Consider the following 72,089-nt stretch of genomic DNA (forward strand, 5'->3'; position numbering starts at 1 on the left):
TCTCATCGTAGTCAACACCTTGAACTTGTCAAAAACCTTTTGCGACAATTCGAGCTTTGTAGATAGTAACACTACTATTAGCGTTCGTCCTCCTCTTGAAGATCCATTTATTCTGAATGGCTCATCGATCATCGGGCAAGTCAATCAAAGTCCATACATTGTTCTCATACATGGATCCCATCTCAGATTTCATGGCCTTAAGCCATTTCGTGGAATCTGGGCTCATCATCGCTTTCTCATAGTTCATAGGTTCATCATGGTCTAGTAACATGACTTCCAGAATAGGATTACCGTACCACTCTGGTGTGGAACGTACTCTGGTTGACCTACAAGGTTTGGTAGTAACTTGATATGAAGTTTCATGATCATCATCATTAACTTCCTCACTACTTGGTGTAGGCATCACTTGAACTGATTTCAGTGATGAGCTACTTTCTAATTCGAGAGAAGGTACAATTACCTCACAAGTTCTACTTTCCTCCCACTCACTTCGTTCGAGAGAAACTCCTTCTCTAGAAAGGATCCATTTTTAGCAACAAAGATCTTGCCTTCGGATCTGTGATAGAAGGTGTACCCAACAGTTTCATTTGGGTATCCTATGAAGACACACATCTCTGATTTGGGTTTGAGCTTATCAGGCTAAAACTTTTTCACATAAGCATCGCAACCCCAAACTTTAAGAAATGACAGCTTAGGTTTCTTTCTAAACCACAATTCATACGGTGTCATCTCAATGGATTTTTAGACAGTGCCCTATTTAACGTGAATGCAGCTGTCTCCAATTCATAACCCCAAAACGATAGTGGTAAATCGGTAAGAGACATCATAGATCTCACCATATCTACTAAAGTACGGTTACGACGTTCGGACACACCATTACGCTGTGGTGTTCTAGGTGGCGTGAGTTGCGAAACTATTCAACATTGTTTCAACTGAAGGCAAAACTCGTAACTCAAATATTTCGTCTCCGTGATTAGATTGTCGAAACTTTATTTTCTTGTTACGATGATTCTCCACTTCACTCTGAAATTCTATAAACTTTTCAAACGTTTCAGACTTGTGTTTCATTAAGTAGATATACTCATATCTGCTCAAATCATCTGTGAAGGTTAGAAAATAACGATACCCGCCGCGAGCCTCAACACTCATCGGACCGCATACATCAGTATGAATTATTTCCAATAAGTCAGTTGCTCGCTCCATTGTTCCGTAGAACGGAGTTTTAGTCATCTTGCCCATGAGGCATGGTTCGCAAGCATCAAGTGATTCATAATCAAGTGATTCCAAAAGCCCATCAACATGGAGTATTTTCATGCTCTTTACACCAATATGACCTAAACGGCGGTGCCACAAATAAGTTGCACTATCATTATTAACTTTGCATCTTTTTGCTTCAATATTATGAATATGTTTACCACTACGATCGAGATTCAGTAAACCATTCACCTTGGGTGTGTGACCACATAAGGTTTTATTCATGTAAACAGAATAACAATTATTCTTTGACTTAAATGAATAACCGTATTGCAATAAACATGATCCAATCATATTATGCTCAACGCAAACACCAAATAACATTTATTTTAGGTTCAACACTAATCCCGAAGGTAAAGGGAGTGTGCGATGGTGATCTTATCAACCTTGGAATCACTTCCAACACACATCGTCACCTCGCCCTCAACTAGTTTCTGTTCATTTTGTAACTCGTGTTTCAAGTTACTAATCTTAGCAACTGAACCAGTATCAAATACTGAGGGGTTTCTATAAAAACTAGTAAAGTACACATCAATACCATGTATATTAGATATACCTTTGTTCACTTTGCCATCCTTCTTATTCACCAACTATCTAGGGCAGTTCCACTTCCAGTGACCATTTCCTTTGTAGTAGAAGCACTCAGTTTTAGGCTTGGGTCTAACTTTGGGCTTCTTCATGGGAGTGGAAACTTGCTTGCCATTCTTCTTGAAGTTCCCTTTCTTTCCCTTGCCCTTTTACTTGAAACTAGTGGTCTTGTCAACCATCAACACTTGATGCTTTTCTTTGATTTCTACCTTACTGATTTCATCATCACGAAGAGCTCGGGAATTGTTTTTGTCATCCCTTACATATTATAGTTCATCACAAAGTTATAGTAACTTGGTGATAGTGACTAGAGAACTCTGTCAATCACTATCTTATCTGGCAGATTAACTCCCACTCGATTCAAGTGATTGTAGTACTCAGTCATTATGAGCACATGCTCACTGGTTGAGCTATTCTCCTCCATCTTGTAGGCAAAATACTTGTGAGAGGTATCATACCTCTTGACTCGGGCATGAGTCTGAAATACCAATTTCAGCTCTTGGAACATCTTATATGCTCCATGGAGTTTCAAAACATTTTTGAAGTCCTGGTTCTAAGCCGTAAAGCATGGCACACTAAACTATCAAGTAGTCATCATACCGAGCTTGCCAAACGTTCATAACGTCTGCATCTCCTCCTGCAATAGGTCCATCACCTAGCGGTGCATCAAGGACATAATTCTTTTGTGCAGCAACGAGGATAATCCTCAGATCACAGAGCTAGTCCGCATCATTGCTACTAACATCTTTCAACTCTGTTTTCTATAGGAACATATCAAAAATAAAACAGGGGAGCTATACGAGAGCTATTGATCTACAACATAGATATGCAAATACTATCAGGACTAAGTTCATGATAAATTAAAGTTCAATTTAATCATATTACTTAAGAACTCCCACTTAGATAGACATCCCTCTAATCATCTAAGTGATCATGTGATCCATATCAACTAAACCATGTCCGGTCATCACGTGAGATGGAGTAGTTTTCAATGGTGAACATCACTATGTTGATCATATCTACTATATGATTCATGCTCGACCTTTCGGTCTCAGTGCTCCGAGGCCATATCTGCATATGCTAGGCTCGTCAAGTTTAACCTGAGTATTCTGCGTGTGCAAAACTGCCTTGCACCTGTTGTATGTGAACGTAGAGCTTATCACACCCGATCATCACGTGGTGTCTGGGCATGACGAACTGTAGCAACGGTGCATACTCAGGGAGAACACTTATACCTTGAAATTTAATAAGAAAAATAAGATGCACAAAGGGTAAACATCACATGCAATCAATATAAGTGATATGATATGGCCATCATCATCTTGTGCCTTTGATCTCCATCTCCAAAGCACCGTCATGATCACCATCATCACCGGCTTGACACCTTGATCTCCATCGTAGCATCGTTGTCGTCTCACCAACTATTGTTTCTACGACTATCGCTACTGCTTAGTGATAAAGTGAAGCAAATACATGGCGATTGCATTTCATACAATAAAGCGACAACCATATGGCTCCTGCCAGTTGCCGATAACTGTGTTACAAAACATGATCATCTCATACAACAATTTATATAATAACGTCTTGACCATATCACATCACCACATGCCCTGCAAAAACAAGTTAGACGTCCTTTACTTTGTTGTTGCAAGTTTTATGTGGCTGCTACGGGCTTAGCAAGAACCATTCTTACCTACGCATCAAAAACCACAACACGGTATAGTGATTGCTTTTTGATCTTCAAAAAGAACCCTGTTCATTGAATCCGATTCAACTAAAGTTGGAGAAATAGACACCCACTCCACCTGTGTGCGAAGCACGTCAGTAGAACCAGTCTCGCGTAAGCGTATGTGTAATGTCGGTCTGAGTCGCTTCATCCAACAATACCGCTGAATCAAGAATCAACTAGTGACGGCAAGCAATATGTATATACCCATGACCACAACTCCTTTGTGTTCTAATCGTGCATATAACATCTACGCATAGACCTGGCTCGGATGCCACTGTTGGGGAACGCAGTATTTCAAAAAGTTCCTACGATCACGCAAGATCTATCTAGGAGATGCATAGCAACGAGAGGGGGAGAGTATGTCTATGTACACTCATAGACCGAAAGCGGAAGCGTTATGAAATGCGGTTGATGTAGTCGAACGTCTTCGCGATCCAACCGATTAAGTACCGAACGCACGGCACCTCCGTGATCTACACACGTTCAACTCGGTGATGTCCCTCGTACTCTTGATCCAGCTAAGGCTGAGGGAGAGTTTCGCCAGCATGACGGTGTGATGACGGTGATGATGAAGTTACCGACGCAGGGCTTCACCTAAGCACTACAACGATATGACCGAGGTGGAATTCTGTGGAGGGGGCACCGCACACGGATAAACAATCAACTTGTGTGTCTATGGGTGCCCCCTCCCCGTATATAAAGGAGGGGAGGGCAGGCCCTCTCTATGGCGCGCCTAAGGGGGAGTCCTACTCCCAGTAGGAGTAGGTTCCCCCTTCCCTAGTTGGAGTAGGAGAAGAAGGAAGAGGGAGAGAGAGGGCAGGAAAGGGGGGCCGCCCCCCACCCAATTCCGATTGGGATTGGGGGGGCACCCTCCACCTGGCCGCCTCCTCCTCTCTCCCACTAAGGCCCAATAAGGCCCATTGACTCCCCGGGGGGTTCCGGTAACCCCCGGTACTCCGGTAAATGCCCGAACTCATCCGGAACCATTCCGATGTCCAAATATAGCCTTCCAATATATCGATATTTATGTCTTGACCATTTCGAGAGTCCTCGTCATGTCCGTGATCACATCTGGGACTCCAAACTACCTTCGGTACATCAAAACACATAAACTCATAATACCGATCATCATCGAACGTTAAGCGTGCGGACCCTACGGGTTCGAGAACTATGTAGACATGACCGAGACTCACTTCCGGTCAATAACCAATAGCGGAACCTATATGCTCATATTGGTTCCTACATATTCTACGAAGATCTTTATCGGTCAAACCGCATCACAACATACGTTGTTCCCTTTATCGGTATGTTACTTGCCTGAGATTTGATCGCCGGTATCTCAATACCTAGTTCAATATCGTTACTGGAAAGTCTCTTTACTCGTTCCGTAATGCAACATCCCGCAACTAATTCATTAGTCACATTGCTTGCAAGGCTTATAGTGATGTGCATTACCGAGAGGGCCCAGAGATACCTCTCCGATACACGGAGTGACAAATCCTAATCTCGATCTAGGTCAACTCAACAAACACCATTGGATACACCTCTAGAGCATCTTTATAGTCACCCAGTTACGTTGTGATGTTTGATAGCACACTAAGTGTCCCTCCGGTATTCAGGAGTTGCATAATATCGTAGTCATAGGAACATGTATAAGTCATGAAGAAAGCAATAGAAATAAACTAAATGATCACAGTGCTAAGCTAACAGATGGGTCTTGTCTATCACATCATTCTCTAATGATGTGATCCCATTCACCAAATTAAAACACATGTCCATGGCTAGGAAACTTAACCATCTTTGATTAACGAGCTAGTCAAGTAGAGGCATACTAGGGACACTCTATTTGTCTATGTATTCACACATGTACTAAGTTTCTGATTAATACAATTCTAGCATGAATAATAAACATTTATCATGATATAAGGAAATATAAATAACAACTTTATTATTGCCTCTAGGGCATATTTCCTTCACGACCATGGCAGAAGAGAGAGAAAAGATGAGTGTCATCCCCTGTGCCTCAGCCATAGGCTCTATTATGTATGCCATGCCGTGTACCAGACTTGATGTGAACCTTGCCGTAAGTTTGGTAGGGAGGTACCAAAGTGATCCCGGTATGGAGCACTGGACAGCGGTCAAGAATATCCTGAAGTACCTGAAAAGGACTAAGGATATGTTTCTCGTTTTTGGAGGTGACGAAGAGCTCGTCGTAAAGGGATACGTTCGATGCTAGCTTCGACACAGATCTGGATGACTCCAAGTCACAAACCGGATATGTGTACATTTTGAATGGTGGGGCAGTCAGCTGGTGCAGTTGCAAGCAAAGCATCGTGGCGGGATCTACATGTGAAGCGGAGTACATAGCTGCCTCGGAGGCAACGCAGGAAGCAGTCTGAATGAAGGAATTCATCACCGAGCTGGGAGTTATTCCCAATGCGTCGGGCCCGATGACTCTCTTCTGTGATAACGCCGGAGCTATTGCCCTTGCCAAGGAGCCCAGGTTTCACAAGAAGACCAGACACATCAAGCATCACTTCAACTCCATTGGTGAATATATTCAAGATGGAGACATAGATATTTGTAAAGTGCACACGGATCTGAATGTTGCAGATCCGTTGACTAAACCTCTTCCACGAGAAAAACATGAGCAACACTAGAACTCTATGGGTGTTCGATTCATCACAATGTAACTAGATTATTGACTCTAGTGCAAGTGGGAGACTGTTGGAAATATCCCCTAGAGGCAATAATAAAATGGTTATTACTATATTTTCTTGTTCATGATAATTGTCTATTGTTCATGCTATAATTGTATTAACCGGAAACCGTAATACATGTGTGAATCATAGATCACAACATGTCCCTAGTGAGCCTCTAGTTGACTAGCTCGTTGATCAATAGATGGTTGTGGTTTCCTAACCATGGACATTGGATGTCGTTGATTGATACGTCTCCAACGTATCTATAATTTTTCAATGTTCCATGCTATTATATTATCTGTTTGGATGTTTAATGGGCTTTAGTATGCTATTTTATATTATTTTTTGGGACTAACCTATTAACCAAAGGCCCAGTGCAAATTGTTGTTTTTTTGCCTATTTCAGTGTTTCGCAGAAAAGGAATATCAAACGGAATCCAAACGGAACGAAACATTCGCGAGGATCTTTCTTGGAACAAACGCAACCATGAGACTTGGAGTACAAGTCTCGAAGTCCGTGAAGCTTCCATGAGGCAGGGGGCGCGCCCAGGGGATAGGCGTGCCCCCACCCTCGTGGGCCCCTCGTAGCTCCACCGACCTACTTCTTTCGCCTATATATACTCTTATACCCTGAAAACATCCAGGGGAGCCACGAAACCACTTTTCACCGCCGCAACCTTCTGTACCCGTGAGATCCCATCTTGGGGCCTTTTCCGGTGATCTGTCGGAGGGGGATTCGATCATGGAGGGCTTCTACATCAACACCATAGCCTCTCTAATGATGTGTGAGTACTTTACCATAGACCTTCGGGTCCATAGTTATTAGCTAGATGGCTTCTTCTCTCTCTATGGTTCTCAATACAAAGTTCTCCTCGATGTTCTTGGATATCTATTCGATGTAATACTTTTTGCGGTGTGTTTGTCGAGATCCGATGAATTGTGGGTTTATGATCAAGATTATTTATGAACAATATTTGATTCTTCTCTGAATTCTTATATGCATGATTTGATATCTTTGCAAGTCTCTTCGAATTATCATTTCGGTTTGGCCTACTAGATTGATCTTTCTTGCAATGGGAGAAGTGTTTAGCTTTGGGTTCAATCTTGCGGTGCTCGATCCCAGTGACGGAAAGGGAACCGACATGTATTGTATTGTTGTCATCGAGGATAAAAAGATGGGGTTTATATCATATTGCTTGAGTTTATCCCTCTACATCATGTCATCTTGCTTAATGCGTTATTCTGTTCTTATGAACTTAATACTCTAGATGCATGCTGGATAGCGGTTGATGTGTGGATTAATAGTAGTAGATGCAGAATCGTTTCGGTCTACTTGACACAGACGTGATGCCTATGTTCATGATCATGCCTAGATATTCTCATAACTATGCGCTTTTCTACCAATTGCTCGGCAGTAATTTGTTCACCCACCGTAATATGTGCTATCATGAGAGAAGCCACTAGTGAAACCTATGGCCCCCGGGTCTACTTTACATCATATAAGTTTCCGATCTATAATTCTAGTTTATTATTTATCTTGCAATCTTTACTTTTCAATCTATACAACAAAAATACCAAAAATATTTATCTTATTATCTTTATCAGATCTCACTTTTGCAAGTGGTCGTGAAGGGATTGACAACCCCTTTATCATGTTAGTTGAAAGGTTCTTGATTGTTTGTGCAGGTACTAGGTGATTTGCGTGTAGTCTCCTACTGGATTGATACCTTGGTTCTCAAAAACTGAGGGAAATACTTATGCTACTTTGCTGCATCACCCTTTCCTCTTCAAGGGAAAACCAACGCATGCTTAAGAGGTAGCAAGAAGGATTTCAGGCGCCGTTGGCGGGGAGATCTACGCTCAAGTCAAGACATACCAAGTACCCATCACAAACTCTTATCCCTCGCATTACATTATTTGCCATTTGCCTCTCATTTTCCTCTCCCCCACTTCACCTTTTCCGTTTTATCGCCCTCTTCCGTTCGTCCTTCTGTTTGCTCGTGTTACGATGTGCCTTCTATTAGCTTCCATCTTCGCTTGCTAAATATCTATTGTGATGGATCCTCATCCTCTTGCTAGTCTTTTTAAAAGATCCAATTATGATGAACCAATTGCTAGTGAGTTGAGTGCACTAGATTATCTTTATGGAGTTTTGCTTGAAATCCGTGAATCTGAAAATTGTGATGAAGTGCTTTATAAAGTGATTCACGATAGATCTTTGAATAAAAAGCATGATTGCAATGATGTTATTATAAATTCTATGAATGTCAATTGTGCTAATAATATGCAAAACCCTAAGCTTGGGGATGCTAGTTTTGCTATGTCCATTACTTGTTGCAACGATCATGATTGGGGTGATTCTTCTTATGATCTTAAAAATTAATTTAAGCCCCATGATGAATATAAGATTGGTAATAATGTTTGCAATATTGAAAGTGGCTTTGGAAGAGTGTCAACTTTAGATCCCACGTATTTGGAGAATGTTCAATCGTATGCAATTTTCGATAAAAATGGGTTTGGAGAGTTCATGACTTTAGTTAATGTTAATCCCACTATTTTGGAAGAGTGTCAACTTTGCATGCATGTGGATCATGAAGAGAAAATTTTATGTGATAGTTATATTGTTGAATTTGATTATGATCCTACATGTAATTATTATGAAAGAGTAAAATATGGTTGTAGAAATTTTCATGTTACAAAATTACCTCTCGTTATGTTGAGATTGCTATTGTTCCTTTCTTCTTCCTTGCATATTGTAACGCCCCGAGACCGATGTGCCAGGTGTCTTCCAGTTATTCGCGGCTGTTGCCAGGTCATTTGCATGCGTGTTGCATTTCATCATGTCATCATGTGCATTGCATCATCATGTTTTCAAAACCTGCATCCGTCCGGGTTCCCCCAGTTCCCTCTGTTGTCCATTCGGAGCCCAGACACACTTGCACGCGCCCGCGGCATGTCCGAAATAGTATTTTATAAGTGGCCGGAAAATGTTCTCGAAATGGGATGAAACTTGGCGTGCGGTATTATTATGGTGTGGTCAGAGCGCCTGTCAAGTTTCGTCGCATTCGTAGCTCGTTTGATAGCCCAACCGTTATATATATAGCGGCACCGTTGTCGGGTTTTTTCGTCGGACGTTTTCGGTCTTCGGAAACCCGTGTCGGGCTGCAGTTCTTTTCTCTCCTCTCAGTCCATGGCCCTCTACACAGCCCTTCTAGCCCATCTACCTAACCCCCTCCGCTCCGGAACGTCCGATTGCGATCGAACGGTTCCGAAACGGGTTAAAACCCCCCTCTCCTAGCCCCTGCCTATAAATGGACGCCCTACCCTTCCATTTTTGAAACCCTAGCCCCTCCTCCTCGTTTTTCCGCAGCCACCCTCTCCACCGCCGCCACTTGTCGCGCCCCCATCGGCCAGCCCGCCGCCGGCGACGCGCGTAGCCAATCATGCGCTGCCACGTCGCGCCCAGCGCCTCCACCAGCCCCACGGCCCGCCTGGCCCAACCGAGGCCCGCCTGGCCCAACCGAGGCCCGCCCGGGCCAGATCCCCTTCGCTCGCAGCCGCCAAGGCTGTTCCTCCTCATTCCGACCTGGATCGGGAGGGAGCCGGAGCGCTGCTCTTCCCAGCCGCGCCGGCGAGTCCGCCTGCCTGCGGCCGTCGTCGGAGCCGTCGGTCGCTGCCGCCCCAGGTCATCAATGCCGCCGCCCGGCCCTCGATTCCTCTCTGCTCCTTCTCCTCACTAGCTCTCTCCCTCCCTCTGTTGCCGCAGGGAACCACCGGCGTCATTTGGAGCTTCCGCTGCCGCCGTCGATCATCGATGGGCACGCCGACCCCGGATACGGCCACTACGGCCTCCTCCCCGCCGGATCCGAGGGATCCCGTCCTTCCCGCTTCGTCCCGTTGCCGGAGTCTGCAAGCCGCCGCCGCTCGTCCTTGTCGGGAGGAGGACGACGCCATCTACGTCGCTGGCCTCGTCCACGCAGGCAGGCTGAGTCCCCGTGAGGCCCGGCCCATCTCCACTCCAGCCCGCAGAGAAGAACAGCTTCGTGGATCAAACGCCTAGCCGGCCCAGTTGCAGGGTTCCAAGCCCAGCTCCAGGCCGGCCTGCCTCTTGCGCGCCTGGGCCACAACCACGCTCCGGGCCGCTTCGGCGCTAAGGCCTCCTCTCAGGCCCAGTGCCTTTCTCACTGCGCCAAAGGCCTCGAATGCCCACTGTGAGCAGCGCCCCCAGCACTTCCAGTTTCGGCCCGTTTCATATTTTTTTCCTGCCTGGCGAATTTAGTTATTTTTCCAGAGAACGCAGTTTTGCAGAAAAGCCCTCATATATCATGCATATCATATCTCACAAACCGTGCATCGGAATTAAACAAACTTAACATGAAAGATGCTTAGAATTATGTCTAGTTTCATATTATGTCACTTTCACCCATGTTTAAAATGTTTAACCTGCTGTTTGGTTAAATTTGTTTAAATAACTTGCTAAAATGCTTTATTTCATAACTAATTAACCGTAGCTCGGTTTTAAATAAATTATATATGTAAATGGGGTAGAAAATGTTTAGTTTAACATGGTGGCCTTATTTTGCATGCTTAACAACTCTAAAATTATGTTTAGGGCGGAACAGTACCAAACCTAATAAATATGCACATGAGGTTTTCCGGACTTGTTGTTTTGTTGTTCTGGCCTCATTTAAACTTGCCTAGATTAGATAGTTTCATCATGCTTCACCTCTTGCCATGCTAACAACATTTAAGCTTGTTGGGTACCTAAACGAGAGAGAGAACTAAATAACTTGAATGTGGTGTTCCGTCTATATGTAACTCCGTTGCATAATGAGCCCCACTTAATTTGTAGAATTGCTTGTGCATTTTGCCATGCCATGCCATGCTTCATTTAACCGGACATGCATCATACTTGATTGTGCATCATGCCATGTCGATGTGGTGGTTGTTTACTAGGTTGTTTGCTCTTTTCCGGTGTTGCTTCTTCGGGTTGGTTCCGGTAATGTCGCGTTTGTGAGGATCCGTTCGACTACGTCCGTTTGTCTTCTTCATGGACTCGTTCTTCTTCCTTGCGGGATTTCAGGCAAGTTGACCATACCCTCGAAATCACTTCTATCTTTGCTTGCTTAGTTGCTCACTCTTTTGCTATGCCTATGCTGCGATACCTACCACTTGCTTATCATGCCTCCCATATTGTTGAACCAAGCCTCTAACCCACATTGTCCTAGCAAACCGTTGTTTGGCTATGTTACCGCTTTGCTCAGCCCCTCTTATAGCGTTGTTAGTTGCAGGTGAAGATTGAAGTTTATTCCTTGTTGGAACATGGAGATGTTGTTCCTTGTTGGAACATGTTTACTTGTTGGGATATCACAATATATCTTATTTTATTAATGCATCTATATACTTGGTAAAGGGTGGAAGGCTCGGCCTTATGCCTGGTGTTTTGTTCCACTCTTGCCGCCCTAGTTTCCGTCATATCGGTGTTATGTTCCCGGATTTTTGCGTTCCTTACGCGGTTGGGCTATTATGGGAACCCCTTGACAGTTCGCCTTAAGTAAAGCTCTTCCAGCAATGCCCAACATTGGTTTTACCATTTTCCACCTAGCCTTTTCTTTTCCCTTGGGAGTCGCGCTCCTGAGGGTCATCATTATTTTACCCCCCGGGCCAGTGCTCCTCTGAGTGTTGGTCCAACTTGTCAGCCGCCGGTGGCCACCAGGGGCAACTCTGGGCTGGCCTACCGGAAGTTTAGACAATCCGGTGTGCCCTGAGAAAGAGATATGTGCAGCTCCTATCGGGATTTGTCGGCACATTCGGGCGGTGTTGCTGGTTTAGCTTTACCCTGTCGAAATGTCTTGTTGTACCGGGATACCGAGTCTGATCGGAACGTCTCGGGAGGAGGTCTATTCCTTCGTTGACCGTGAGAGCGTGTCATGGGCTAAGTTGGGACACCCCTGCAGGGATTTGAACTTTCGAAAGCCGTGCCCGCGGTTATGGGTAGATGGGAATTTGTTAATGTCCGGTTGTAGATAACTTGAACCTTAACTTAATTAAAATGAGTCAACTGCGTGTGTAACCGTGATGGTCTCTTTCCGGCGGAGTCCGGAAAGTGAACACGGTGTTGGAGTTATGTTTGACGTAGGTTGTTTAGGATCACTTCTTGATCATACTTTTATCGACCGTGCTTTGCCTTCTCTTCTCGCTCTCATTTGCGTATGTTAGCCACCATATATGCTAGTCGCTTGCTGCAGCTCTACCTCATACCTTTTACCTTACCCATAAGCTTAAATAGTCTTGATCGCGAGGGTGCGAGATTGCTGAGTCCCTGTGGCTCACAGATACTTCCAAAACCAGATTGCAGGTGCCGTTGAACCGTGCAGGTGACACAACCAAGCTCAGGAGGAGCTCGATGAAGATCTTGTCCTTTGTGTGGTTTCGTTCTAGTTGATCAGTAGTGGAGCCCAGTTAGGGTCGATCGGGGACTTTGTCGCATTTGGGGTTCTTCTTTTATTTTGGTTCCGTAGTTGGACCTTGAGTGTATTTGGATGATGTAATGCTTTACTCATGTATTGTGTGAAGTGGCGATTGTAAGCCAACTATGTATCTTTTCCCATATTGTATTACATGGGTTGTGTGAAGATTACCTCACTTGCGACATTGCTTTCAATGCGGTTATGCCTCTAAGTCGTGCTTCGACACATAGGAGATATAGCCGCATCGAGGGCGTTACAAGTTGGTATCAGAGCCTTCCCCGACCTTAGGAGCCCCATTGCTTGATCGTTTTTAGCGGCTGAGTTGTGTCTAGAAAAATGTTTTGAGTCATTTAGGAATTATATATCAGAGAGTTTAGGAATTCTTTTTACTTCCCAGTCTCCTCATCGCTCTGGTAAGGCATCCTGACGTGGAGTTTTAACTATTCTCTTCTCAAATTTCACAAAAAAAAATTAGGATCACGCGGGTATCTTGGAATCGTTCCGATGGTTTTGTGACGAGAACATTGTCTTAGTGCCTCCTGTCAGGGGTTTTGTGGAAGTGTCCCGGGGAGTTGAGCTCTGAGGTGTTGTCGTCATAATTTTATCGTTGCAGTTCTAGAATACCTGAGTTTAGTATGCCGACATCGAAAATCTCTTTTATGCAGTTCGTTGGTGAGATAACCTCGATGCCACCCAGTACTGGGGCGGGAGTTCGGGAGTATTGCCATAACTTGTATAACGGATGCTTTTCGAAGGTTGAGGTAGATGATTTCCGAAGGTTTCTTGGTTATGTGTTGAAGGATGGATACAGCTGGATGTAGGATTTGCTAGTTTTGGTTGAGATATTATGCTTCCCCTGTATCCCCAACACCTGATTGCATAACCGGAAAGGTTCGGGAGTTTCATAGGTGGGAATTCAAGTAGCTCTTAGGATATCTTTCTGACAGATGTATGATATGAAATTGGGGTTCGACGTCTAGTGGTCCGCCTATTCACGGTCGGTTTTACAGTGGTCTCGTTGTGTCTTAAAGAGTCCTTGGCTATGCCGACTCGGGGACGCTTCGTATGTCATGTGCACTGCCTTGTACATGATGGTGATGTACGTTCGAGCCCGTGTAGGCCCCACCACGAAAACTTCGGACGAAATCTCTATCATATGTTTGTTCCGGCTTATTTTGCAAGCCAATCCTTTGTTTTTTTTGAGTTGTGGTATTCGAGTTGCTTCGAAGTCAAGTGTTGATTCCATACCTTTCCCAAATGGTGTTCTCATACTCCGATGTGAATACCAATCCTTCATGATAATCGAGATTGTTTTGTCAATCCTTGTTCACCGGCGTGTTTCTCTTCAAGTGGATCCAATCATTTCAACATCAGTAAGATCAATTATCAGTTCTTCTCAACGGTGTTTGTTTCATCCTTCCCAAGTTGCCTTTGTTTTCCCACCCTCCCTCCCTTGTTTCTTCAAGGACTCAGATTTCTTAATCGAGTATCCATCTTATTGATGTGAAGTCTCTCCATCATTTTCCTTCAATGTTCTTATCCGGTGATTCTCATGAAGATCCTAACGGAGCTTCAAGTTCATCATTCTCCATTCTTTCCTTTTCCGGTGGATCCAATTCAAGCTTTCGGTGTTTGATCATATTCTTTTTCTGTATTTCAAATTCTTTTCTCGTGCCGGTGCACCTCATAACCATTCATTTCTCGCTATTCATTTGTTCCAGAGTGCTCAAAGATATCTCAGAAGGCTCGTGTTTTCATTCAAGATCAGTCCTACCTATTTCGAGGTTGTTATCTCATTCAAGCCTTTTAATTCAACCAGTGCAATCTCTCTTTTAAATCTTTTCAACGATGTTTCTTTTGAGTGGGCCCTAACCCACAGGTCTTTTCCCAGGATCTTACCTGACTCTTCTTATTTCCCGGAGATATCCTCAAATTTCTTGTCAAAGTTTGACGTAAGAATGAATTATCATCAGTCAAATGTATTTCTCCAAGATCTTTCAAATTCTATTCATCGTTGGCTAAATCTCTTCGCTTTTGATTCTTCCGGTGTGCCTCACCAATTCATGGTGGTGTTTCTCATCGTAATTCTCAGATTTTGAAGACCGAAGAAGATTTTTCTCTCAATCTTGCTCCACTCTCCTCAAGATTCGTGGTTCAAGCTTGATACCATCCTCTCATAATTGTTTTGATTGTGAGAATTCTTTTCACCCATACGAAGTAATTCAAGAGTCTTCTCAGTTGGATTATCCGAAGCCCATCATTTCAGAAGAATTAATCATTTCAGCTTTCAGCTCTCATTCTCCAATCTTACCGGTGCTTCGTTCAAGTGATCTCTATTCGGCTCGTGATCTCCTCGTTCTCATGTATCTAAATCCTCTCAAGCATCTTCGTTCATTTTATAAATTCTTCCCGGTGTTTCTTTATCTTCTCTTCGTTCATTTTCAATGCTTACGGTGGTTCGTGCAAGATTCCTCTTCTTTTGTTTATCATATCAATTCATTCGTTGTTTCAATCCTACCGGTGGATCATCGAAGGCCTCTTCAAGTTTGTGCATTATCTATCTTAATCCTTTCTACGAGAATAAGTAGTATGCCAATTTCATTAGTTGTCATCAATTTGAATTGGTGAAGGATACGCATAATGTAATTCTTATTCTTGTTTCATCGAGTTTTTTTTCAATTCCTGTTTTCCGCAGTGGTTCATCATACTTATTCTTGGTTTCAAGTGCTCATCTTTTTTCCTGGAGTTCCAAGTTCTCTCAATTATTTCACCACGGAGATTCATCTAAATCATTACAAGGTTTTACCTTGTGTTTTCAACTTCTCTTTCTTTTCGTTACATTTTGTTTACCGGAGTTCCTCATGGAGGTTCTACATGATGGTTTCATCAATGATTTAATTTCCTTCTCGAGGTGTTCATCGAGATTCTTTTCTAAGGAACTCAAGTTTGCTTCATCTTGTAATCCGGAGTGCAATTCTTCCTTCCGTATCAATAGAGGTGGTATTATGTCATTCTTGATAATTTGGGTTCATGTTTCATGATTCACATGTTGTTAGGAATGAGGTATTTTAAATCCATCAATCTCTTCTTTGGAGTTATCTTGGGGTATATTTCACCTAAAGCCTTCCCTAAGGTTTGTTGCTATATATGGTGCTTATAAAGGACCCAAGTTCTTCTTTATCCTCCCGGTGAAATACTTTCTCGTCTCCTTGTTCATACCAATCCAATTCTTTTCCCGTGAGTGGCAGGATTGTCAACTCATAATTTGAGATGTATTCTATAAGACCATATCAAGCTTATCCTTTTTCGTTGTTGATTTCCTAACAACTCCATTCGACCCTTCTCCTAAAGATGCCTTTTCAAGCTCTTTTGTGGCAGAAGTTGGCATTTTCTTCTAAATTCTCCTATTTCAATTATCTATCTTCTATTCTTTTGTTCCGGAGGCATTGCGATGTTGCTCTTTTCAACCCATCATTTTTTTTTGTCAAGATCATGCTTCTTTCTTTTGTTTATCCATTTAACCGGAGTGTCGTGTCCTTCATTCAAGTTCTCTCATCTTATCAAGTTTTGCGTCCCTTCTCAGACGGAGTGCTGTCCAAATTATATCATTCTTAATCCTTCTCTATCTTGACTTAACCGGAGTGGTTTCAATATATATCTTGCCCTTCAACCTCAAGGTTTTCGCAATGTTCCTTGTCCCTCTTTTCTAATGGAGTGTTTTCGACCTTGTTCACCTTCATTGTATTCTTTTCTCAAATTTGTTCAACCTCTCAAGGTTCTTTGGTTTCACTCGTTTGTCAAAGAAGCAACTTAGTTTTACCTCTTCTCTTTCTCTTCCGTTTTTCCCCTCCGGTGCCATTCTAGATCTCGGGATGAGATCCTCTCGTAGTGGTGGAGTGTTGTAATGCCCCGAGACCAATGTGCCAGGTGTCTTCCAGTTATTCGCTGCTGTTGCCAGGTCATTTGCTTGCGTGTTGCATTTCATCATGTCATCATGTGCATCGCATCATCATGTTTTCAAAACCTGCATCCGTCCGGGTTCCCCCAGTTCCCTCTGTTGTCCGTTCGGAGCCCAGACACACTTGCACGCGCCCGCGACATGTCCGAAATAGTATTTTATAAGTGGCCAGAAAATGTTCTCGAAATGGGATGAAACTTGGCGTGCGGTCTAATTATGGTGTGGTCAGAGCGCCTGTGAATTTTCGTCGCATTCGGAGCTCGTTTGATAGCCCAACCGTTATATATATAGCGGCACCGTTGTCGGATTTTTTTCGTCGGACGTTTTTGGTCTTCGGAAACCCGTGTCGGGCTGCAGTTCTTTTCTCTCCTCTCAGTCCATGGCCCTCTACACAGCCCTTCTAGCCCATCTACCTAACCCCCTCCGCTCCGGAACGTCCGATTGCGATCGAACGGTTCCGAAACGGGTTAAAACCCCCCTCTCCTAGCCCCTGCCTATAAATGGACGCCCTACCCTTCCATTTTTGAAACCCTAGCCCCTCCTCCTCGTTTTTCCGCAGCCACCCTCTCCACCGCCGCCACTTGTCGCGCCCCCATCGGCCAGCCCGCCGCCGGCGACGCGCGCAGCCAATCATGCGCTGCCACGTCGCGCCAAGCGCCTCCACCAGCCCCACGGCCCGCCTGGCCCAACCGAGGCCCGCCCGGGCCAGATCCCCTTCGCTCGCAGCCGCCAAGGCTGTTCCTCCTCGTTCCGACCTGGATCGGGAGGGAGCCGGAGCGCTGCTCTTCCCCGCCGCGCCGGCAAGTCCGCCTGCCTGCGGCCGTCGTCGGAGCCATCGGTCGCTGCCGCCCCAGGTCATCAATGCCGCCGCCCGGCCCTCGATTCCTCTCTGCTCCTTCTCCTCACTAGCTCTCTCCCTCCCTCTGTTGTCGCAGGGAACAACCGGCGTCATTTGGAGCTTCCGCTGCCGCCGTCGATCATCGATGGGCACGCCGACCCCGGATCCGGCAACTACGGCCTCCTCCCCGTCGGATCCGAGGGATCCCGTCCTTCCTGCTTCGTCCCGTTGCCGGAGTCTGCAAGCCGCCGCCGCTTGTCCTCGTCGGGAGGAGGACGACGCCATCTACGTCGCTGGCCTCGTCCACGCAGGCAGGCTGAGTCCTCGTGAGGCCCGGCCCATCTCCACTCCAGCCCGCAGAGAAGAACAGCTTCGCGGATCAAACGCCTAGCCGGCCCAGTTGTAGGGTTCCAAGCCCAGCTCCAGGCTGACCTGCCTCTTGCGCGCCTGGGCCGCAACCGCGCTCCGGGCCGCTTCGGCGCTAAGGCCTCCTCTCAGGCCCAGTGCCTTTCTCACTGCGCCAAAGGCCTCGAATGCCCACTGTGAGCAGCGCCCCCAGCACTTCCAGTTTCGGCCCGTTTCATATTTTTTTTCCTGCCTGGCGAATTTAGTTATTTTTCCAGAGAACGCAGTTTGCAGAAAAGCCCTCATATATCATGCATATCATATCTCACAAACCGTGCATCGGAATTAAACAAACTTAACATGAAAGATGCTTAGAATTATGTCTAGTTTCATATTATGTCACTTTCACCCATGTTTAAAATCTTTAAACTGTTGTTTGGTTAAATTTGTTTAAATAACTTGCTAAAATGCTTTATTTCGTAACTAATTAACCGTAGCTCGGTTTTAAATAAATTATATATGTAAATGGGGTAGAAAAATGTTTAGTTTAACATGGTGGCCTTATTTTGCATGCTTAACAACTCTAAAATTATATTTAGGGCGGAACAGTACCAAACCTAATAAATATGCACATGAGGTTTTCCAGACTTGTTGTTTTGTTGTTCCGGCCTCATTTAAACTTGCCTAGATTAGATAGTTTCATCATGCTTCACCTCTTGCCATGCTAACAACATTTAAGCTTGTTGGGTACCTAAACGAGAGAGAGAACTAAATAACTTGAATGTGGTGTTCCGTCTATATGTAACTCCGTTGCATAATGAGCTCCACTTAATTTGTAGAATTGCTTGTGCATTTTGCCATGCCATGCTTCATTTAACCGGACATGCATCATACTTGATTGTGCATCATGCCATGTCGATGTGGTGGTTGTTTACTAGGTTGTTTGCTCTTTTCCGGTGTTGCTTCTTCGGGTTGGTTCCGGTAACGTCGCGTTTGTGAGGATCCGTTCGACTACGTCCATTCATCTTCTTCATGGACTCGTTCTTCTTCCTTGCGGGATTTCAGGCAAGATGACCATACCCTCGAAATCACTTCTATCTTTGCTTGCTTAGTTGCTCGCTCTTTTGCTATGCCTATGCTGCGATACCTACCACTTGCTTATCATGCCTCCCATATTGTTGAACCAAGCCTCTAACCCACCTTGTCCTAGCAAACCGTTGTTTGGCTATGTTACCGCTTTGCTCAGCTCCTCTTATAGCGTTGTTAGTTGCAGGTGAAGATTGAAGTTTATTCCTTGTTGGAACATGGAGATGTTGTTCCTTGTTGGAACATGTTTACTTGTTGGGATATCACAATATATCTTATTTTATTAATGCATCTATATACTTGGTAAAGGGTGGAAGGCTCGGCCTTATGCCTGGTGTTTTGTTCCACTCTTGCCGCCCTAGTTTCCGTCATATCGGTGTTATGTTCCCGGATTTTTGCGTTCCTTACGCGGTTGGGCTATTATGGGAACCCCTTGACAGTTCGCCTTAAGTAAAGCTCTTCCAGCAATGCCCAACATTGGTTTTACCATTTTCCACCTAGCCTTTTCTTTTCCCTTGGGAGTCGCGCTCCTGAGGGTCATCATTATTTTACCCCCCGGGCCAGTGCTCCTCTGAGTGTTGGTCCAACTTGTCAGCCGCCGGTGGCCACCAGGGGCAACTCTGGGCTGGCCTACCGGAAGTTTAGACAATCCGGTGTGCCCTGAGAAAGAGATATGTGCACCTCCTATCGGGATTTGTCGGCACATTCGGGCGGTGTTGCTGGTTTAGCTTTACCCTGTCGAAATGTCTTGTTGTACCGGGATACCGAGTCTGATCGGAACGTCTCGGGAGGAGGTCTATTCCTTCGTTGACCGTGAGAGCGTGTCATGGGCTAAGTTGGGACACCCCTGCAGGGATTTGAACTTTTGAAAGCCGTGCCCGCGGTTATGGGCAGATGGGAATTTGTTAATGTCCGGTTGTAGATAACTTGAACCTTAACTTAATTAAAATGAGTCAACTGCGTGTGTAACCGTGATGGTCTCTTTCCGGCGGAGTCCGGAAAGTGAACACGGTGTTGGAGTTATGTTTGACGTAGGTTGTTTAGGATCACTTCTTGATCATACTTTTATCGACCGTGCTTTGCCTTCTCTTCTCGCTCTCATTTGCGTATGTTAGCCACCATATATGCTAGTCGCTTGCTGCAGCTCTACCTCATACCTTTTACCTTACCCATAAGCTTAAATAGTCTTGATCGCGAGGGCGCGAGATTGCTGAGTCCCTGTGGCTCACAGATACTTCCAAAACCAGCTTGCAGGTGCCGTTGAACCGTGCAGGTGACACAACCAAGCTCAGGAGGAGCTCGATGAAGATCTTGTCCTTTGTGTGGTTTCGTTCTAGTTGATCAGTAGTGGAGCCCAATTGGGGTCGATCGGGGACTTTGTCGCATTTGGGGTTCTTCTTTTATTTTGGTTCCGTAGTCCGACCTTGGGTGTATTTGGATGATGTAATGCTTTATTCATGTATTGTGTGAAGTGGCGATTGTAAGCCAACTATGTATCTTTTCCCATATTGTATTACATGGGTTGTGTGAAGATTACCTCACTTGCGACATTGCTTTCAATGCGGTTATGCCTCTAAGTCGTGCTTCGACACGTAGGAGATATAGCCGCATCGAGGGCGTTACACATATGCTAGTTTTTGCTTACCTTGATAATTTTTTTTCTTATAATATGCCTATGCATAGGAAATATGTTATAATTAAATGTGTTTGTCACATGTTTTATGATGATCTCTTTGTGCTTCAATTCTTGTCTTTCATGTGAGCATCATTGAAATTATCAATGCCTAGCTAGGGGCGTTAAATGATAGCGCTTGTTGGGAGCCAACCCAATTTTATTTTTGTTCCTTGCTTTTTGTTCATGTTTAGTAATAAATAAATCATCTATCCTCTGTTATGATTGTGTTTTTATGTTTTAATTAATTTTTGTGCCAAGTAAAGCCTATAGGATCTTCTTGGGTGATTGTTGTTTGATCTTGCTGAAAAAACAGAAAGTATGCACTCACGAGAATAATTTTCATTTTTTACCATAGAGCGATAAAATACAAATTCCAACTACAGTATATCAATATACAAATTATTTAGGTTGTACTAATTTTTCAGAATTTTTGGAGTTACAGAAGTATTTGAAACCTCCAGATTGCTACAGACTGTTCTGTTTTTGACAGATTCTGTTTTTCGTGTGTTGTTTGCTTATTTTGATGAATATATGGCTAGTATCGGGGGGTATGAACCATAGAGAAGTTGGAATACAGTAGGTTTAACAACAATATAAATAAATAATGAGTTCATTACAGTACCTTAAAGTGGTGGTTTGTTTTCTTACACTAACGGAGCTCATGAGATTTTCTGTTGAGTTTTGTGTTGTGAAGTTTTCAAGTTTTTGGGTAAAGATTTGATGGATTTTGGAACAAGGAGTGGAAAGAGCCTAAGCTTGGGGATGCCCAAGGCACCCCAAGGTAAAATTCAAGGACAACCAAAAGCCTAAGCTTGGGGATGCCCCAGAAGGCATCCCCTCTTTCGTCTTCTTCTATCAGTAACTTTACTTGAGGCTATATTTTTATTCACCACATGATATGTGTTTTGCTTGGAGCGTCTTGTATGATTTGAGTATTTGCTTTTTAGTTTACCACAATCATCCTTTCTGTACACACCTTTTGGGAGAGACACATGAATCAGAATTTATTAGAATACTCTATGTGCTTCACTTATATCTTTTGAGCTAGATAATTTTGTTCTAGTGCTTCACTTATATCTTTTTAGAGCACGATGGTGGTTTTATTTTATAGAAATTATTGATCTCTCATGCTTCACTTATATTATTTTGAGAGTCTTTTAGAACAGCATGGTAATTTACTTTGGCTATAAAATTAGTCCTAATATGATAGGCATCCAAGATGGGTATAATAAAAACTTCCATATAGAGTGCATTGAATACTATGAGAAGTTTGATACTTGATGATTGTTTTGAGATATGAAGATGGTGATATTAGAGTCATGCTAGTTAAGTAATTGTGAAATTGAGAAATACTTGTGTTGAGGTTTGCAAGTCCCGTAGCATGCACGTATGGTAACCGTTGTGTGACAAATTTGAAGCATGAGGTGTTCTTTCATTGCCTTCCTTATGAGTGGCGGTCGGGGACGAGCGATGGTCTTTTCCTACCAATCTACCCCCTAGGAGCATGCGCGTAGTGCTTGGTTTTGATGACTTGTAGATTTTTGCAATAAGTATGTGAGTTCTTTATGACTAATGTTGAGTCCATGGATTATACGCACTCTCACCCTTCCCTCATTGCTAGCCTCTTCGGTACCGTGCATTACCCTTTCTCACCTTGAGAGTTGGTGCAAACTTCGCCGGTGCATCCAAACCCCGTGATATGATACACTCTATCACACATAAGCCTCCTTATATCTTCCTCAAAACAGCCACCATACCTACCTATTATGGCATTTCCATAGCCATTCCGAGATATATTGCCATGCAACTTTCCACCATTCCGTTTGTTATGACATGCTTCATCATTGTCATATTGCCTTGCATGATCATGTAGTTGACATCGTATTTGTGGCAATGCCACCATGCATAATTTTTCATACATGTCACTCTTGATTCATTTCCCATCCCGGTACACCGCCGGAGGCACTCATATACAATCATATTTTGTTCTAGTATCGAGTTGTAATCCTTGAGTTGTAAATAAATAGAAGTGTGATGATCATCATTATTAGAGCATTGTCCCGTGTGAGGAAAAAAAGAAAAAAAATAGAAAGGCCAAATGAAAAAGGAAAGGCCAAATAAATAAAAAGAATGAGAGAAAAAGAGAGAAGGGACAGTGCTACTATCCTTTTTCAACACTTGTGCTTCAAAGTAGCACCATGATCTTCATGATTGAGAGTCTTTTATTTTTTCACTTCCATATACTAGTGGGAATTTTTCATTATAGAACTTGGCTTGTATATTTCAACAATGGGCTTCCTCAAATTCCCTAGGTCTTTGTGAGCAAGCAAGTTGGATGCACACCCACTTAGTTTCTTTTGTTGAGCTTTCATACATTTATAGCTCTAGTGCACCCGTTGCATGGCAACCCCTACTCCTCACATTGACATCAATTGATGGGCATCTCCATAGCCCGTTGATTAGCCGCGTCAATGTGAGACTCTCCTTTTTTGTCTTCTCCACACAACCTCCATCATCATATTTTATTCCACCCATAGTGCTATGTCCATGGCTCGCGCTCATGTATTGCGTGAAAGTTGAAAAAGTTTGAGAATACTAAAGTATGAAACAATTGCTTGGCTTGTCATCGGGGTTGTGCATGATGGGAGCATTTTGTGTGACGTAAATGAAGCATGGCCAAACTATATGATTTTGTAGGGATGAGCTTTCTTTGGATATGTTATTTTGAGAAGACATAATTGCTTAGTTAGTATGCTTGAAGTATTATTATTTTTATGTCAATATTAAACTTTTGTCTTGAATCTTTCGGATCTGAACATTCATGCCACAATAAAGAAAACTACATTGAAAATATGTTAGGTACCATTACACATCAAAAATTCTGTTATTGTCATTTACCTACTCGAGGACGAGCAGGAATTAAGCTTGGGGATGCTGATATGCCTCCAATGTATCTATAATTTTTGATTGTTCCATGCTATTATATTATCTATTTTGGATGTTTAATGGGCTTTAATATGCTATTTTATATTATTTTTGGGGACTAACCTAGTAGCCAAAGGCCCAGTGCAAATTGTTGTTTTTTGCCTATTTCAGTGTTTCGCAGAAAAGGAATATCAAACGGAATCCAAACAGAACGAAACCTTCGCGAGGATCTTTCTTGGAACAAACGCAACCCAGGAGACTTGGAGTACAAGTCTGGAAGTCTGCGAAGCTTCCACGAGGCAGGGGCGCGCCCCCACCCTTGTGGACCCTCGTAGCTCCACTGACCTATTTCTCTCGCCTATATATACTCTTATACCTGAAAACATATAGGGGAGCCACGAAACCACTTTTCCACCGCCACAACCTGCTGTACCCATGACATCCCATCTTGGGGCCTTTTCCGGTGATCTGCTGGAGGAGGATTCGATCACGGAGGGCTTCTACATCAACACCATAGCCTCTCCGATGATGTGTGAGTAGTCTATCATAGACCTTTGGTTCCATAGTTATTAGCTAGATGGCTTCTTCTCTCTCTCTCTTTGGTTCTCAATACAAAGTTCTCCTCAATGTTCTTGGAGATCTATTCGATGTAATACTTTTTGTGGTGTGTTTGTCGAGATCCGATGAATTGTGGGTTTATGATCAAGATTATCTATGAACAATATTCGATTCTTCTCTCTGAATTATCACTTTTCTTTGGCCTACTAGGTTGATCTTTCTTGCAATGGGAGAAGTGCTTAGCTTTGGGTTCAATCTTGCGGTGCTCGATCCCAGTGACATAAAGGGAACTGACACGTATTGTATTGTTTCCATCGAGGATAAAAATATGGGGTTTATATCATATTGCTTGAGTTTATCCCTCTACATCATGTCATCTTGCTTAATGAGTTACTCTGTGCTTATGAACTTAATACTCTAGATGCATGCTGGATAACGGTCGATGTGTGGAGTAATAGTAGTAGATGCAGAATCGTTTCGGTCTACTTGACACAGACGTGATGCCTATGTTCATGATCATGCCTAGATATTCTCATAACTATGCGCTTTTCTATCAATTGCTTGGCAGTAATTTGTTCACCCACCGTAATATGTGCTATCATGAGAGAAGCCACTAGTGAAACCTATGCCCCCCAGGTCTACTTTACATAATATAAGTTTCCGATCTATAATTATAGTTTACTATTTATTTTGCAATATTTACTTTTCAATCTATACAACAAAAATACCAAAAATATTTATCTTATTATCTTTATCAGATCTCACTTTTGCAAGTGGCCGTGAAGGGATTGACAACCCCTTTATCGTGTTGGTTGCAAGGTTCTTGATTGTTTGTGCAGGTACTAGGCGATTTGCGTGTAGTCTCCTACTAGATTGATACCTTGGTTCTCAAAAACTGATGGAAATACTTACGCTGCTTTGCTGCATCACCCTTTCCTCTTCAAGGGAAAATCAACGCATACTCAAGAGGTAGCATTGATAACGGGATCACATCATTAGGAGAATGATGTGATGGACAAGACCCAATCCTAAGCGTAGCACAAGATCATGTAGTTCATTTGCTAGAGCTTTTCTAATGTCAAGTATCGTTTCCTTAGACCATGAGATTGTGCAACTCCTGGATACCGTAGGAGTGCTTTGGGTGTATCAAATGTCACAATGTAACATAGTGACTATAAAGATGCACTACAGGTATCTCCGAAAGTGTCTGTTGGGTTGGCACGAATCGAGACTAGGATTTGTCACTCCGTATGACGGAGAGGTATCTCTGGACCCACTCAGTAATGCATCATCATAACGAGCTCAATGTGACTAAGGAGTTAGCCACGGGATCATGCGTTACGAAACGAGTAAAGAGACTTGCCGGTAACGAGATTGGACGAGGTATGGGGATACCGATGATCAATCTCGGGTAAGTAACATACCGATGGACAAAGGGAATTGTATACGGGATTGATTGAATCCCTGTAATCGTGGTTCATCCGATGAGACCATCGTGGAACATGTGGGAGCCAACATGGGTATCTAGATCCCACTGTTGGTTATTGGCCGGAGAGATGTCTCAGTCATGTCTGCATGGTTCCCGAACCCGTAGGGCCTACACACTTAAGGTTCGGTGACACTAGAGTTGTTATGGGAAATTGTATGTGGTTACTGAAGGTTGTTCGGAGTCCCGGATGAGATCCCGGACGTCACGAGGAGTTCTGGAGGTGAAGATTTATATATGGGAAGTCCTGTTTCAGCCACCGGAATAGTTTCGGGGGTAATCGGTATTCTACCGGGACCATCGAAAGGTGTCCGGGGGTCCACCGGGTGGGGCCACCTGCCCCGAGGGACTTAATGGGCTGAATATGGGAGGGAACCAGCCCCTGGTGGGCTGGTGCGCCCCCAAGGGCCCAAGGCGCCTAGGGTTGGAAACCCTAGGGGGAGGGGGCGCCTCCCACCTTGCTTGGGGGGCAAGTCTCCCCCCTTGGCCGCCCCCCTCTAGATGCATCTAGGGGGCGGCCCCCTCCCCCCTCACCCTATAAATAGAAGGGGGGAGGGCAGTCGCACCCCTTCCCTAGCGCAGCCCCTCCCTCCTCCAACACCTTCTCCTCCTCCGTAGTGCTTAGCGAAGCTCTACCGGAGAACCACGAGCTCAACCGCTACCACGCCGTCGTGCTGCCGGAGTTCTCCCTAAACTTCTCCTCTCCCCTTGCTGGATCAAGAAGGAGGAGACGTCCCCGGGCTGTACGTGTGTTGAACACAGAGGCGCCGTCCGTTCGGCACTTGGATCAGATCTTCCGCGATTTGAATCGCTGCGAGTACGACTCCATCAACCGCGTTCTTGTAACGCTTCCGCTTGGCGATCTTCAAGGGTATGAAGATGCACTCCTTCTCTCTCGTTGCTAGCATCTCCTAGATTGATCTTGGTGACACGTAGGAAAATTTTGAATTATTACTACGTTCCCCAACACAAACATATCGTTGCATAGGGGCCCTCGCCATTGGCTGTGCTGGGATATCAAGGGCCCCAATGAGTTCCTTAATCAGCCCCATCGTCGTTGAAGATGATGAAAATTCTCAAGGACAAATATACAAGAAGTCATTATCAAGATGACTATATTCACAAAGACAAGCACTAATTAGGAGAAGTGTTAGGAATTAATTGCTTAATTAGAGAATAATTTCTGCTATGTCGATTATCATAATTTGACAACCACTCCTTGTAAACAACTTGGAGTTGATGTACCTAGAAAAACAAAGTCGATTCGACGTCATCATTTGGGCAATGCCATCTCCGAAAGGGAATGGCGTTATCCATGTGCTAGTGCTTTTTGTTTTGAAGTGAAAGAAAATGATGGAACAATTTTCACATTGTTTGAAGATTTATATATCCTAGCTTTGGGGGCAACTAATTGGGGTATCCCTTGGTTGGGACATGTAGCGGGCAGTTTCCAGGGTGTGGGAGCGCTCCAACACTTCACGTGGTGTGCCCCAGTGACGCCACGTGTCTCGAGTTAGACGCTTCCCCCACCGGGACGATTTCCTCATGTTTTTCCGGTTTTATGTTTTTTGGTTACTTCTTGGTTTCCAGATTTTTTTGGTTTCATTTTGTTTTTTTTTTGCTTTTCAATTTTTTATGTTTCAACTCTTCCATATTTTCTTTTCTATTCATTGTTTTCGCTTTTGCGTGCTACCGTGTCGAGTAAAAGCACATGTGTGCTTCACCCTTGTGGGGGCATGTGTTAGTTCACTTGGGAGCACATGTTAGTACAGCTTGGGAGCGGTTGGATCACTTTGGGAGCACAAATTTCACCCTTTTTTGTTGAAACATATGAACATGGGGTCTAGTTTTGAATATCTCGACACGAGGAATGGAACGATGAAAACGATTTGTAATTTGAACGCACAATTCACGAGATATTTTATTTTGAAAAATCAAATCTATAAAAAAAAGAATCTCAATATACATCTGACGTTAGATGCCCTCAAGTACGTATGATCCTATACGTATGATCCAGATCGAACACATGGCAATTACTCGCCGCAACATGACAATTTTTGTGATATGTTTTACTACATCTTTAGAACATGGCAAATTCTTATGCAACATCATGACAATTTTTTCCTATTTTAGCATGCCAAATATGGGTGTTCGCTGAGAAACGCAAACAATTTGACATCGGATTTTCAACATTTACAGAAAAAGCACAAACAACTAACTTCTCATCCCTCGCGTGCGGGTGAGTAAACTCACCAACTTTCCGATTGCGACAAGTGGCGTACATGCATTGTACCACTTGTCAGCACTAGAGAAGTTTGGGGTAATCTTTGCAAGGGATAACCCTTAACTAGTGATTTTGCAATGTTTTTTTTTTTCTTGTTAGAGGGTTTGGAGCTTATCTTTTGGGCTTTATCTTTTTGATACGATAGCTTAGCCCTCTCATGGCCCAACCATCAAATGCGGCAGTGTGTTATAGTTTCAATTCCACCCGGCCGCAACCCAAAGCTCTAAAGAAAACACTTGCAATCCAAATCACTCGTTTCATCAAGTTTTCCCTTTTTATGTCACATACCCAAATCACACGGGGGGCTCCTATGAGGTGCTTTCAGTGCCACTTGGGGAACCGGCGCCTGAAGCGCCCCTCCTCGTGGGCCGGCCAATGTAGAGTGCGGTTGACCATTAAAAAAACAAAAAAAACTGAAAAATACAGGAAAGCTCGAAATTGTTTTTTAAAAAAAAATCATGAATTGAATATTGTTCATCGATTTTGGAAAAAAAGTTCACAACCTTAAAAAAGTTCGCGAATTTGAAAAAAAGGTTCAACATTTCTAGAAAAGTTCATCAAATTTGAAAAAACTTCACTGAAATGTTCATCGATTGTTAAAATATGTTCAAAGCTTTTTAAAAAATATTGATTTTGAAAAAATCATCAAAATTGAAAAATATTCATTGAATTTGAAAAAAGTTCATTGATTTTGAAAAACAAATCATCAAAATTCAAGAAAAGTTCAAGGATTTCAGATAAAAAAGGTCATCGATTTGAAAAAAAGAGTTCACGTATTTGCAAAACAATGCAGGCCAGGAAAAAAGAAAACGTAGAAAAAAGAAAACGTAGAAAAAAAAAAGAAAAAGGAATGAATAAAAGACAAATAGGTTAAAAGGTTAGCACATTCGCGTTGGTTGGTGGGGTGGTTACACCAACCAACCTTCGACGAGGACGTCGCAGGTTCGAATCCATGACACACTATTTGATCTCTTTTAACAGAAAAGGAGGAAAGCAAATGGGTCGAGCCCAACTAGCACCCTTATAGGCACCCGTTTGCGGAAACAATAAGAACGGGCACCTATAGTGTTAAATAGGAATCGACAAACACACCATGGTGAGCGTGGCTAGGAAAGCAAATGGGCCGCTTTTAACAGAAAAGGAGGAAAGCAAATGGGCCGAGCCCAACTAGCACCCCAATAGGCTATAGGCATCCGTTTGCAGAAACAATAAGAACGAACTACATCGCTAGGAATCGCCAAACACACCATGGTGAGCGTGGCTAGGAAAGCAAATGGGCCGAGCCCAACTATCGAGCCTGTTTTGGGCTGGGCCAGTAGGAAATGGCATTCTTCATTTCCCGCATTAGTTAGTTTGTTTGTTTCTGTTGTTTCTTTTTTCAATTTCATTTATATTTCAAATTATTTTAAACATATATGTTTCAGAAATTAATTTATTTGATTTTTTTAAATGGACGTCATGCATTAAAAAAGTTTGTTAAAGATGAAAATATGTCGAAAATTTTCAACAAATGTTTGTGCTATTTAAAAACTATTCACAAGTTTAAAATTTTGTCCATGATATTTTTAGAATTTTTTCAAAAAGTATAATAAATTGTTTGTGTAATTTGTAATAAAATGTATATACCTGTCAAAAAACTGTTCATGGCACTTGAAAATGTTTGCACATTTAAAAGTATGTTTCATTAAATTTAAAAAATTATGCAGTTTAGGAAAAAGTTCATAACATACAAAAAATGTTCATACCATATAAAAACGGTCTAGCATTTATTAATTGTTTGCGCATTGTAATAAAGAAATCATGACATTAAAAAAGTGTTCAACATGTGTTAAAAAATGCTCACTGTGTATTAAAAAAATGTTGTATGTGCATTTTTTAAATGTGCAACACGTATTCCATTAAATTGTTCAACATGTATTTGAAAAAACACGTATCTAAAAATGTTTAACATGTATATGGAAATGTTCAACGTGTATTAAATAAAAAGTGAACATGTCTTTGAAAATGAATAAAACAAAAATGAATGAAAAACATAAATAAGAAAACCGCTAAAAACCAACAGAGAAAAGCACAAAAAAGAAAATAATAATGGAGAAATTGCATGAAATCTTCCTAAAAACCGGCAAACCTAGTTGGAAGGTTCTGCCAATTGCTGGTTGGAATCTTCACAAAACCGCTCCTCGGCCCAGAGCACACTTTCAGTGCACGGCGGCATTGGCGCACTTTATCCACGCCGTGCGCTGCATGCATCGTGATTGGGCCAATGAGCGACAACGTGTAATATGGAGCAATAAGTGGAACATGTACTACGCGCTTGCAGTAGCTATTGGGTTGGGTTACGGTCCAGTATCTCGGGTGCTATGCCCACGAATCCTATGTCACATGTCCCAAATTTCTTAGCTCGTGACCGAACTGAGACCAGATCCCTTTCCATGACGTACGTTGTATAGGCGTATAGCACAACTTGTTGTGCCCGAGCAAGTGGAGTGCATGCAAATGGGGGTAGGTCCAGCATAAACATTGTCGACAATAGCCAGCCAGGCCGTGATAGTGGACCTCGAAACAAAAAGCTACCAGGTCTTCCAGTAAAATGTACTAACTGGCTCCAGCTGTGGCGAGTAGGGCCAGGTTGCCAGTGTGCATGCATGCATGGAGCGCGTGCGAAGACTTGGGTGTTTACCAGCTGATTGGTTCGGTCTGCACGACGAGCATGCAACTTATTTTGGCCGTGGGTACATTTCTCATATGCTGACTGAAGATGTCTATCAAACTACAATGTTTACAGTTGCTCTGTTGTGCTGCATTGCCTTGTAAGGTGCGTCCGATTTGTTATCCTCAAGCTTCATGATGTCTTGGAGGGTGCCTCAGCGAAAAGAAGATATGTTTCCCTGGAAGATAATTCCATACCGGTATGATTAAATGTGTTTCTTACAAACGATTGAAGAGTTGTTCTAGTATACAAACCTTCGTGGTCAGGCTTCGCAATGTCTCGCCGTCATAGTGGATTGCCATGAATAATGAATATATGCCAGACTGTTCACTGAAGATGATAGCAAAATATGTTAACTTCTTGTGACATGAATATAAGGATGATGATAAGTATATCTATTGAAGATCAGAAAAGTTTAAACAAACCTTACAGTTTTGTCTATCAGCAAAGTAGGATACTCTCTGGTCCATCCATTAGGGGTGCAAGGCCAACTTGAGAAGATAGATTCCACACATCTGATGCATATATAAGAGCAAACATAGGAATGTACCGTAAAGTTTGGCTCGATGAACTTTCACCAAATTGCAAAATCTCGATCTTTTGAATTGGCCCGTTCGATCTGTGCTAATCGACGAACAATGAGGGTCACACATTCATGGCTTATAGCCTGTTTGCCGATGATCTGGTCATGTAGAATATCCCCCCTCAATATCAATAGCCTGAGCGTAGGGTGCTCGATCCATATCTTGGTATACAAGAAGGAAGGTGGAGGAAGCATGAGTTAAACAGTATGATGAACATCACATGTTTATGTTCTCTGCATGTATATTACCTAGACATGCTGTCCTCCAGGTCATTTGATATGCAGAATGCAATGATTTTGCTTGAATCGGCCGGGGGGTGTGGCGTTGAAGTGGAAGACCATGGGTCTGACACAAATGATTTGCATGATAAATCTATGGCGGGCGGGGCCGTGGCTGTTAACTGTGAGAAACAAACTCCTGTGCAATCCTCGTAAGAAAGTACGATACTGGAAAAAAGATGATCATTGTAGTAAACAAGGCTCATTAGGTCAGCGGAAGATTCGGTGCCCCTATCTGGTCTAGCCTGTGACACTGATAGATTGTCGTGGTTGCCGTCATGAACAAAACTGCCTGGTTGGTTATTCTTGTGCTTCTTGTTTTGGCCTGAGATAGGGTAGAAAATGCGTTGAGTTTAGGAAATTGTTGCGGGCTTAGATATACCGGTATATATAGAGAGAAAATAACAATACCGATGTGGGTGTCATCCACAATATTATAACTGCTGTGTACATATACCCGTTTCCAAGCTTGATGAACATGTCCAGTGGAGCTATATGCTGTTAAATGGTTGAAGCGGAACTTATAAGCATTCACAAAAATGGCTAATATCAGAAAGACGGGTGAGGATTTTAAATTGATGACAAGAGACAACCTTCGCTGTCAGAAAGATCCTCCTGTTGTCCAAGCTTTTCATTGCCCATTCCTTGACCTGTTTTGCTTGCCAATGATGAGTTACATGAAAAGGTCTAGAGCTAAAATTGTTATAACCGTAAGAGAATAATTGATTTGATGAGACTACATGCTGTGTTGTTGTCTACCAAACGGCATGTCGTTAGACCAGCTAGTTGGCAACATATACATCTGCTCGACAAACATCCAGCTAGCTCGTCAAGAAATTTTAGCATGTCAATTTGGGTGGTGTGTCGTATCTCGGTCATGTTTGCCATAAGCCTGGTGTTGTGCTCCTTCAGAACGATTCCAATGAGGTCATCTGCCTGCATGAAAAACATGAAAACTTTGAACATGGCTACAAATTAAACTTCTTCCTACATCTAATATATTAAGGGTTAAATCTGATGTGGTACCATGTTTGGGTACTTCCGTCCCATTATGTTCGCAAACTCTACAGGTCCAATAGAGCTTCGTGGCTTAATCTTATTAGCAGCGTGAACCGGGAACTTCAAATAGGAAGGGGCGCAAATGTTGTTTGTGATCTGGTTGGGATGGTGAACTTTTAACTTGGCCACCTGGTTGAGAACACACTGTAAAACAAAATTGGGTAAGGGTAATGGGAAAAAAATTAAGTGCGGGCATATGAGAGAATTGAATGATGTTGAGTAGTAATTCTTTTGAGATTACTTCTAAACCAGCATAAATAACTTCTTGTCCTTGGTGGGATGTAATTGAGTCAATTGCCTTCTTAACTAACTCATGATCGAAAACTTTGACACGGGGGAGGATATTCTGTGCGATGTGCCTGCTCGATTTTTCGATCTTGTCCAAAGCAATTACCCGAGTGCAAAAAAATCATCAGAACAACATGGCAATAAAAATGTTGTACAGAAAAATAATGTTGATCAGTTTGTTCAGCATGAAAACCTGGAGGAGAAGGTGGCATCCAACTATGTGAATTGTGCTGTTGCCATTGGCGATGCCGGATTTGATCTTTAACGCCTTCCATCAAACTGTCCTTGACTAACCTACACCGGTTGTAGGAATTGATCTTTGACGAAACAACAAAAGCTGCCCAGTAATCAACGCTAGTATAATCGTGCTTGGCGCATGGGTTTAGGACATGACCAACTGAGAAAATTACAAATGCTATCTTAAAGCATTCACATTCAACTTTGCTTGAATTCTCATCTAGTTGTTTTGATAAAATAAATTCAGCGGCCTTCAAACTATGCATGCCTTTTGTGCTAATGGTTGAAGCCAGTCTGCTGAATTCCAAGCAAACTTTAGAAAGATCTGAATGTCCTGGAGGAATGATCCTACTTCCCTATGGCAACCCGAATACATCGTTTACGTCTTGGTCAGTGATTGGAATTTTCCTTGACTGATCCAATTCTAATACATATTGATCTGGATCTACTCTGAACATCAACGACGAGATGAATTTCAAATTCAGCTTGTGTGTGATTTTCAAATACACCAGCTCTCCAAATCCAGTCTCAGTCACGAGCCCGCACTTGAAGTTACTAAACTGGGATACCACGCAACAAAACTTCTAAATTGATATGCGAGAAGTAAGAGTTGCATCGGCTAGTGTGTTCCTGGATGAATCTTCGGCTCTGTCAGATATTGGGCTCGCTACAATGTCGGTGGGTGGCTCTCTACCGACGTTGCTGCTGTTGGACATCGTTCTAACACTGTACGATCTGCCGATGTGAGACAACATCTTAGATAAACAGCGAGAAAAAGGGATAATACTGAGAAAGTGATAAGGCAACACAATCAATACAGTAAGATTGCAATCAGGGCCTAGCTATGTGCAACCAGGGATCCGATGCATACTAATATAAAAATGGAGATCGATTTGTGGATCTGAGACAAATTCAAGGGCAATACTGCTGATGAAATTCTTAATTTCCATACCTGGAGCCGAGGCAATGGGACTAAAGGCATCTGAGATATTGGAGGACTGGGCGCCAAGGATAGCTTGAGTGCCAGCGATGGGGGGCAGTCGGCAAAACTTGGGAGCTTGATCTGCGCCGCCGTCGTGAGCGTTCCTCGTAGGTGAAAGGTGGGGGGGACAGTAAATGGTTTGCCTGTGTGTGGGGCTAAGATGATACAGGCTATCTGAATCAAAACAGTGGCTTATAGTGGTACGTACCGGGCCATTTGTCTTGGCAATTAGAATCTCTAATCGTTAGTAGACGAAATTAATTAGTTTAATAAACTAAAACTGTCAGCATAATTGTTGGGATATAATTATTGGGTATGACCCGCCCAGGAGGGGCCGGGTCATACCACTGGCGGTTCATAATGACAAGACCAATGAAGATGTTGAAGATGGTGATTCACGAAGCAGGATAACTGAAGGCCCAAAACCCAAGGCGACTTGAGGCCAACGAATGTAAACTGCCATATGTTAACTTGTATGTTAAGGAAAGTATAGATTCTGTCACCAAGCCGGACACGTTGTGTATAAGCCGGCCGGGACTCTATAGGCCGCCAGGCATCGGCCTATGTATATAAAGGGGTGACCCGGCGGGGGTTTATGGCAAGAAAACAAGAGATCGAGAACTAGGTCAAGCGTATTCGCTCCCTGGTTATCGAAACCCAAACAATACCACCTCAAACTGGATTAGGCCTTTACCTTCACCGCAAGGGGCCGAACCAGTATAAACTCTCTATGTCCTTTGTCTCATTTAACCCCATTAACCTAACCTAGTTGCGATGGCTCCACGACAAATCCTTCCGCTAGGACATCTGCCGTGACGATTCCACGGCAGTTGGCGCCCACCATGGGGCCAACGCACGGTGGTTTCAAGTTCTTACAGGGCAGCTTCGAAGGGATCAAGGGATATGCTGTGGGCTGGATGACCAAGAGTCATTGCGGCAAGCTCTACATCGATGATGCAGGTTGGGGCCCCGAGGGCGGCTCAATTGAGTACGGCTACCGGGTCCCCTTCGGTGGAATCCACGTCTTCATCGGCAAGATTGGTGAACCGGGACCTGAGCCGGACACCTGCACCGACATCCTCGAGATGGCTTAGCGTGCGCGACCCACCCGAGTTCAACCCGCCATGAAGCGTGCCTTTGTTGGTTTCATCCATGGGGCAGAAATTGAAGACCGATAGGTGTCTGGTGGTGAGACGACCATCTATTCTGATGGTGAGTCATCCACGGGCAAGACCAATTCATCGTATCAACTGCAAGACGACCGGTTTGGGGGCTATTCCGATGGTGACAGTATTCCGGACCCCTACGAGCCGCCGAACAGGGTTGCGATCTTCATGGCCGGCACACAACCGGCGCTTGGTTCAACAACCGCCGCGGCTATGACCTCCAGTTCAATGGCTGCGGTGGCGACGGCTGGTGCTAGCGGCTCTGCGCGCCCGCCGGCTCCAGTTCTCACAGAATTGTTAGAGGCTCTGGCGACTCTGATGGGGTTGGAAGTAACCCCGGACAACCAGAACAGCACAAGGTGGATGTGGATAAGCTGCGAGATGAGATAGCTCAAGCCAAGGAAGAGCTGGCGGCTGAGAACTCTAGGATGGCTGCAGAACGGGCTGTCTTGGATGCTCAGGCACAGCGGATCCAAGCGGATTCCTTTCGGCCCACGTTGGATCAGAACGCTTCAAATGAAGTCATGAGGAGGAGACACCAGAGTCATGTGCCCCCGGTTTATGAGCCGAGAAACCTCTTCAACACGCCTGTAGCAGGGACCAGTGACCCTCCGGTGGTAAACCGGACGGTTGAAGTGCCTGCGGCTGGAGCGCCGGTTCAGCCACGCATGATGGGCTCTCCACGTGTGAATAATACCCCGCCTCAGCATGTTTCGACGCCACCGGGTCATTATTGTAACCCTTTGGACAATATGATTGCTGCGGCAACGCGATTGGTGGCTGTACTAGTTGAAGGCGAGTCTCCAACAACGATAGAGACACGACGGGCCAGGGAACTTCTTCAGACAGCCATGGCTTAGCAGGCGGCTTATTCTTATAGTCGCGAGCGAATTCACTCAACCCCTCGTCCAAGCCGGAGTTACAACAGGCACATTGATTCACCGGCAGTTTCAAGCACTGAACGGCGCCGCAACCAGCCTCGTGAGAATGACCCAACGCATGGTGTTGCCAATGCACAGACTTTGGTAGATCAAGGCAGAGCGCATCGGGAGGCCAATCTGGCGGCTCAACAAACGGCTCATCAGCGTTCTCCAGTTTATCCGTCAACTTCAATGGAGGCAGGCGTGACCTCTAGAACCTTGGGTGTGCCATGTTTAGTTCCGACTATACGTAATGAGTGTTTGCCCAAGGATTTTAAGGGTCCTCGTAAGGTGCCTAATTACACAGCAGCTCAACCCCCTGAAGCTTGGGTTGAAATTTACGAGATGGCAATGGAGCTGCTGGATGTTTGCGATGCCACATGCGTTAAGTATTTCACCATGATGTTGGATGGAACGGCTCGTACTTGGTTGAAAGGGTTGCCGCCCAACTCCATTGGATCATGGGCCGAGTTAAAAGCCCATTTTATCCAGACCTGTAAAGACATATGCAAGCAGCCTATGTCTATCGTGGATTTGGACTCCTGTGTCCAAGAAGAGGGCGAGTCAACAACCCATTGGGTGCGCCGGATCTCAACCATCCTGCACTCATCGGATCGTATCAATGCCGGTTCAGCAGTTCTAATGTTGGAGAAAAACTGTCGTTTTATGCCTCTTAAGCAAAAGCTAGGGCGGCTTAAACGCCACTGCAACGACATGAGGGAGCTGATGGTGGCTCTTGTCAAGTACGCCGACTCTGATAGTACCAAGGACCCCGAGTCTGATGATGAAAGGCCGGGTAAGGGAAAGAAGAGCAGCAACACAAAAGGGCAACAACATAACCTGGCAAGTCAGGGTGGAAGTGGTAAGCGGAAAGCTGATGGCAATTTGGATTTTGTGGCTAACACCAATGCGCAGGATAATAATCAGCGCCACAAGGGAAAGCCGCCCCCTCGGTTTGGAGGGCCAAGATTCAATCTTGAGGAAATAATGAATCAGCACTGCCCGAAGCATGGTACGCGATAAAAGCTGGCCACTCACCTCTCGAAGGATTACTTTACTATGAGGGAGCACATAAATTCCAACTTTTTCCGGAACAATCGTGGGCCGGACGGCGGCTCAGGATCCGGTTTTCATGGTCTGGGTCACGATGGTGGTGTGCTACCTCTTGAGCATGCGTTGGTTTTCCCTTGAAGAGGAAAGGGTGATGCAGCAAAGTAGCGTAAGTATTTCCCTCGGTTTTTGAGAACCAAGGTATCAATCCAGTAGGAGATAACATGCAAGTCACCTAGTACCTGCACAAACAATCAAGAACCTCGCAACCAACATGATAAAGGGGTTGTCAATCCCTTCACGGTCACTTGCGAAAGTGAGATCTGATAGAGATAATAAGATAAATATTTTTGGTATTTTGTTGTATAGATTGGAAAGTAAATATTGGAAAATAGTAAACGAGATGCGATAATAAAAGAGATGCAATATAATAAGAAAGAGACCCGGGGGCCATAGGTTTCACTAGTGGCTTCTCTCCAGGTAGCATATATTACGGTGGGTGAACAAATTACTGCTGAGCAATTGATAGAAGAGCGCATAGTTATGAGAATATCTAGTCAATGATCATGAATATAGGCATCACATCCATGTCAAGTATACCGAAACGATTCTCATCTACTACTATTACTCCACACATCGATCTCTATCCAGCATGCATCTAGAGTATTAAGTTCATAAGAACAGAGTAATGCATTAAGCAAGATGACATGATCTAGAGGGATAAACTCAAGCAATATGATATAAACCCCATCTTTTTATCCTTGATGGCAACAATACAATACGTGCCTTGCTGCTCCTACTGTCACTGGGAAAGGAGACTGCAAGATTGAACCCAAAGCCAAGCACTTCTCCCATCACAAGAAAGATCAATCTAGTAGGCCAAACTAAACCGATAATTCAAAGAGACTTGCAAAGATATCAAATCATGCATATAAGAGTTCAGAGAAGAACCAAATATTATTCATAGATAAACTTGATCATAAATCCACAATTCATCAGATCTCGGCAAACACACCGCAAAAAGTATTACATCGAATAGATCTCTAAGAACATCGAGGAGAACCTTGTATTGAGAACCAAAGAGAGAGAAGAAGCCATCTAGCTAATAACTATGGACCCGAAGGTCTGTGGTAAACTACTCACACATCATCAGAGAGGCTATGGTGTTGATGTAGAAGCCCTCTATGATCGATTCCCCTTCTGGCAGATCGCCGGAAAAGGCCCCAAGATGGGATCTCACGGGTACAGAAGGTTGTGGCGGTGGAAAAGTGGTTTCGTGGCCCCTAATGTTTTTAGTGTATAAGAGTATATATAGGCGAAAGAAGTACGTCGGTGGAGCTCCATGGAGCCCACGAGGGTGGGGGGCGTGCCTACCCCCCTGGGCGCGCCCTCCTGCCTTGTGGCCGCCTCATGGAGTTCCAGACTTCAACTCCAAGTCTTCTGTATTGCTTTCTTTCCAAGAAAGATCATCGCGAAGGTTTCATTCTGTTTGGATTGCGTTTGGTATTCCTTTTCTACAAACACTGAAATAGGCAAAAAAAACAGAAACTGGCACTGGGCTTCGGTTAATAGGTTAGTTCCAAAAATAATATAAAAGAGCATATTAAAGCCCATTAAACATCCAAAACAGATAATATAATAGCATGGAACAATAAAAAATTATAGATGCGTTGGAGACGTATCATGGTGGTTCTAATTCTGGTTTCCAGAGCCAAGACAATCAGGGTGGTTTTAATCAATAGTCTAGTCAAGGGAATCAGCAGCAACAGTCTGGTTATCAGAGTAATCCGAAGCAGTTGAATAGTGGACAATATCATGTCTTCACCACGAGCTTGTGTAAGCGAGATCAGAAACTCCATAATAGGGCAGTAAACGCGGTTGAACCAGCGATTCCCTGTTATTTACGGTGGTCTAAACACCCTATTCTTTGGAGTCGTGAGGATCACCCACCCCGGGTTGATAATCCAGGCCACTTAGCTCTAGTGGTAGCCCACAGGTTGGGGGGGGGTACAAGTTCACTAAGGTGCTCATGGATGCAGGCAGTAGCATCAATATCCTTTATTATAATACTTTCCGTCGTATGGGATTGACTGACAAAAATCTTAAGCCATCCAATACCGTTGTCCATGGAGTGGTGCCTGGTAAGTCGGCGTATCCTGTGGGAAAAATTGCTTTGGAAGTGTCCTTTGGGGATGAACATGATTCCAGAGTGGAGACTTTGACCTTTGAAGTTGTCAAGATCCAGAGCCCGTATCATGCTCTGTTTGGACGGCCGGCTTATGCTAAGTTCATGGCAAGGCCGTGTTATGTTTATCTGCAGCTTAAGATGCTAGGTCATAAGGGCACCATCATGGTACATGGGAGCTGGAAGATAGCCTTGGAGTGTGAAGAAGGCGATGCTGCTTACGCTGAGTCTGTCTGTGCAACAGAGGAGTTGAAATTTTACAAGGATAATGTTGACCCGGCGGATATGACATCCTTGAAGAAGCCAACCACGGATCATGATCCCTTGTTGAAGTTTAAGTCGGCGGATGACACTAAGCTAGTTTACTTCGTTCCTGGCAATTTATCCAAACAGTTCAGCATCAGTGCTAACCTGGATCCAAAATAGGAAAGCGCGCTCATCGAGTTCATCCATGAGAACCGGGACATCTTTGCATGGAAACCTTCAGACATGCCAGGTGTACCGAGGGAACTCGCTAATAACACTCTCAACATTGATCCAAAGTTTAAACCCGTCAAGCAATTCCTGTGCCGTTTCAATGAAGAAAGGCGCAAGGCCATTGGTGAAGAAGTGGCCCGGCTCTTGCCGGCTGGGTTTATTGTTGAAGTGTTTCATCCTGAGTGGTTGGCTAACACGGTGCTGGTACTTAAGAAAAATGGTACCTGGCATATGTATGTGGATTAAACGGACTTAAACAAAGCCTGTCCGGATGATCCCTTTGCTCTCCCTCGCATTGATCAGATTATTGATGCAACAGCAGGTTGTGAGCATTTGAGTTTTTTGGATGCTTATTCTGGTTATCATCAGATCAAGATGGCAGTTAAGGACCAGGAGAAGACGACTTTTATCACTCCCTTTGGAGCCTTCTGCTATGTGTCTATGCCTTTTGGCCTCAGGAGTGCCCAGGCGACTTACCAGTGGTGTGTACAAAATTGCCTTCATAGTCAAATTGGGCGTAATGTTCATGCTTATGTGGATGATATTATGGTGAAATCTAGGAAGAAGGAGACCCTGATAGATGATTTGAAGGAGACCTTTGACAATCTCCGGGTCTACAAGATGATACTTAACCTGGACAAGTGTGTTTTTGGTGTGCCAGCAGGCAAGCTCTTGGGCTCTCTGGTTTCTGAACGGGGTATTGAAGCTAACCCGGTGAAAATTAAGGCTATCACTTCCCTGGCTAAGCCGGCATGTATTAATGATGTTCAGCGTCTGGCAGGTTGAATTGTGGCCTTAAGCCGGTTCATAAGCCGGTTGGGTGAAAAGGCTATTCCTCTTCACCAGATGATGAAGAAGAGAGATCACTTTGTTTGGAGTGATGCTGCTAATCAGGCGTTTGAGGCCTTGAAGAAATAATTGGCTGAGCTGCTGGTTCTTGCTGCTCCCATTGATACAGAGCCTTTTGTTGTTATATGTGGCTACGAACAGCCGAGCTGTCAGCATGGCGATTGTAGTGGAAAGAAAGGAGTTAGGCAAGGAATATCCGATTCAGCGGCCGGTTTACTACATCAGTGAGACGCTTATTGAGTCCAAGCAGAGGTATCCGCATTGGTAGAAGCTTGTATATGGGGTGTTCATGGCTAGTCGAAAGCTCAAGCAATATTTTCTGGGTCATCCCATCAATGTGGTTAGTTCTGCTCCTTTAGGGGATATTATTCAAAACAGAGAAGCCACCGATCGGGTAGCCAAGTGGGCCGTTGATCTTGGACCTCATGGTTTGAAGTATATTCCTCGCACAGCCATCAAGTCTCAAGCGCTTGTGGATTTCATCAATGATTGGACATAGCTGCAGATGCCTGAGGAGAAGCCGGATAGCACATATTGGACTATTCACTTTGATGGATCCATGCAATTGGAGGGCTCGGGGGCTGGAGTTATCTTGACTTCCCCACGAGGTGATAAATTTTGTTATGTTCTCCAGTTGATGTTCCCTTGTACTAACAATGTAGCTGAGTATGAGGCCTTGCTCCATGGTCTTCAGATGGCTAAGGAGATGAACTTAAGCCGGATGAGGTGTTTCAGCGGCTCAGATTTGGTAGCTTAGCAAGTTTCTGGCACTTGGGATTCTAAGGATCCACTCATGGAGGCTTATCGCCGAGAGGTTGATGCTATCGCTGGTCACTTCAAAGATTATCAAGTTGAACATGTTGATCGCAGGAAAAATGAGGCGGCTGATACTTTGAGCCGGCTAGGGTCCTAGCATAAGCCAGTGCCACCTAACACTTTCCTGGATATCCTGCATAACCCTTCAGTCAAATTGCCTATAGAGGAAGATCTGGCTATTCCTGACCCAGAAGCACAATTGGTGGCGGCTCTTCATGCCATTCCTGATTGGACAGTTCCATATTTGGCTTATATGACCTAGGGCGAGTTACCTGAGGATGAAACTTTGGCCAGGCAGATAACCCGGTGGTCTAAGTCAATGACTGTTGTCAATGGAGAGTTGCATCATCGCAGTATTACAGGGGCGTTTCAACGTTGTGTTTCTCCTGAAGAAGGTCGTGAGATCCTACGAGAGATTCATGAGGGAGAATGTGGTCATCATGCCGGCTCTAAGTCTCTCGTGGCCAAGGCTTTTCGTCATGGATTTTATTGGCTGACGGCTCATGCTGATGCTGAGGATTTGGTCAGTAAATGTGATGGTTGCTAGAAATTTTCAAGATGAGCTCATGTACCGGATCAAGAGTTAAGGATGATTCCAATTACTTGGCCATTTGCAGTCTGGGGGCTTGATATGGTTGGGCCTTTCAAAAGATCCAAGGATAAAAAGACTCACCTTTTGGTCATGATTGACAAATTCACAAAGTGGGTTGAAGCAGAGCCGCTTATTAAGTGTGATGCGGCAACAACGGTGCAATTCATCAAAAAGGTGATTTTCTGTTTTGGCTTTCCCCACAACATTATAACTGATAATGGCACTAATCTCTCCAAGGGTGCTATGAAAGATTTTTGTCAACGAGAGCATATTCGGCTTGATGTATCATCAGTGGCTCACCCCCAATCCAATGGTCAAGCTGAGCGGGCCAATCAAGAAATCTTGAAAGGCATCAAGCCCCAGCTTATGGTCCCTTTGTAGAGGACACCGGGTTGTTGGGTGGATGAGTTACCTTCCATGTTATGGAGCATCAATACCACCCCCAACAGATCTACGGGTTACATGCCTTTCTTCATGGTTTACGGAGCAGAGGCGGTTCTCCCTAGTGACATCCGTCACGATTCGCCTCGTGTGGTGGCTTATGTTGAAGCTGATAATGAAAAAGCACGTCAGGATGCACTTGACCAGTTAGATGAGGAGCGTCACCTTGCGGAGGTTCGTTCAGCGATTTACCAACAAGATCTGCGCCATTATCACAGCCGCCGGGTTAAAACTAGAACCTTTCAAGAAGGTAATTTGGTGCTCCGGCTTATCCAGGATCAAACTGATATGCACAAGCTATGCCCACCTTGGGAAGGGCCCTTTGTGGTCAGCAAAAGTCTGAACAATGGGTCATACTACCTTACGGATGTTCGAGACCACAAAGACTCACGCACGTCGGAGGAGGAGACCCGCCGGCCTTGGAATATTGCTCATCTTTGGCCTTATTACACTTGAGCCACTGGCTCTTGTGATGTACATATTTTGACAATGTATATATTATGATGGATATAATAAAGTCGGCATCCCTGATAATTCAGGGCCTCTGTCGTTTCATTTTTAAGAATAATGAGTGTTTATTGTCACTTCATATGATCACTTGGGGGCTTCCTGCTCATTGAGCATAGCTATGACTACCCTCTTGATCCGATTTGTACGCCATGATTACTAAATATTTGGGGGCTTCCTGCTCATTGAGCATAGCTATGATTACCATATTGATCCGGCTTCTCCGCCTGGAATGAAATACTACTTGGGGGCTCTCTGTTCAATGGATAAGAGTTCTTATGACCCTTGTAGTAGGCTTGGAAGCCAGGTGTATTCACCTAAAAACCCGGGTTATCCTGCCTTTTTAAGTCTGCCACTCTTCCCAGATTGACTGGAATGACTTACTGTACTTTTGACAAGTCAATCTTATACGGACCCCGAACTTGTCAAAGTTAAAACGACGATTGGTCATGTGAGGCCCGGCTTATAAGGTTGAACTTGTCAAAGTTAACTCAGTGGTTGTGCGGCCCTTGAAAAACACTTGACTTGAAGGCTTGGCAGCTTGTGAAAAGCTTTGTTTTTTTGCTTTTTATTTGATTTGAACATTTTTTGAGCTTCATCTTTTGTGATATATTTGAAAACCGATGGAGGATATGTTGCCTTATGGTTCATATATGAATTTATCCGGCGTTTGTTAACCCGGCCTGGCTTTGGACTATAAGTCGCCAGTGTATGATGATTTTATATACTTGGAAGCGTTGTGCTCTAAGTTTTGGGATATCATCCCTTGCTGCATACGGCGTTGTAAGCTGGCGGTATAAGTCAATTGAACAGGGCATTGTGCACTCAATATTTTGGGTTGTAACCCTTACTGCACAGGTATGATAAGCCCACAATGTGAGCAAATATCGCAGGTGTGATATTTTGTTATGATTATAAAAGGTTATGATTAAACTGGCCCTGGTTATGGACTGTTTTAGTCATCAGTGGTTTTTATATAGGGTATTATGACCTGCTCTGGGGTAAACCGCCAGAGCACTTGTGATCTATGTATGTGCAGGGAAAATAAAATCTGCTCTACATACTTAATGATATGATAAGCATAAGTGGCAGATCTTCAACTGGTGGATCAACAGTGTTATGCAAAACAAAACATGCATGATGGCATGGCAGATCAAGAGTTTAGCTAGCCTATTGCTAGGAATCTGATGCCCCAAAAGAATAATTGTTTTGGCAGTTTCACATAAAATAGATGCTAAGCCGACCTGTGACTTATGGATTTTGGCCTTGATGAGTTGAAGGTTGTGGATCGTCCAACACCGGTTCATCCTGCTCATCTTCACCCAATGGCTGGAAGTCAGTGGTTGCCCAGTTGATCCCAGTCTAAGCTCTGAATATAGCTTCATCTCTTATAACTGTTGATGGGTCAACATCAGGGGCAAAAGTGTACTTACAGATCGGAGGAGTCAGGTCTTGAGAATCGTGAGTCGGCGCCTTGACCTTCTTGTTGTCGGCGTCGTAACTGGCTGATAATACGAAAGATTAGTGTCTTCAGCCAGCTTACTGGCCAGAGGACGCATTTCCCTTGCAATTGTGGAGAAGTCTTCTACGCTGAAGGGTGACCCGTCTTCTTTTATGCTCGGGCAGCCGTTTGCCAAGACTGCCGGTTCAAGATCAGCTAGCCATGCTTTGGCCCGGGTTAGCGCTGTAAGTGCACCGGCTCTGATAGCTAATTTCTTCAATTCTTCGATCCGCGGAGGCAGCATAGATAGCTTCTCCAACGTATCCTGGATGAGGGTTGGAGGCTGTTTGTTGTGAGCAGCTGTGCAGATGACCCGTTGTGCGCCAGTATATAACTGCTCTATGAGCGTGTAGGCGGCTTTCAGTTTTTTCAGCATGTCTGAGCCAAGGTGGGCAACTCTGGAGCCTGTATCATCAAGGAAGTTTGTAAGCCGGAAGCACATTGGTTAACATACACTAAAAAGATCAAGAGGAAGTTATTTACCGAAAATGGCATTAGTCATGGCATTGATTTGTTGTTTTAAGCCAACAAGCTCTGCAGCTACCGGCTTAAGGGCCGCTTCGGCATCCTCATCCCTCTTCAATAGGGCTGACCTCTCTATATCCCAACCCACCTGTTCAACTTTGAAGCCTTCTTTTAGCTTCTCCATTTCTGCTAAAGCAGTGGTCAGCTCATCTTTGGCCTTGGAGGTTTTTGCTTGCTGAGACATGATGTTTTCTTGAAGGTCAGCGACTTGTGATTCTTTGGTACTAAGCTCGGCCTACAAGAGACAAGCAATAAATGAGATTGCAATGAATTTATTTGAAGTCCCAAGCACAATACAAGTATTTTCCTTGGCTCTTGGGGGCTAATGCCTATTGCTCTTAAAATCTTTTTTGGAGTCCCAAGCACAATACAAGTATTTTCCTTGGCACTTGGGGGCTAATGCCTATTGCTCTTTTTCAAGACAAGTTTATGGTGATCTGGTTCTTATATGCTGATTATAGCCGAGTCATGGAGGCCCCGTGCTTCAATTTTTGGGATATACATGGTATTGAGACCCAACTTATCTTAACAGATTAAGCCGGCCCTTGAGGGTTATAGATGGGAAATTAAATCTGTATTATCAAAAGTCCCAGTTCATCTTGACAGATTAAACTGATCCTTGGGGGCTACACATGCAAAGTTGAAGTACTATTATTGTAAGTCCCAGTTTATCTTGAAAGCATAAACCGGCCCTTGGGGGCTACTGGATTTGATCTATGCAACTATTGAAGTTTACAACACATTCTATTCTATCATGTCCAATAAACTTGGCGGCTAATGGAAGTATATTCATATGGAAAGGAGTTACAGTGTTTACCTCATAGCGCTCCTTCATCAAATTTACTAAGCCGGCTTCATAGTCGCGGCTTGTATAAAGACGGTTCAAATACCCAGAGTGAATTTCTTGGGCACTGAAGCAGGCATAATTGTCCAGATTGGCCGACCACCTGCCCTTATCAGCAACATAAATTTCTTCCTTAGCGCTGTGTTTGGATAGGACAGTGGGTTTGCTTGGCTCTGTATAGCCATGCCCAGTGATGGTAACATCATCATCTTTTTCTTCCTCCGGCTTAATAGGGCTTGCTGTCTTGATGGGGCTTGGCGGATCGGTGATGGCGGGTTCAACGTTCATCTGGTCAACGTCAACATTGTGATCAACTAGTGGCGATTCATCAACTGTGGCTTCAGGAGCTTGGGAGGTTTTTTCTGTTTGCTGCTTCGACTCAGAAGGGTTCTCAGGAGTTTTGGTCACCTTCGCCTTCTTGTTGGGGTTTTCCATGCCCTGTGAATGAAATGCAAGGCGATATTAGTACAACAATTGGGTATATAATTAAAAGCAAAAGATTGATAATCTTACCCTGGCACCGGTTTGAAGGCCGGGATATGAGTCCCTGTTGAGTTGCCAGAGGAAGAGTGAGATGCTCCCTGATAATTTGAATTGAAGGGATTAAGAGGTTGTCGGTAAACTCCGGCCTTTGGATAATCTAAGCCAGAAATTTTTGAGATCTCCTATCGACATTTGCGAGGTGCTGGGGTGTTCGGTAAGCCGGAGGATAAAACTCCACCGCCAATGTTCCGAGTTGTATGGCGAGCTTCATGTTGTTGCTTCTTAAAAATAAAGTTGGGATCCAAGTGAGCTAAAGGGTGAGAAAAGCTTACTTTCCGGCTTGCTTGTCGGGTTCTCTGTGTTGGCAGAGGTTCTGAGCCAGAGGAAAGAACAATTACCTCTGCATCATCTGCACGGCTGGCGTCGGCCTCCTCCTAAGAATAATCATTGTCAATGAGATGTATCAAAAATGAGCCAAGAGAGTCAAGTTCTACCTCCGACTCATCATCATCACTGTCATCATCCGAGTTTAACCTGGCGGGCTTGATGGTTTTCTTCTTAGCAGGCCTCTTGCTGAGCTTGGTCTTGGTACGAGCCGGTTTGGCCGATTTTTCTTGCGGTTTCTTCTTCCAAAATGAAGAGTTGGCCTGTTAAAATCAAAAGATCATAAGTGGGTAGTATTAATGCAAATGTGATTAAACAGAAGGTGTGCAGCACTTACAGTTGGCGGCTTGTTGAAGGAGCGGAAAGGACAAAGTCCGGTTTTACTACAATCTGCCAAAGATTCATTCAACAACGCCATGGTGGCTTCATTAATTTCTACATCAGACAGTTGAATGTCGTAGTGGCGCTGGGGATCTTTTAAATCACCAATGTATTCGCACATTAAGCCAGGTCGACGGCTTAATGGCAAGACACTCCATGATACCCAGCACCGAACAAAGTCGATGCCAGTTAGGCCATTAGCCATGAAGGCTCTAAGCTTTGAAAAAGCTGGTGCATATTTGGCCCGCCCCTTCACGTTGATCCGTGGGGGAAGTGGATGTGTGTTGCTAAGCCAGTGGTCGCGGTAACTCGGCAGAGGATTTTCATCCGCTGGACATGTGCCTTGACAGTAGAACCAAGTTTGGTTCCAATCTTTGAGATGACTCGGCGGCTTGGCGTAGGGAAAGCTAGCTTCTTTCCTCTTCTGAATTGAAACCCCACCGAGTTCCAAGCTGGGCCCATCAGTAAACTCTATTTGAAAGTTTAAGTAGTAAAATTCTCTGAATAATTCAACTGTGGGATCCTCTTGAAGATAAGCTTCACAGAATACTTGCCGCGGAAGTTGAGGGTGAAGTTGGAAAAAAATGAACTACGTCGCGGAAAAACTTTGAGCCGGGCGGGCTGAACCGCTGAATCATCTGGTCAGTGAAAACAATCACTTCTCCGTCCTTGGGCTTAGGTGGATTTTCTTCGCCAGGGACCCTCCAGTGGATGTCCTCTTTCTTGGCTAAGGTGCCAGTTGCAACGAAGTTGTTCAGGTCTTCTTTAGTGACCCGGGATCGGACCAAGTTGCAAGCAGTGTATGTCTTAGCCATTTTTTTGATGATCTGAAAGGAGAATTATGCCGGTTTAAATTATATGGTTAAGCCGGTTGTTGGTTTAAAGGAAAATCATAATGAAGCATGCATACAAGGGTGTTAAATCGGAGGATAGCATTGAAATTATAAAGGTGAGCTATTGGCGACTTAAAAGGGGACTAATGGTACCTCACGGGTTACGGTTTCTGAGCTAAGCCACCCACACAATTATTGATTTACAGATCTGAGACTGGAAAAGTTGCCAAGTGTTGGAAAAACAGATTTCATAGACTGATGTTATGATTTTGGATCTACGACACTTCAAATAATGGAAAATATGTAAAACTAAATGGCAGCAATTGAGCAGTTCATGTGTCCAGATTGGACTTCTCACGCAGAGGAGATGTTTTAGTATCAAAAATTAGTACTACAACTACCACCGCGCAGGAGGAGTATAAAGTTTGGATTGAAATATCAAAATACAATGAAGAAAAAAGAAAGGCGGAGATGAACTGCGACGAACTTGCGGAAGCCCTAATGGGATCTACGGTGAGAGGAAAGGGGAAAACTCACCGGAGCTACTGAACAGCGGAGGCGCGCGGACGGACTCTGTTCAGTTCAGGTTGATGCAGCGGCCGTAGACAAGGCAGTGGTGAAGGTCGACGGTGGCGACGGAGCTCGGGCGTAGAAGCGTCGTGAGGTAGAAGATGGAGACGAGAAGGCAAGGGGGGAAAGTGAAAAGGGACCCCTGGGCCTATTTATAAGGCTGGAAAGATAAGTGGCATGCACGGGAATCGAGGAGGATAAAAATGGATATGTGACAGCACAAACGCCTCAATTTTCTAAAACTCATTAAAAGAGAAGGTATATTAAGATATGGGCCTTACGTAATATTAATGACAGGTGATGTCACAGTGGGTTACCACAATCCTAGGAGATGACGTCATGGCGGGTTACAAGATCTTGCAAAAGCAAACGAGGAAGGATTTTTTCTAATTATTGAAAGATTGATACGAACAAGTTCACATCAACCTGGGGCCTAATGTTGGGGATATAATTATTGGGTATGACCCGCCTAGGAGGGGCCGGGTCATACCACTGGCGGTTCATAATGACAAGACCCATGAAGATGTTGAAGATGGTGGTTCACGAAGCAGGCTTACTGAAGGACCAAAACCCAAGGGCGACTTGAGGCCCACGGATGTAAACCGCCATATGTTAACTTGTATGTTAAGGAAAGTATAGATTCTGTCACTAAGCCGGACACGTTGTGTATAAGCCGGCCGGGACTCTGTAGGCCGTCGGGCATCAGTCTATGTATATAAAGGGGTGACCCGGCGGAGGTTTAGGGCAAGAAAATAAGATATCAAGAACTAGGTCAAGCGTATTCGCTCCCTGGTAATCAAAACCCAAACAATACCACCTCAAACTGGATTAGGCCTTTACCATCACCACAAGGGGCCGAACCGGTATAAACTCCCGATGTCGTTTGTCCCGTTTAACCCCTTTAAGCTAACCTAGTTGCGATGGCTCCATGACTAAGTCGTTCCGCTAGGACATCTGCCGTGACGATTCCACGACAGTAATCCATATTGCCGCTGCATGAATGTGACTGTGAGTCTTGTTCAACACTTCACGCGATCCATGATTAAACTCACTTGATTAGATTAAAAGAGCAGCGTTAAATAACATCTATTTGTTGCACTAAACATCTATAAAGAAATGTAAGATGGACCAATAATTGTGTGCATAAGAGTTTGTTTGCTAAACCAGTCAAACAATCCAGCCGAGCGAGCTGGCACAATTTGCAGTGGCCTAACTTGTGCTCGGGGCCAGTTGGTACAATTTGCAACCTGTTCTAAATTCTGGCCTCTCTTAGTGCTAGGTCGCTGGACATCTGCTACGCATGCAGAGGTATCCAGGACCAAACCGGGTAGATTACGCGGCCAATACAGCCTACTGAATAACAAACACATCGCTCCTATACTTTGTGCCATTAATGCGAGACGATGATCCACGTGCAACCGACTGGTGAGGATAAGCATACCACTGAACGCCGTGCACAAAAAGAACTTTTCGTTCTCGGTCAGCCTACTAAAGCCTGTTGTTGGCGACGCTTCAGCAGTGGAAGTATAGTACGAGCGAACCAATGTTGATCATGCAAGCCCTTGTTTTCCCAAACGCAAGACGGACGTTGGTAATATACCCATTCATATTGACGTCCTTATCATCCTAAAAACACTGGCTATCTTTGGTTCCAAGAATACCACAATATCTTGAAAAACTATGGTATTAAATACTTTAAGGTGTTTGGATCTAGTTAAAACTATAGTATTATAAAGAGAAAAGTATGTTTTTGGTCCCTCAAGTTCCTCAAGAGTATAGAATTGGTCCTTTAAGATTTTTTTGGTAGACATTTGGTCCTTCAATTCTTGGATAAGTTTGGTCCAAAATCAGATTTTGAGCACGTTGACCGGGTTTGACAGATGAACAGTAAATTAAAAAAGCAAACACATTCAAAATTTAAAACAAAATCTAAAATTTTGTGATAACCAAGATGCTCGGGTGCGCTAGGTGCGGTAAATGTTTGTGGTCAAATAACATCTGAGAAGCTCTAGCAAAAAAATAAATTTTGGCTTTTTTATGAGCTAAAATTTGTATTTTTTTGCCGTGAGCTCCTCAAATGTCGAAACACCACACAAATTATACGCACCTAGCTCATCCAAGCATCTTTGTTGCCACAAAATTTTAGTTTTTTTAATTTTGTTGCTATTTTTCCGAATTTACTATTCATCGGTCAAACCTGGTCAACATGGTCAAAATCTGGTTTTGAACGGAACTTATCCAGTTTTCAGATTTGAAGGACCAAGTGTCTACAATTTTTTTGAGGGACCAAGTCTATACTTTTGAGGAACTTAAGGGTGAAAACATATTTTTCTCTATTATAAACCATGATATCCATAAACCATAGTATTTTTGTAGTATTGAAAAAAGAGGTCCACACCTCTTTTTAAAAGAAACCGAGAAAGAGAAAACGAGAAAGTTGGCCAAATACAAAAATACATAGTATGATTTCCAAACACATCACTGTCTTCACAATACTTTGCTTCCAAATAGAGCCAGCTCCCGGGAATTGAAGCTTCGGCGGCGATCCTGGCTTCCTCTCGTCACTATCCCCAATGATTAGAGCGTGTTTTCCATAGGTGTCTTGCAGCGTGTCGTGTGTTTCCGGGATGGTGCATCTGTGTGGACACGTGTATTTTTTACTACTTCATGGGGTCGGTGGAGAAGGTAAATTACCGCATGAGAAGGGGAAAGTTCTGGTGCATGTTGTTTTCATTCTATATCGGGCGTGGTGATTTGTAGCAGGGCTGTGTGTGGCGAGTCGCTGCAAACATGGATGTGTCGCTCGCGACTGAAAGTGCAATCATGTCCTTACATCAAGTTTTTGATGTTGATGACAATATACATGTAGGGGACTAACTATATTTGTCAAGTAAATCTGAGGTATTAGTCCCCGGATGACAAACGTTTGTGGATTATGGACATACAGAGTTGATTCCACTCAAGGAAGAAATACTAGATCAAAATGATTGTATCTCTATTTATTCTTGAGTATAGGGATCCCGCACTATTAAGAGGGGATCGATAGGGCCAGTGAAGGACTTGCTCAGTTCAGGAAAACCTAGCTTCTCCACCTTGGTCTCATATCCTAAAAACTGCAGGAGAAACATTACCTCTGCTCCCACGCCGGATGTCTGGCCAGCACGCCGGATGTCCCGCCCGCATGATGAATATCTGGGCCGCTCCGCCGGATATCCGGCTCCAACTGTCCAGAATACATCAAGTAGGTGGTGAAATCCCATATGTCCGGCCACCCTACTGGATGTTCGGGCTCTCCTGTGTCCCCAGATGTCCAAGATGTCCAGCCGGATATCTGGCCCTTGCTGAACATAGAGCATTTATTCTGTGATGTTATCTCTGGATATCCGGGCACCACGCCGGATGTCCGGGACTTCCAGCCATGCCGGATGCCCGGGCCCTACCCCGGATGTCCGCCTCTCCATTTTGTTCTCTTCTCTCTGTTTTATTACACAGGCATTACACTGTGTCGGATGTCCAGCCCCTGGCCTGAATGTCCGGCATGCCCCTGTCACTTACACTATAACTGCCATATTTGCTCCAATACTATATATAGCCTTCTTCCTCCACGGGAAAGAGTTGACCATTCACTTTGAGCAATCCCTAGAACACATTTCACTCTCTCTCTCTCTCTCTCTCACACACACACACACACACACTCATACACCAAATCTTAGATCCCGAAGGGATTTGAGAGCATTTGTGAGAAGTTGTCCAATCAAGTGATAGATCCACTCCTTCCCTTTCTTTGCACCAAAGGAATTCGTGATCTGAGCAATTCATGAGCTTTTCCCCATGGCTCTTGTTACTCTTGGAGGTTGGAGACTCCTAGGCGGTAGGAGTACTTTGGAGAGGAATCGACCATTGTGATTACCCCGGAAAGTTTGTGAGGGTTTGGAGACCACCCCAAGGTCTACCACTAGTGGTTGAGAATCGCCTTTGTGGTGATATCTCAAATAGAGAATAGGGTGAGCCTTTGTGGTAACACCCAACTCTCTAAACGGTGACATAGCTTCCCCTTCAAGGAAGTGAACATTGGCATACATCCATGTCTCTCGGAGTTGCGGTTATTCCTAACCCTAAGTTCCTACTTGTGGTTACTTGTCTCTTAGTATTTAGTTGTATCATACTGCGTTTGCTTACTCATATACTTGTGGTACTTGCTTACCTTGCTTAGCTCTTAGTATCATACTTGCAATTGTTAGGTTCACTTTCATATTCCGCATTAGTGCCTAAAATTGCTAAGTAAGAATTAAAATTTGTATTTGTACCTATTCACCCCCTCTAGGTCCATCTCGATCCTTTCAGTTGGTATCAGAGCCTCGTGCTCTATTCTTGTGGCTTAACCGCCCTAGAGCAAGATAAACCCTGATGGGACTCCCCTTGTTGCAGATCCGAAGGATAAGGACGCAGCTTCCACGGAAGCCAAGTCCTTTGATGACCCACAAGTATAGGGGATCTATTATAGTCCTTTTGATAAGTAAGAGTGTTGAACCCAACGAGGAGCATAAGGAATTGACAAGCGGTTTTTAGTAAGGTATTCTCTGCAAGCACTGAAATTATCGGTAACAGATAGTTTTGTGATAAGGTAATTCGTAACGGGTAACAAGTAATAAAAGTAAACAAGGTGCAGCAAGGTGTCCCAATCCTTTTTGTACCAAAGGACAGGCCTGGAAAAACTCTTATATAAAGGAAAGTGCTCCTGAGGACACATGGGAATTATCGTCAAGCTAGTTTTCATCATGCTCATATGATTCGCGTTCATTACTTTGATAATTTGATATGTGGGTGGACCGGTGCTTGGGTACTGCCCTTCCTTTGACAATAATCCCACTTATGATTAACCCCTCTCGCAAGCATCCGCAACTACGAAAGAAGAATTAGGGTAAACCTAACCATAGCATGAAACATGTGGATCCAAATCAGCCCCTTAGGAAGCAACACATAAACTAGGGTTTAAACTTCTGTCACTCTAGCAAACCATCATCTACTTATTACTTCCCAATGCCTTCCCCTAGGCCCAAACAATGGTGAAGTGTCATGTAGTCGACGTTCACATAACACCACTAGAGGAAAGACAACATACATCTCATCAAAATATCGAACGAATACCAAATTCACATGACTACTTATAGCAAGACTTCTCCCATGTCCTCGGGAACAAACGTAACTACTCACAAATCATATTCATGTTCATAATCAGAGGGGTATTAATATGCATAAAGTATCTGAACATATAATCTTCCACCGAATAAACCAACTAGTATCAACTACAAGGAGTAATCAGCACTACTAGCAACCCACTGGTACCAATATGAGGTTTTGAGACAAAGATCGGATACAAGAGATGAACTAGGGTCTGAGAGGAGATGGTGCTGGTGAATATGTTGATGGAGATTGACCCCCTCCCATTGAGAGGATCGATGGTGATGACGATGGTGATGAATTCCCCCTCCCGGAGGGATGTTTCCCCGACAGAACTGCTCCACCGGAACCCTAGATTGGTTCCACCAAGGTTCCGCCTCGAGACGGTGGCGCTTCGTCTCGAAAGCCTTTTTTCCTCTTTTTCCAGGGCAAAAGACACTTTATACTAGAAGATGGGCATTGGAGGGCTGCCAAGTGGCCCATGAGGGAGGGGTACACGCCCAGGGGGTAGGGCGCGCCCTCCACCCTCGTGGACGGTGGCTTTCTTCGCCCAATATTTTTAATATATTCCAAAAATGACTTTCGTGGAGTTTCATGACTTTTGGAGTTGTGTAGAATAGGTCTCTAATATTTGCTCCTTTTCCAGCCTAGAATTCCAGTTGCCGTCATTCTCCCTCTTGATGTAAACTTTGTAAAATAAGAGAGAAAAGGCATAAGTATTGTGACATAATGTGTAACAACAGCCCATAATGCAATAAATATCGATATAAAAGCATGATGCAAAATGGACGTATCAACTCCCCCAAGCTTAGACCTCGCTTGTCCTCAAGCGGAAGCCGATATCGAAAATATGTCGACATGTTTAGAGATAGAGGTGTCGATAAAATAAAATATCTACATGAGGGAATCATGATCATTCTTAAAATAGCAACATATATAAAGTAACAATCTTATTCACAATGTAAAGTATGAATCAGAAATTTCATTGAAAGCTAGCAAACTATAATCTCGGTCATTGAAGCAATTGCAATTTATCATAACATCGGAAAGAGTCAATATAAGAGCTTTTCAGCAAGTCCACATACTCAACTATCATTTAGTTTTTCACAATTGCTAACACTCACGCTATACTTATGGGTATGAAATTTTAATCGGATATAGAGAAAGATAGGGGCTTATAGTTTTGCCTCCCAACCTTTTACCTCAAGGGTAATGTCAACAATAATGCTTTATGAGAACCCACATCCAATTAGCTATATATATCAGGATCTTTCCAACATATAGTGCTTGCCAAAGGATAAAATGTAAAAAGGAAAGGGGGAAGACCACCTTGACTCTTGTATAAAGTATAAGACAAAAATAAAAGATAGGCCCTTCGTTGAGGGAAGCAAAGGTTGTCATGTGCTTTTATGGTTGGATGCACAAAATCTTAATGCAAAAGAACGTCACTTTATATTGCCACTTGTGATAGGGACCTTTATTATGCAGTTTGTCGCTTTTATTTCTTCCATATCACAAGCTCGTATAAAGCTTATTTTCTCCACACTAATAGATCATACATATTTAGAGAGCAATTTTAATTGCTTGCAACAATGTCAACTTACTTGAAGGATCTTACTCAATCCATAGGTAGATATGGTGGACTCTCATGGAAAAACTGGGTTTAAGGATATTTGGAAGCACAAGTAGTATCTCTACTTGGTGCAAAGTATTTGGCTAGAATGAGGGGGGAAGGCAAGCTCAACATGTTGGATGATCCCTGAAAATATAATTTATTTCGTATATAAGAAAACATAACCCATTACATTGTCTTCCTTGTCCAACATCAACTTTTTAGTATGTCATATTTTAATGAGTGCTCACAATCATAAAAGATGTCCAAGATAGTATATTAGAGCATCTCCAACAGCCGCGCAACGCGCCGCGCGCAAAAAAGGCATTTGCCGCGCACCGTTCACCTGGTTTGGCGCGGCCGGCAGCGGTGGCTCTAGCAGACGCGTCAAAATTGAGCGCGCGCGCGTAGCTCCAGCGGCCGCGCTAAAATGCAACACGCGCTAAACAGTGTGTACATTTTTTTAATAAAATTCATAGATAGAAAAAACGATACATAGATATTTTACATAGTTCCATAGCATAGATAGATAAAAATTATTTAGATAGTGCAAGGATATAGATAAAAACTACTAGTGCAGCTACAACCTACTCCCAGTCGTCGTCGTCATCGTCATCGTCGCCATCCTCGCTGGTCTGATCCAAGGTATCGAGCCACATGTCTTCCCAACGATCATCATCAGATGTAAAGATCATCTCACCACCATTCTCAACTACATCGCACTGGGATAGCGCCAGGGCCTTCCGTTGACGCCTGTCCAACCGCTCAGTGCGGCGCCTTTGCGTCTCCTCCTTGCGGTGCCTTTGAAAGTGCGTTATATCGACTAGAGGGGGGTGAATAGGCGATTTTTATGAAAGTCTTCAGAACATGGGAGTTTTGAAGACAAACGATAAAATTAAACCTATTACCATGCAGCGGAAAGTAGACTACACTAGGCAAACCATAGTCAAGTATTCAATGAAGTGAAAGCACAAAGACTAGTAGCAGCTAGGTAGTAAGGATCAGGTAGGAAGATATTGTGAAGCCAAACAGAACACGCAGTCACTCAGTGAAGACAAATGATAAAGCAAACATACAATGACTTCACAAGGAGAAAAAGTAAGTAAAGTGAAGTGAGGATGAAACCAGTGACTCGTTGAAGACAATGATTTGTTGGACCAGTTCCAGTTGCTGTGACAACTGTACGTCTGGTTGGAGCGGCTAGGTATTTAAACCTTAGGACACACAGTCCCGGACACCCAGTCCTGAACACGCAGCTCAGGACACCCAGTCCTCACCGTATTCTCCTTGAGCTAAGGTCACATAGACCTCGCCCAATCACTCTGGTAAGTCTTCAAGGTAGACTCCCAAACCTTCACAGACTTCGTTCACTGGCAATCCACAATGTCTCTTGGAAGCTCAGAACGCGACGCCTAACCGGCTGGAGGATGCACGGTCCTCAAGTGTAATAAGTCTTCAGATCACACAGACAAGAAGACTTAAGTGATGCCTAATTTTCTCTGGCTCTGGGTGGTTAGGTCTTTATCCTCGCAAGGAATTCTCTCTCAAAGGCTTCGAGGTGGGTTGCTCTCAAACGACAAAAGCCGTACTATCAATCTGAGCAGCCAACCGTTTATGGTTGTAGGGGGTGGGCTATTTATAGCCACTTGGCAACCCGACCTGATTTGTCCGAAATGACCCTGGGTCACTAAGGAACTGACACGTGTCCCAACGGTCAGATTTCAAACTCACACGACAACTTTACTTGGGCTACAAGCAAAGCTGACTTGTCCGACTCAGGACAAGATTCGCTCTCATTGTCTTCACTCGAAGACATAAGTTTTTGGTTTAGGCATCACTTCAGTCATTCTGACTGGTTCTCTTGGACCCCACTTAACAGTACGGTGGTTCCTATGACTCAACACAAAAGAAAAAGAACTACGAAAGATCTAAGTCTTCGAGCTCCATAGGCTTCATATCATGTCTTCTCTTATCATAGTCTTCAATGTGAATATCTTCATATACCACCTTTGACTTCAATGTCTTCATACATTTTTAGGGGTCATCTCTGGTAGTAAAACCGAATCATGAGGGACTTCTACCTGTGTTATCCTGTAATTCTCACAAACACATTAGTCCCTCAACTAGGTTTGTCGTCAATACTCCAAAACCAACTAGGGGTGGCACTAGATGCACTTACAATCTCCCCCTTTTTGGTGATTGATGACAAACTAGTTGAAGTTTTCAACGGGGAATATAATCTGTGAAACTGTAAAGGATAAGGAATTGTCTTCATAAGTTGCAAGGGCTCCCCCTGAAGATGTGCATATAAGTTAATTTGCTTTTGGAATGCAAATGCACATGGCAGGTGGTACTTGTGGAGATCCACTTCAACTTATGATGACAATCCACTATGCATGTGAAAGTATATGAAGATAATGCCATGCATAATGGAAAATGGACGACTGCAGAATGATCTAAGTGCGGAATTTATCGTCGCACATGCGGAATTTATCTTCGCAAAACAAGGTGGCAAATAAGTAGCAGACGACCATCTAGTTTAAGTGTTACAACTCATAAGAACCAAATGTAGCAAAAAAAACGAGAGTTGTAAGCACGAAGCAAAATATAAGGCACCCGCCCATATGAACCCGCTTGAAGACTATCAATCTCATGTGATTCTCCCCCTTTTGTCAGTAATGACCAAAAAGGTTTGAAGACATAGAGCCTCTACTCGTTCCCATGAGGAGTAGGTGAAGTAGCAGGGTTGTTGGTGTTGTTTGGCGGTGCTGAAGCAGGTGGCAGTGAAGTAGCATCGTCTTCTTCCTCAATAATTCTGGCAGTGACTGTGGTAGCAGAGGAAGAGAACTCAGAGTCTTCAAGGGATGGAGTTCCTAGCAGCACAGCCCTTCGAGGAGGTGTGGAGTCAAACTTGAATCTCTCAGTGAAGCCATCCTCTTGAAGATCAGCTTCAGAAAGCATCATCGTTAGCCCTTTCCATGTGCGGCGACAAGTTTCATGGGCAACGAAAGCATTCTTAGTGGCAAGATTTCGAGTGCGATTAACATCCACCAAGAGGCTTTTCATCTGACGCTTCAGCCAGTCATGATGCCTATCTTGTTTCTGATGTAGGGCCACAAGAAGCTCTCGGTCGTTGAGAACACGAGTGCGCTTCTTGGGTCTTGAAGCAGTGGCACTGTCAGTGGCTTCAGTTGAAGCAGGGTGTGGTGCACGTGTAGTGCCAGCCAAAGGATACACCCGAGAAACTGCTTCAATGCCTTCAACGTTCTGTGTAAAACTCTGATGTTCTGCATTCTGAAGACTTTGAGGTTGCTTGGCAGGCTCAGAATATATGGCTTCAGTAGACATGTCCACGTCAGGCAAGAAGATCCTATGGTTGCGGGCTGAGGGCTGATAAGAGATGGCGGAGTGTAGCTTGATCAGCCGCATGACCCAAGGGGCGTAGAACTTCAAACCAAACAGATCAATGCCTGATGCAGCAAGTTGGCGTATGAAGAAGTCCTGTGCATTGAAGCATTTGCCATGAAGTATATAGAAGACCAAAGTCTTCATTGCACCCTGAAGCTTGGCATTTGGAGAGTGCCCTTTGATAGGCCAGAGAGTTCGCCTGATGATGTGATAGATGGTTCTGGGCAGGTACTCTAGGTCTTCAACGAAGAACTCTGTAGGATACGCAGCATCTTGAGGCAATGGCTTCATCATGCTGAGCATTTGACTCATATTAGGTTCTGGCCACTGAAAGATGCTCTCAATAGCTTCAGCATGCAGCTAACAGCCTTGCTTAAAGAGATCGCTAGGAGTAGACAAGCCAGTGAGCTCAATGATGTCAAATGCATTGGCTTCGTGATGAACGTTGCCAGTCATCCACTCCAGGACCCAAGTCTTCGGATCTCTGCTATACCCTTTGATGTGAAGTGTGGCATAGAATTGCAGCAGCAGCTCTTCATTCCAATGCTCTTCATCAGTAACAAACTGCAGCAGACCCACTTGCTTGAAGCAATCCAACGCTTCTTCTAGACAGGGCAGACCAGCTATAGCTTCAACGTCAAGGCGCTTGTGTGGGAAGATGCGACCTTGGTTGTAAAGAATGCAAGAGTAATAGCTTCGCTGAGGATAGCTCCAGAACCGATCAGATGATATCCTTTCCCTTGAGTAGGGGTTCCTGGAGCTATCGAAGAACGTGTTGTCTGCCCTGAAGCCATTGATGTTGAAGGAGCTAGGTGCTGATGCAGGACCTGGAAACCTTGGCAATCTTGGGATTGGCTTCTGGACCTGAGGCCTGTGCTCAACATGATAGTTGAATTGGGGACCGGCAGCAGACTCAGGAACAGAAGTGGCGGGATCAGTGGCTTCGCTGTCTTCTGAAGCTTTTGCTGGGGAGGGCTCCACATTAGCTTCATTGGTGGTTGTGGCAGCCTCAAGATTTGCATCCTCCACTTGACTAGCTGGAGGGTCGGTTACAGGCACGTTCTCCTGGAGAACTGCTTCTTGGTGGAGCAGGGGAGTGGGATCTTGTGGTACTTCTTCTTCTGCGGCTGATGCAGCCGGAATGTCTTCAGCAGAGACTTGAGGCCTTGGACCTTTGCGAAGCCTGCGGAAAGCAGACGACGCCTGTGGAGTTGGAGTGGGCTGGGCCTCATAGTCTTCTTCCTCTTGTGGGCGATCCGCCCATGAAGCATCCTGTGCAATTGGCGTCAGTGGACGACCAATGCTGATGAGTTCGCTATTTTCTAACTGAGGAAGGACTGCATCATCTTCTACATTGTCATGATGACCAATGTCTTCAGCAGCGATGGGATCAGCTGCTGGAATGCCTTCAGCTTCAGGAGCCTCTGTGGAAGCAGGCTCATGAACTGTCAGTTGACGTTCTGCATCAGGATGAACCATAGAAATGGGTTCAACTATCAAGGGCTCTGTGGGAGCAGCCCGAGCTTTCTTGGTCTTTCTCTTTTTCTTGGTGGGGGCAGTAGGAGAGGCTTCAGAGTGTTTCCTCTTCCTGGCTTCAGCCTCAACAGTTCTTGTCTTCTTGAGCTCTGAAGCTGTTGACCGGCTCTTTGGCTTCGAGCCAGTCATTCTTGTTGGGAAGACAATCGGAACTACTTCTTGCCTTGGTGCATCAGATTCAGCCGTAGCAGGCTTCTTCTTCTTCTTCTTTGCGGCCATCCTGGGGTCGATGCCAGGACGCCCAAGTGCCTTGCGCTTCTCAGCCTCATTATAGGCTTGCACACATCTGTCAGCCAGAGTCTTCATGCGCTCACGCGAACCCTGAGGTTCTGCACGCTTCTTCACAAAGGCTTCCTTGAGCTCGTGCATCATTGTCTTGAAGTTCTTCACTTCTTGCACGCTGAGCTTGGCCATATGCTTCTTGAACTGAGCCTTTTCATAGTCAGTTTTCTGCTTCAGTTCAACAATGCGCCGGGCAATAGCAAGTTCTGAAGCAATGGCGCCTTGGAAGGCGACACTGAGGCCAATAGGTAGCTGCAGATCTTCAAAGCTGATGTTTGGCGTGTCAAACCACTCGTCAATGAAGTTGTGGATGATGGTGACATCAAAGAGAGGCAGATCATTGAAGATTTCTGCTTCTTCTTTGCTCTTGATGAGTTGCTCAAGAGCGTCATCTGCAAGATCTTCATCACTTGACAGATCAATGTCGTCGTTGCGCAGGATGGCAGCAGCTGTTAGCTCTTTGCCAGTGTGAGACAGAGGCATCTTGGCCTTCTGGGGCTTGGAGACGCGTGATAGATCTTCAGACTGCACACTGTCTTCAGGAGGTGCAGTTGCCAATGGCTTCGCCCTTGAGATTTTTGGTGAAGGGGCTGTCTTTGAAGCTTTTGACTTCTTCAACTGCTTTGGCTTCGGCACTGCAGGCGCGTCATCAGACTCAGTGTCAGCCACAGGCTCATTCACTGCAGTCCCTTGAACCAAGGTGTAGGTGATGAGGCCTTCAAGGTTGGCGAATGGACCGATGACATTGGGTTCTACATGTCGTGTGCCATCTGCCCTTGGTGCTGAGTGTAAGTGCATCTAGTGCCACCCTAGTTGGTTTTGGAGTATTGACGACAAACCTAGTTGAGGGACTAATGTGTTTGTGAGAATTGTAGGATAACACAGGTAGAAGTCCCTCATTGATTCAGTTTTACTACCAGAGATGACCCCTAAAAATGTATGAAGACATTGAAGCCAAAGGTGGTATATGAAGATATTCACATTGAAGACTATGACAAAAGAAGACACGTTATGAAGCCTATGGAGCTCGAAGACTTAGATCTTTCGTAGTTCTTTTTCTTTTGTGTTGAGTCATAGGAACCACCGTACTGTTAAGTGGGGTCCAGGAGAACCAGTCAGAATGACTGAAGTGATGCCTAAACCAAAAACCTATGTCTTCGATGAAGACAATGAGAGCGAATCTTGTCCAGAGCCGGACAAGTCAGCTTTGCTTATAGCCCAAGTAAAGTTGCCATGAGAGTTTGAAATCTGACCGTTGAGACATGTGTCAGTTCCTTAGTGACCCAGGGTCATTTCGGACAAATCAGGTCGGGTTGCCAAGTGGCTATAAATAGCCCACCCCCTACAACCATAAACGGTTGGCTGCTCAGATTTCAGTGCACGGCTTTTGTCATTTGAGAGCAACCCACCTCGAAGCCTTTGAGAGAAAATTCCTAGCGAGGAGAAAAGCCCTAACCACCCAGAGCCAGAGAACATTGGGCATCACTTAAGTCTTCTTGTCTGTGTGATCTGAAGACTTATTACACTTGAGGACTGTGAATCCTCCAGACGGTTAGGCGTCGCGTTCAGAGCATCCAAGAGACATTATGGATTGCCAGTGAACGAAGTCTGTGAAGGTTTGGGAGTCTACCTTGAAGACTTACCAGAGTGATTGGGTGAGGACTATGTGACCTTAGCTCAAGGAGAATACGGTGAGGACTTGGTGTCCTGAGCTGAGTGTTCAGGACTGGGTGTCCGGGACTGTGTGTCCTAAGGTTTAAATACCTAGCCGCTCCAACCAGACGTACAGTTGTCACAGCAACTGGAACTGGTCCAACACATCATTGTCTTCAACGAGTCACCGGTTTCATCTTCACTTTCTTTTTCTTACTGTTACTCATTGTGAAGCCATTGCATGCTTGCTCTATCTTTTGTCTTCACAACGTGAATGTATGATCTGTTTGGCTTCATAACTTCTTCCTACCTGATCCTTATTACACTGCAACTGTTTGTCTTTGTGCTTTCACTCTATTGAATACTTGACCATGGCTTGCCTAGTGTAATCTAACTTCCGCTGCATAGTAATAGGCAAAATCTTCGTTGTTTGTCTTCATAACTCCCACTTTTTGAAGACTTTCATAAAAATCGCCTATTCACCCCCCTCTAGTCGATATAACGCACTTTCAATTGGTATCAGAGCGAGGTGCTCCCTTGTTCTGTGTGATTTGGTTTAACCACCTGGAGTTTTAGCTATGTCGACTGCAGGGATAATCAAAGTCTCCGCTGCGTGCCCCGTCTTCGATGGAACTGAATATCCCTACTGGAAGAATAAGATGCGCATGCATCTTGAAGCCATTGACGTCGACCTATGGTATGTCGTCAAGAACGGCGTTCCCAAGGCTGGAGAAGGTGTCACTGCTGCTGATGTCAAGAAGTTCACTCAACTGGACTCTACTACCAAAAATATCATCTGTGGTCATCTGACAAAAGGACAGTATGGCCGTGTGAGTGCCTTGAAGACATCCAAGCTGGTCTGGGACTGGCTCTCCAAGGTCAATGAAGGCATCTCAACCCAGAGAGATCAGAGAATCAATGTTCTTCGCAACCTCTTCAACCGCTTCAAGAGAAATGACAATGAGAATGTCCAGCACACATTTGACCGGCTCACTGACATCACAAATGAACTTCAAGCCCTCGACGCCACTGAGATCACCAAACATGAAATCGTCAAGACGCTGCTGAGATAACTTGATAGTTCGTTTGACATCCTAGCCCTGATGATTCAAGAACGTCCTGATTTCAAGACACTCGATCCGTCTGACATACTTGAGAGGCTCAACACACATGAGTTCCAGCTTTCTGCGAAAAGAGATATATACGGTCCAAACTATGGGCGAACTCGTGCCTTGAAGGCAAAAGCCATTTCCTCATCTAAAGAAGAATCTGATAGCAGTTCTGATGATCCTGAAGACATTGGAAGGGAACTCCCAATGCTAGTGAAGAAGTTCCAAAAATTCACCAAGAAGAAAGGCTTCAGAAAATCTTCACGATCAAGCTCAAGGAATGATGAAGCTTCTGCTCATGACTACAAGAAGAAAACATGTCACAAGTGCAAGAAAACTGGACACTTCATCTCTGAGTGTCCACAGTGGGACAATGAGAACAGAAGGAAGAAGAAGAGCAAGGAATATGATTCTGACGACGACAAGAAGAAGAAGAAATACTCAAAGTCTTCTTCCAAGTCTTCCTCAAAGTCTTCATCACACAAGAAGAGCTCATCTGGCAAGGCACGTGCATTTGTTGGCAAGGAAATGGATTCAGAGGAGGAGTCCGCTTCTGAGGAGGCAGAGGTGGAATCTGAGGAGGAGTCTGATTCTGGCATTGCGAGTCTGGCTACAGCATACGTCGCCAAGTCCATCTTCAACACTGAAGACAATGACTTCATCACTGACACTGATGCAAATGACAAGAACGACTCCACTCCTACCTACTGCTTCATGGCACACGGTGCCAAGGTAAACACACGCACTACTCGCTATCAAACATCTAGTGACGATAACTCTGACTGTGATTCAAAACCCAGCTACAAAACACTTGCTAAAATTGCAACTGAACAACAGAAAGCTATGGCACATATTCAAAAACTGTTAGACAGAAGCGATGATCTGTTGGGTGCAGAAATGACTCGATCTGAATCCTTAATTGAAGACATAAAGATCTTCATGTTAAGTATCAGGAACTTGAAGATCGTCTTGATACTCTCTCAACAACTCATGAAAAGCTTTCCTATGATTATCTTCAAAGGAAGTAAGAACTTGAGAAATTGAGAGCGGCTCATGAAGATCTTCAAAAGGAAAACGAATCACTTCGCGCCGAACAGATCAGTTCCGCTCAGGAAGGATTTGAACCACCATGTCTTAAATGCATTGAGCGTGATAATGCTACTTCTGTTGCCGAATGTTCCACTGCTACTGCTGTTGCAATATCTTCAACTGTTGATGTGGTAACTAACCCCTCTGCTGAGGATACCACTGCTATTGCTGATGAGAATGCTAGGTTGAAGACATTGCTTGAAACAGGGATGTACAAAAGTCTTAAAGGACATCAGACATTATGTGATGTCCTCAAGAAGCAAATTCTGAACCGAAACCCTAGGAAAGAGGGTGTTGGGTTCGTAAGGAAAATAAATGCAGATGGCTCTTACTGGAAACCTGAGCAGTACCCCAAAACCACATGGGTTGCTGCAAAGGAACCTTCAGCAGATCCATCCAATTTATCTGGCTTCACATGTGCTAACCCCATTATTATTGATGAATCCTTTGATGCAAACTATAAACTGTTTAAGAATCAGAATGGTGAAGTGTTTGCCAGGTACATTGGTACTAACTGAAGGAATGGACCGCCTATGAAGAAGATCTGGGTTCCGAAAAAGTGTCTGGAAAATCTTCCCGTGAATGTCTTCATGACACCTCACTTGAAGAAGACAAACCTCAGACCAAAGGCTTCATACGGTCCAAAGGCTTCATACAAATAGAGGACTCACCTGAGTCACACTAACGCAAATGTTTTGCAGGGAAACCATACTCAGGCATATGAATATGAGAGCGGTTCATCGAACCATCATGTTCATATGACCAAAAATTATTCTGCTTATTCCTATGAGTATTATTGTCCACCTGCAAGACTGTTTGCTAAGGCTTCAAAGCCAAAATTCTCAGATGCTGCACTTAGACTTATTGCTTCTAAGCCACCCTTGAAGATGTGGGTGGTTAAGAAAGCTTAACTCTCTTTTGCAGGGAAAGGTCTCCAGCAGAAAAACAAAATCTTCTGACGCTATTGCTGGGGACCTTAAAAATCTTGTAGGGCGCAAGATAAAATGCCCGAATGGCATCATTATGTACTTCGTTCCTGAATCGCATGCTACTCTCCCTATTAGTCCTAATCTGGATCTAAGTTTTCATAACCCACTGGTTCGTCAAATGTTTTTGCTTCACAATTCTCTTCGTGAAGCCTATCCCCCTAACTGCACTGTAGGGTACGACACCAGCGTCTTCAAAGTCTTCAGAATGGATTATTGACAGTGGGTGTACAAATCACATGACTGGCAAAAGAAGCCTTCTTATGGACTCAACCTTACGTCCATCCGACAAGAGCCACATCACATTTGCTGACACTGGTAAAAGTAAGGTATTGGGTCTAGGTAGAGATGCAATCTCAAAGGATCAACACATGGATAAAGTCATGCTTGTTGAATCCCTTGGCTTCAACTTAATGTCTGTCTCAATGCTTTGCGATTTGAACATGATCGTAATGTTTGGAAAATATCGTTGCCTAGTACTAATGGAATCTGACAAGTCTCTAGTGTTTGAAGGGTATCGAAAAGATGATCTGTACGTGGTAGATTTCTCAGCAGGGCCACAACTTGCAGTATGTCTTCTTGCAAAAGCTTCAGAATGCTGGCTTTGGTATCGGAGGCTTGGGCATGCTGGCATGAGGAACCTCCACACCCTTGCGAAGAAGAAGCATGTCATAGGCATCGAGGGCGTCAAGTTCAAGAAAGATCACTTATGCGGTGCCTGTGAAGCAGGGAAGATGACAAGGGCAAATCATCCTTCGAAGACAATCATGACTACTACTCAACCCTTCGAACTGCTCCACAGGGATCTTTTCGGCCCCACTCACTACTCAACTTTTACTACTACTGCTTGCCTCTATGGCTTCGTCATTGTTGATGATTACTCTAGATATACTTGGGTGCACATAATCCTTTACAAGACTGAAGTGCAGGATGTCTTCAGACGCTTCGCCAATCGTGCTATGAACAATTTTGGCGCCAAGATAAAACACATCAGAAGTGACAATGACACTGAATTCAAGAACACTGGCCTTGATACATATCTTGACACCTTGGGCATCACACATGAATTCTCAGCTCCGTACACGCCACAGCAGAATGGCGTCGTCGAACGCAAGAACAGAACACTCATTGAGATGGCCAGAACAATGCTAGATGAATACAAGACTCCAAGAAAATTCTGGACTGAAGCCATTGACACTGCATGCCATACAATCAATCGTGCTTATCTTCACAAGCTTCTGAACAAGACATCTTATGAACTCCTAACTGGCAAGAAGCCAAATGTCAGTTACTTCAGAGTATTTGGCGCAAGGTGCTGGATCAAGGACCCACACCACACCTCAAAGTTTGCACCAAAAGCACATGAGGGCTTTATGCTTGGATATGGAAAGGATTCGCACTCCTACAGAGTCTTCAATCTCTTTCATTACAAAGTGGTTGAAACAGTGGATGCGCGGTTCGATGAGACAAATGGTTCACAAAGAGAGCAACTGCCAAATGTGCTAGATGAGATTCCAGCTAGTGAATCAATCAAGCTAATGGGAACTGGAGAGATTATACCTTCTGAAGCTCATCCTGAAGAAGAACTTATCATCTCAGCACCTGATCAACATGAAGACAATGCTCAGCCTGAAGACATTCCTCCCAACAACAACACAGATCAGCAAGAGCAAAGTCTTCGCCCTGTACATCCTCGTGTTGCCAATGAAGTGCAGATTGACAGAATAATTGACAGCATCAATGCACCTGGTCCACTCACTCGTTCAAGGGCAACTCAGCTAGCAAATTTCTGTGGGCACTTCGCATTCGTCTCAATATCAGAACCCAAGAAAGTTGAAGAAGCCTTCATGGAACCTGAATGGATTCAAGCTATGCAAGAAGAGCTTCAACAGTTTGAGCTGAATAATGTATGGGAACTGGTTAAGCGTCCTGATCCACGGAAGCACAACATAATAGGCACCAAATGGATATGCCGCAACAAACAAGATGAGCATGGTCAATTTGTCAGAAACAAAGCTCGTCTCGTTGCTCAAGGATATACTCAAGTGGAAGGCATTGACTTCGATGAAACATTTGCTCCCGTGGCTAGGCTTGAAGCCATACGCATTCTGCTGGCCTATGCAAATCATCATAACATACTTCTATATCAAATGGATGTGAAAAGTGCCTTTCTCAATGGCAAGATTGAAGAATAAGTGTATGTTGCACAACCGCCTGGCTTTGAAAACCCAAAACATCCTGACATGGTATACAAGCTCAACAAGGCACTGTATGGCCTCAAACAAGCCCCTAGGGCCTAGTATGACACACTCAAATACTTCCTGAAGAGCAAAGGCTTCATACCTGGTTCCCTGGATCCCACTCTTTTCACGAAGACATATGATGGTGAACTGTTTGTATGCCAAATATATGTGGATGACATTATCTTCGGCTGCACCAATCAGAAGTACAGTGAAGAGTTTGGATATATGATGCAAGAGCAATATCAGATGTCCATGATGGGGGATCTGAAGTTCTTCCTTGGTTTTCAAATACGACAACAACGCAATGGCATCTTCATATCTCAAGAGAAGTATCTCAAATATTGCCTGAAGAAGTTCGGTATGCAAGACTGCAAAGGCTTCACAACACCAATGCCAGCCAAACATCATCTAGGTCCTGACGACAATGGTAAAAAGTTCGATCAAAAGGTATACCGCTCCATGATTGGTTCTTTGCTTTATTTATGTGCATCTAGGCCAGATATTATGCTTAGTGTTTGCATGTGTGCTCGATTTCAAGCGGCACCAAAGGAGTCGCATCACTTAGCTGTGAAGCGAATTCTTCGATATTTGGCTCACACCCCAACTCTAGGATTATGGTATCCAAAGGGCTCAGAGTTTGATTTGGTTGGATTTTCGGATGCTGATTATGCTGGTGACAAAGTTGATCGCAAGTCTACATGAGGCACATGTCACTTTCTGGGACGATCACTTGTATGTTGGTCTTCAAAGAAGCAGAACTGTGTATCTCTCTCCACTGCTGAATCTGAATACATTGCTGCTGGATCTTGCTGCGCTCAGCTTCTGTGGATGAAGCAAACACTCAAGGATTATGGCATTCATCTGAAGCAAGTACCACTTTACTGTGACAACGAAAGTGCCATCAAGATTGCCAACAACCCAGTTCAGCACTCGAAGACAAAGCACATTGAAATTCGTCATCAGTTTCTCAGAGATCATGTTGTGAAGGAAGACATTGATATCATACACGTCAACACTGAAGAACAATTGGCAGATATCTTCACCAAGCCCTTGGATGAGAAGAGATTTTGCAAGTTACGGTGTGAGCTAAATATCCTGGAATCCTCAAATATCCTGTGATCAGGCACACATCCTAACACTTATGCATATGATGACTTAGATGTGCAACGCACAAAGTAAAGTATATCTTCAATCAATGAAGACATACATTCTAAGTGTGAATACATTAATGTGGAATTTGACTTCGGAGCGCCACGATAATTGTGCGCCGTGTCTGGGTCTAATACTTCCTATACGGTGGGTAACGCCACCACCAAACGTTCTATTTTGAAGTGTTTCACTCATGGCGTTACCTTGCAATATCTTCACATTTGGTTTGGCTTCGAACTCAACATGTCTTCATGATTATCTTCACTACGTTGATTATATAGATGTATACATACTAGTGTTCTGTCCTCTACAGCATTCACTTATAGCTATGTCTTCTTGGTTGAATATTTTGAACTAAGTGAATGTGATCGGACCCTAATCTCTCTATGCTTTCTATCTCAAATTCTATCTCTCCAAGTCATATGCATTCTATTGAAACTGTCGAATGTTTTCACCGCGTCCTTGTCAGCAGAAGATATAGAGACAACCATAAAGTCCGTTTTCAATGCTCATTCCTCCACATAAAATCCGGAGAAGCAGGAATGACCGCCTGACAATCCAGGCGTGCGTGGGACGTAGAACAAACCCCAAACTTCCGCAAATAGGCCATGCGTTCCTCAGATGCGAATCGCCAGGGGCACCTGTGTAATAGCACAGTGCTGCCCCTGTGCCTATAAATTCACACTTACCGCGGTCATTATCTCCTTCTTCCACCCTCGCACGAACCCTAGCGCCACCGCTAGCTCTCGACGACGCCGGTGACGAAGCGCTTCGCTGTCGCAACCTCTCCGACGCCGTCCTCACGCCGACCGCGGACATCGTTCTCTCCACCGTCGCCGTAGGTGTCTTCCGTCGCCAAGTTAGGGCACGGAGGATTGAACTGCTTGGCATCATCTCCCACTTCCATCTAGCAGTTCCAAGTGTGGTAAATAAAACTTCTTTTTACAGCCCCTTTTGATCTCATGGTTCTGTCACTTTCTACCATAAGAAGTTTATCTTCACACAAGTTAGATCTCTCAATCTGCATCTCATAACATGCCTAGTATATTCACTTGTGCTTCATGAAGTAGTTAGATTCCTCACTTGTACTGATCTGTGGGTTCGTACAAATCTGGAACCAACTTCTTATCTATGAGTGAATGTCTTCGCACGATGAGGTCAATGTCTTCTAAACTGATTAATCTTCAAAACCTTCTGAGAATGCATATGACCTCTTCCCCTTCCCTCGCACCTTAATGCTGTCACAGGTACATGTCCGTGGGAGAATCCTTCGGTTCTCATAGTCTACATTCATTTGCAGAATTCCTACAACATCACATAAATTCTCCTGAAGCCAGTTCCTGTTGGTCCAGCAAAAGAAAGCCTTTGAAGCCTTTGAAAGTTTTGAAGCCTTTCAAGTTAAAGTTTATGGCTTCAGAAGCAGCAGCAAGGAAGGGGGGCAGACAGCGACGTGAAGGAACTTCCAAAGATCTGCCTGAAGACCTGGCAGAAATGTATAAAACAGATCCTGAAGAGAATTATGGGCAGCGCAAGACCCGAATCCAATGGATTTGACGCTATTGGGCTGAACAATGGTTCAAATACCGCTTCACAACCCAAGAGTATGCTGAGAAAAGTGCCATCAAAAGACCGTGGGGAGACATCTTATACAAAAACCTTGTACCCAGGTCCAGAGATGAAGCTATTTCCCAAAGCTTCTATCCATGCATGGTTCGTGGGCCACAGCCTGATGATGCACATCCGTCGTCACTACTCTGGTGTCGTGACGACAATCTATTCAAGCGCAACTTCCACTTTGCCCAACAATCAGCAAAGCAGAACAAGAAGAAGTTGGGGTTAGACTTCAACCCTGGTCCCTCAGCACCAAGGGCAGATGGCACACGCTACGCAGAACCCAATATCATCGGTCCGTATGCCAATCTTGAGGGCCTCATCACCCGCATCTTAGTCCAAGGGACTGCCGTGAATGACCCTCCAGCTGACTCTGAGTCTGATGAAGCTCCTGCTGTACAGAAGCCAAAGCAGTCGAAGAAGCCAAAAGCTTCAAAGCCAGCCCCTTCATAAAAAATCTCAAGGGCAAAGCCATTGGCAACTGCACCTCCTGAAGACAGTGTGCAGTCTGAAGACATATCCCGCGTCTCCAAGCCCCAGAAGGCCAAGGTGCCTCAGCCACACACCGGCAAAGAGCTCACAACTGCTGCCATTCTGCGCAGCGAAGCCATTGATCTGTCAAGTGATGAATATCTTGGAGATGACGCTCTAGAGCAGCTCATCAAGAGCAAAGAAGAAGCTGAAATCTTCAACAATTTGCCTCTCTTTGATGTCGCCATCATCCACAACTTCATCGACGAATGGTTTGCCACACCAAACATCAGCTTCGAAGATCTGCAGCTGCCTGTTGGCCTCAGCGTAGCCTTCCAAGGCGCAATTGCTTCAGAACTTGCCATTGCCCAGCGCATTGTTGAACTAAAGCAGAAAATTGATCATGAAAAGGCTCAGTTCAAGAAGAATATGGCCAAGCTCAGCGTGCAAGAAGTGAAGAGCTTCAAGACCATGTTGCATGAGCTCAAGGAAAATTTTCTGAAGAAGCATGCAGAAGCTCAGGGCTCACGTGAGCGGATGAAGTCTTTGGCTGAAAGATGTGTACAAGCCTACAATGAGGCTGAGAAGCGCAAGGCACTTGGGCGTCCTGGCATCGACCCCAAGATGGCCGCGAAGAAGAAGAAGAAGCCTGCTATGGCTGAACCAGAGGCACCTAGGCAAGAAGCAGTTCCAATTGTCTTCCCAACTGCAACGACTGGCTCAAAGCCAAAGAGCCGGTCAACAGCTTCAGTGCTCAAGAAGACAAGAACTGCTGAGGCTGAAGCCAGGAAGAGGAAAAGCTCTGAAGCCTCTCCTACTGCCCCCAGCAAGAAGAAGCGAAAGATCAAGAAATCTCGGGCTGCTCCCACAGAGCCCTTGATAGTTGAGCCTATCTCTATGGTTCATCCCAACGCAGAACGACAACTGACAGTTCATGAGCCTGCTTCCACAAAGGCTCCTGAAGCTGAAGACATACCAGCAGCCGACCCCATTGCTGCTGAAGACATTGGTCATCAGGACAATGTACAAGATGATGCAGCCCTTCCTCAGTATGAACAAAGCAAGCTCATCAGCATTGGTCGTCCTCTGACACCAATTGCACAAGATGCGTCATGGGCGGATTGCCCTCAAGAGGAAGAAGACAATGAGGCCCAGCCCACTCCAACCCCACAGGCGTTGTCTGCATTCCGCAGGTTTCGC

At 44.3% G+C, this 72,089-nt stretch overlaps 1 protein-coding gene across 5 annotated transcripts; it reads right to left on the reverse strand.

Moving 5' to 3' along the window:
• Nucleotides 1-30,301: 30,301 nt before the first annotated feature.
• On the reverse strand, nt 30,302-34,218 carry LOC125518753 (uncharacterized). Of its 5 annotated transcripts, none has more exons than XM_087535689.1 (11): nt 34,006-34,218; nt 33,010-33,110; nt 32,770-32,904; nt 32,496-32,672; nt 32,210-32,405; nt 32,063-32,119; nt 31,881-31,967; nt 31,440-31,794; nt 31,033-31,352; nt 30,862-30,937; nt 30,302-30,785 (listed from the first exon to the last, which is right to left on the reverse strand). In XM_087535689.1, exons 4-9 carry the CDS (start codon nt 32,517-32,519, stop codon nt 31,319-31,321), a joined length of 753 nt encoding a protein of 250 aa, XP_087391815.1. In that variant the 5' UTR covers nt 32,520-32,672; nt 32,770-32,904; nt 33,010-33,110; nt 34,006-34,218; the 3' UTR covers nt 30,302-30,785; nt 30,862-30,937; nt 31,033-31,318. The 5 variants fall into 5 exon arrangements, 4 of the variants coding, with proteins under 4 accessions (XP_087391815.1, XP_087391814.1, XP_087391813.1 ...); XM_087535688.1 differs by having other exon boundaries at nt 33,010-33,788; XR_015610953.1 differs by having other exon boundaries at nt 32,063-32,405; nt 33,010-33,788.
• Nucleotides 34,219-72,089: the final 37,871 nt, after the last annotated feature.

The sequence above is a fragment of the Triticum urartu genome, chromosome 7A (genome assembly GCF_056163025.1).
Source record: "Triticum urartu cultivar PI428250 chromosome 7A, HENAU_Tu73, whole genome shotgun sequence".
Taxonomy (NCBI): Eukaryota; Viridiplantae; Streptophyta; class Magnoliopsida; order Poales; family Poaceae; genus Triticum; species Triticum urartu.

What these genes read in the sequence shown, in the direction of transcription:
- LOC125518753 (XM_087535687.1), bottom strand. Translation starts at nt 34,035, where the DNA reads ATGCCTTTAGTCCCATTGCCTCGGCTCCAG. An exon ending in GGATCTTTCTGACAGCGAAG is followed by an intron (nt 31,968 to 32,062) that starts GTTGTCTCTTGT and finishes ACCATTTAACAG; the next exon opens with CATATAGCTCCACTGGACAT. An exon ending in CTGGAGGACAGCATGTCTAG is followed by an intron (nt 31,353 to 31,439) that starts GTAATATACATG and finishes TTGTATACCAAG; the next exon opens with ATATGGATCGAGCACCCTAC.